General features: G+C 40.5%; 2 protein-coding genes across 3 annotated transcripts in view; both read right to left on the bottom strand.

Annotated features, from left to right (window-relative positions):
* Positions 1–12,541: 12,541 nt before the first annotated feature.
* On the bottom strand, positions 12,542–54,828 carry gabrg3 (gamma-aminobutyric acid type A receptor gamma3 subunit). Its single transcript, XM_022751407.1, has 9 exons — positions 54,754–54,828; positions 54,018–54,204; positions 40,323–40,390; positions 27,289–27,509; positions 23,507–23,589; positions 20,285–20,422; positions 18,512–18,664; positions 14,426–14,625; positions 12,542–12,820 (listed from the first exon to the last, which is right to left on the bottom strand). Exons 1-9 carry the CDS (start codon positions 54,826–54,828, stop codon positions 12,542–12,544), a joined length of 1,404 nt encoding a protein of 467 aa, XP_022607128.1.
* A 9,305-nt stretch (positions 54,829–64,133) lies between these two features.
* Positions 64,134–71,380, bottom strand: part of gabra5 (gamma-aminobutyric acid type A receptor alpha5 subunit) — a 26,560-nt gene continuing 19,313 nt past the window's right edge. For both annotated transcript variants that reach the window (XM_022751384.1, XM_022751385.1), the window contains exons 8-10: positions 69,377–69,529; positions 68,892–69,103; positions 64,134–66,790 (exon numbers count right to left, since the gene is read on the bottom strand). In XM_022751384.1, coding sequence (XP_022607105.1) covers positions 66,500–66,790; positions 68,892–69,103; positions 69,377–69,529 — 656 coding nt within the window. In that variant the 3' untranslated portion in view covers positions 64,134–66,499. The remainder of the gene's footprint in view (positions 66,791–68,891; positions 69,104–69,376; positions 69,530–71,380) is intronic.

The raw sequence follows: 71,380 nt of genomic DNA, 5'->3' as shown, positions 1-71,380 counted from the left end.
TGCCTTACTATATTATGAAATTCTTTGACATTTTTATGCTTTACTATACTATGACGTTTTTATGACTTTTTATGCCTTACTATACTATGTCGTTTTTTTGAATTTTTGTCTTACTATACTATGACTTTTTATGCCCTACTATACTATGTCGTTTTTATGACCTTTCATGCCTTACTATACTATGACGTTTTTATGACTTTTTATGCCTCACTATACTATGTCGTTTTTTTGACTTTTTATACTTTATTATAGTATTACTTTTTATGCCTTACTATACTATGACTTTTTATGCCTTACTATACTATGTCGTTTTTATGACTTTTCATGCCTTACTATACTACGACGTTTTTATGCCTTGTTTTACTATGACGTTTTTTGACAATTTAATGCCTTACAACACTGTGATGTTTCATGCCTTACAATACTATGACATTTTATGCCTTACTATACTATGACATTTTTTGACATTTTTATGACATACTATATAGTGACGTTTTTTGACAATTTTATGTCTAATTATATTATGATGGTTTTTGAAAATTTTATGCTTTACTATAATATGACATTTTATGCCTTGCTATACTATGACGTTTTTTAAAAAATGTATGCCTTACTATTCTATGACATTTCATGCCTTACCATACTATGACCTTTTGTTTGATATTTTTATGTCTAACTATACTATGGCGTTTTTTGATAATTTAAGCCTCAATATACTGCAATGTTTTTTGATGTTATTACGTCTTACTATACTATGACTTTTTTTGACATTTTCATGCCCTACTATACTATGATATTTTTTGAAAATTTTATGTTTTACTATACTATGACATTTTATGCCTTGCTATACCATGATGTTTTACGTTTTTATGCCTCACTATACTATGACATTTTTTTTTTAATTTTATGCCTTACTATATTATAATTTTTGAAAATTTTATGCCTTACTATACTATGTCATTTTTTTTGACATTTTTATATCTTACTATACTATGACATTTTCTACTTTACAATACTATGACGTTTTTTTTCCTGATTATACTATGACAATTTTATGCCTTACTATATTATGACGTATTTATGGCTTACTATACTATGATGTGTTTTGACGTTTTTAAGCCTTACTATACTGTGATGTTTTTTGACAATATTTTGTCTTATTATACTATGACATTTTTTATCTTTTCTATGCCTTACTATACTACGATGTTTTACTCCTTACTATGTTACTAGAACTGTTCCCTCATAGTGAGGCGGTTCTCAGTTTGAACCCTGGGCTTGGAGCTTTTTCTCTGTGGAGTTTGCAAGTTCTCCCTCTGCCTGTGTGGGTTTGTTCCGTTTTCATTTGTTAATAAACTGCTAAAAGTATGTACTACAACAAAAATAACTAATTAAGGTTAATTAAATTATGTTACAAGTCTAACAGTGGGGACAATCATCGTTGTTTGAATTGTCAGCTAGGTTTTCTGTTCTTCCCATTTGTTTTTTTTTCTTCCCTTTGTTCTTCGGTTTCCGTTCTTGCCTTTGGTCTTCGTTGGTGCTGGTTGATGGATTTTTCTTATCTTTGGACAGAGCCAGGCTAACTTTTTCCCCCTGTTTCCACTACTAAAGCTAACATCTTCTGGCTGTGGCGTCACATTTAGTGTACAGACTTTTCCCAAAGCTGAAATATTCCTTTTGAAACTATATTCATATTTTATCGGACCCTCTGAGCACAGTCTGGAGTCAACATGCTTCCAACCCTTTGTTGTTAGTTCTAGCAGAAAATAATAGCTCAGTGATTAAGTTGAATAATCTATTATTTGCACAGGACATTCAAAAAGCACTAAGCTGTGGATGCCAGCAGTCAGTATGTGAAAAGATTTATTATTACATACTTATATACCAAGAAATATATCCTGTGGTCTGTGAGAACTGCTTGACCTGTTTCTTGGAAACATCCATATGAAAGCAGAGTCCTGCTCTCAGTCTAATTTGGAGTGAGACTGTCTGTGAGAAACAGTGTGAGGCGAGGAAGGATTATTCCAGCAGCTATCTGTCTACATCCTACAGCCTTTCCCTCCTCCTCTACACCTGCTCCCAGCTGGCTGAACCCAAGGATACAATGTGCAGTCACTCTAGTTAACCACACAGCTTCCTCCTCCCTAAAAGCAACAGCTGGTGATTTTGCTGGAAGGTTGTTTGAACTGTGATAGTCACTGCGGAGGACATTGAGGACAAGCACAGCCGTCATTACTGCGTCGGCAGACTTACACCGAGAACAGTTAAACTGAAAGTGACAGCAAAGATGTTTGGGTTGATCACAGTCACAGACGAAGGTAGTGAATGTGGAGGTTATTCAGTCTCAAAGCACCAGTCTGAGCGACACAGGATTCGAGAAAATATAACATTAATGTGGAGCTTCTGTCTGACCTGATGGGAAAGTGCAGTGTGGAGTAGCCAATTTAATACAGCAGGAATTACTTGCTTGCTTGTGCTTTTATTCATCTAACTGTGTGATTCCTTGCATTGTACTCAGAAAAAAATAAATAATTTCACAAAAATAAATGATACTGTTTGGTAGGTGGAATTTTATCCAGGAGACGGAATAACAAGCTCGGTCTTTAGTGGTCCCTGGTTGGCCCTGTTTTTTTGGTAAGCTGCTTGAAATGCAGAGGAAACTTGAGGATTTAATGGAGGTTCAGGAAAGTAAAACTGATTTCATGGAGATGAGGCTTCATAACTTTTACTTTACGTTTGCTTGTCGGAGCAGCTGATAACAGCACAGCTCAGAAAATACATCTAGCCATCTGTTACAGCTGGAATAAAAGAAATGTTTGAAGATTATAACCGTCATTTTAAAGACATTCGATGGCTACAGGTACAACATACAACCAGGGTTCGCTGGACTAATATCTTGACTAATATAACTTTAAAAGTAAAATCCATACATTACAGTGTTATTCTTTGGTCTACGAGTGAGATGTTCAACTCTGCAAAGAAGTCAGACTTGTCACCTCTCTGACCTCTGCAGCAAGATTTTCTCCCCCTTCCTCCCCCAGGTTCTCTCCTGTTTTTAAAACTCAACAGACCTCAACGGCAGTGAATCTTCTATTATAGCAGCCCGAGTCACTCGTGTGAGTCCATGTGTGAAACTCTTCAGAGCTTATTGCTCTATGGCATGAATAGGAACATCAGGGGCCGCTGGCATTAATGTCTATTTATTGAACACTTGAAGTTTTTTGTTAAATCTGGACAATCTTTGCTCAGTTGTTTCCCCTGTGCTTCATTTGTTAAATTGATACTGAAGCTAATTTCACCATCTGCAAAAAAAAGAAGATCTAACTCCATTTACTTTGTAATTATAGAAAATGCTGTATAATGGCACTTTAGAGACTTTCAAAATGAGAATAATAGTTCACGTTTGAGTTTTCTTTGCTTTCTTGCCGGGGGTTACAGGAGAAATCAGATACCACTCTCATGTCTGGCCATTAAGTAAGAAGCTACCGCCAGCAGCCAATCAGATTAGCTTAGCATTAAGACTGGGAGCAGGGGGAAACAGCTAGCTTGGCTGTGTCCAAAGAAGAAGAAGAAGAAACTAAAAGAAAACTTGAAATACTGCCTTGTGGTTGTATGCCTCCACCAACCAGTGAATATGCAGACCTTTGACCTTTGACCACCAGATTCTAATCAGTTCAATCCTTGAGTCGAAGTGGATGTAATGATGATGTAATCCCCCTGGCCGTACCTTGACATACATATTGCCTAAATATTGTTAATTAACATGTCCTACTGTAGGTTCCCAGCAAAACGGACAACAGACTCCAGGAAGTCACTGCTCCACCAAACACAGTAATTACTCAGAAGTCACCACTTGTTGTTTTTACACACCAGTTTTCTTTTTAAACAAGTTAACAGTTTGTGTAGATGGATTTCCCACCTTTGGACAGAGCCAGGCCAACTGTTCCTTCGTGTTTCCAGTCTCCGTGCTAAGCTAAGCTAATTGTCTGCTGGCAGTAGCCTTTTATTTTAATGCACAGACATGAGAGTGGTAACAATCTTCTCATCTCTCAACTCTTGGCAAGACAGTAATAAGTGTCTTTCACAAAAGCAAAAGACATATATAAGCATTAAGCAAAAGGGGAGAAGAAGGTAAAACCCATGAAAATCTATTGTATATGCAATAATTTCAGGAAGATAAAGACAGCAGACAAAAAGAGGTAATCTGAAATATGACATGCTTCTACTTCTCAGGCACGTTCCAGAGTTCTGCAGACAACGTTCAGACTATAGTGGTAAAGATGTGGAGATATATACTTGGCTAACATCTCTTAGATTATGGAAATAGTTCACTTTCAGAAGAGGCCAAATAAAAACAACAATAACACCACTCTTCAATTCATAGCTCATAAAAAAAAATAATAGAGCACATAATGCAAGTTCTGTTTTGTTTTGTGCTGGAAAATGTTTGTGATGTTTTATATCTCTTATCTCTCCAGGCGTTACGTGAGTGTGTTGATGCCATTCAGCTTCAGGAGTGTGTGTGTGTGAATCAGTTCACCACTGGTAATCTGGTAACCATAAAAAAAAATAGCTCTAAAAAGGAAAAATGTTGTCAAGGCCAACTGAGAAACCCAAGTCAGATTCCTCCCCTCGCTGCCAGCCATCAGATGTTTAGTTCCCTTTATTCCATTATGTGAGGAAAAAAAAAAGAAGAAGGTTGCCGTGGCAAACAACGATGTTTAGGACAGAACAAACAGTCAGACTTCAAACAGACATCTACATTTATCTGTTGCACAAAGAAGTTTAGCTCTTGACCTTCTTGAACTGCACTGTGACACAATGAATTCTGGGTAAATTAAGACTTTTTTCAATAAAAAAAATAAAAAAATAAAAAAAATGGCCGACGACATCCAACCCCTCAGCTCTGTTTACCTCAGCAGAAACTGTTTGTCCTTTAGAAGAATTCAACAGTTACAGGAGTGAAACAACAAAAAGAAAAATCTGGCTGTGATCTCTAAAAACTCTTTCCCTTCTCATTGTTCTCTCCGTAACAATGTTAGCTAACCACAAATTATGAACTATTCTTTTTTCTTTCTGTTTTTTGTTGTTTGGTGCTACTGGTTAGGGCAGGTGTCATTGATTGTTACCATGGTAACACTGGTCTCAGGCCTGAGTTGGCCTGAGGGTAAGGTGTCTGATGTTTTTTGGCTTGGTCTTACTAACATGAGACTGATCTGTGAGCAGAAATAAGGCCGGACCAACACTGCAGACCGGGATGAAATGTCTTTACGAAGCCTGGTCATATACAGAGAGAGTATATGTGCAGTTTGTTCTCAAGGTGTCTGGACGTGATCGCTGCACCTCGGTTTGTCTCGTCAGTTTATTCTGCTCATGTCAGTGTTTCCCTCAGTGCCGTGTCCTGGACTGTCTCACAGACATTTTTGCAGAGTCTGCACCGTGACCCCTGAGATATTTTTATACAGTATTAACAATATATCAAATGGCTGTTTAATATGATAGGAGTCGCTCGTAGTGATGAGAGAATTATCGCTTGGCTCTGACGTTCCCTTCAGCTTCAGAGTTAATTTTAGCTCTAGATACCCACTCAACTCTCTCTCTGTCTTCCCAGCACCAAATGGAGACACACAAAATTAGCAACTGGTAAACACTGTGGAGTATTTAGCAAACACCTGGATATTTCTAACAGGACACCAAAACAGAGCTCAAGGAAGAATGACATTGGACTTAATGCTAATATCATCATGCTAACATGCTGATGTTATCACGTCAAGTTCAGCTGAGGGCTGATGGAAATGTCATTGCAGAGTATTTAGTCATAAACAAAGGTACTGGACACTGACTTGATGATAACATGAGATGTTATGTAAGAGGACAACAATGAAACAAAACATGAACAAAAGCTCAAGTTTAATTTCACCCAAATTTAAAAAACCCCCAAATCCTCTCATTTACCTCATGACTGCTTCTGCTGCAAGATTCATTTGGCTTTTTATTTGTGCTGGTGCTCACAGCATTGAACAGACACATTGAGAAATGTAAAAGCAGCATTTATCTCCAGAAGCAGCAGCAAGAACTTACTGTCACACATACCACATTCTTCCCTCCTCGGTGCACTTTACAGGTATTTTCATTAGAACTATATTTCTACTCATTAATTGCGATTTCAACAAACTGACCTTTTTTTTTTTTTTAAACTTTCAGGGACTTTTTTTGTGGAGTTTTATATTCTTGAATCGAACACTGAGCATATGAGGCTTATGAGTCTCATACTTTGCCTCTGTGGTGAAAGATTGAACAAACACAATTCCATCATTTGTTTGTGGTGTGAGTAAACAGCTTTTCAATGGACACACAATCATGTTACTGGTCTACTCCTGTAGGTTGAAAAACCTTTATTGAATTTCAGACATGTACAATTGAATTTGAAGACAGACTCTAGTTCAATTTGCTTTGATTTTAGGTTGAAAAGAAAACTGTTCTGTTCCTTTTCTCCCATAGGGTGACGGAAATGACATGAAACAAATAAAGGGTTTGAATATTTTTGCTCAGGTGCAACTATGGAGACTGGCGGTGATTTCATTTTTCTTTTGCAGGTTGTAGTGAGAAGTTATAATAATATGTCCCATTATGCATTTCATCTTGTCCAGCAATTATTTTTGACAAAACACCAGAGGTGCACAAAGAGCAGCTGAGGTAAGACATTGTCTATTAGGAGGCACATTTTCTAATAAAACCCAATATAGCCTGAATTTAAACGCTTTTAAACAAATAACATTTGAAACGCGAGAGTGATCGATTGATTGCACTGATGTACATTTATTTTTAAAAAACAAACCTTTATTTGATATTTTCTGGTCCTTGGTAGTAATGCACATTTCAGATATAAAAAGAACCATAGGTATGAAAATAGCATGATAATCTGAAATGGACTGTAGATACTGAAGGAGCAATGTCATCAAAACAACCCCACTCACAGGACACCACGCTGTTGAGGCGTACAATCTCAACACTTGCACTTGACTGTACCACTGAGTAATGAAATATCTACCGTGTGTCACACTGAAGCGGAAAATATGAAAAAAGAAATAAACAACACAAAAGCAGGAAAAGTGTACAGTTGCGTATTTTGTATACAGTAAGTTAGATAGCAGATAATACATGTCAACAGAAATATGATTCACCACTGCTGAAACACAACGCAGAGCGCAAACGTTCGGCTACAGAAGGAAAGCCGGTGGTAGAAACACACTTTGTGTACAGCTGCAGAGACGCGTCGGCCTCCAGCACACAGGAGCTGTCAGTGGGATTTCTGCCACAAATAGTACAACAGTGGATGAAATGACACATACCATCTTTAAGCACTTCTAGGCTAATTATTTCTGTTACGCTCATAGTTTCCATTTAAATGACACTTCACAGTACTGCACTGAATACATGGAAGCTGTACTCTTTTTTTTTTTCTTTTTTTTTTTTTTAAAACACAACAATTTCCTCAAACATGATTTCAACTATCAGAGAATAAACAAACATAAATGTCTTTGGCTTATTCACACAATAATATTTACTGGATGTGGCTTAGAATCAGTGCAATCTGACTGAAGTGAGTTTATTGTACGTCAAGTCACAAAAAATGCACTAATACTCTGAAAACTCTCAGTTTAAGTGACAAAACTCTTTCAAATTCATAAAATACACTGCTGTCTTTGCAAGGGGTTTACATAGCACATTAGTGGCAGACCGATAAGTTTCATTTCTAAACTCCCCACCCATCTGCCCCATCAGCATAAAATCCTGCTGATCCTTGGCGCAGATGACACGGTGCCCAGCGCTGGTTCACTGGTTCAGTCTGGAGCCACGAACATGCCCACATGAGCCCGGGATCAGATCGCAGCCTGAATCTCTCCCTGTGTTTACCCTCTTTGATCTCCCGGTGTAATAATGAAAAATGTGAACTGTCCAGCTGGAAAAAAACATGCTGCTCAAAATCAATACGGAAAGTAAATACAGGAAGGAGGGTGGAAATTTGTCTTTTTAAAACCTCAGACTTCTTGTCGGGAGCAGAGGGGACGACCAGTGTAAAATCTGCCGTATCAGTTTAACACATCAGAGGCACATTCGCTTCGTTTTGTCCGAATCTGACAACATGCAAAATCAAATCACTCATGAGGATCCATGAATGTTCTATGTAAATCCCTTACGTGCAGAGCAACACTTGCACTCAAATCTTTTTTTTCCCCAATTTAAAAGGAGCTCTTTGTAAGTTTTGCTATTGCTATATTGCCAATGTTAGCACTAACAGCTGTTTACTTACCAGCCTCGGAATATACAAACATTTACATACATTTACAAAACAAGAGGTTACAACACTCCCTCTGGGCAGTTTCACTTCTTCAGGAAAGCCAATTTTAAGTCGTATAAATATGATCTTTCTGGAAAATTTGATAATAATGATCTTTGCAAACTGCCATGGAGCCATGTTCACGATAACTCTTGACCTTTTACGCCTCAGTTTTATTTAGTTAAGTGTTGCAGGAACTGTCTTGTGTCTGTTGCAGTTGTGTGTTTTAGACTCTGTTTAGTCGACAGTCAGTATGATTTCAATAGTCAGGGCCCATTTGGCAGAATACAAACTTACAAATGAATGCGATGTGACTCAGCTGGTGAGGAAACCAGCATGAGATCTCTGTCGTACAGTATACCGCCACAAAAAGTGCGTGTTCTTGGAACTTAAATCACTTTTTACACCAACATGGAAATGCAAGAGTTATTGTAAAGTATAGCACCACTCAGAATACCTTATTGCATTTCCCTTCATCTGTTAGGAGAAGGGAGTCGGAACACTAACATCTGGGCTCAACAGAGTAATGAATCAACAAGCCCTGCAAAAATGTGCTATAAAACAACAGGTTTGCATTCACACTGTGGCCAACAACATGCCACATGTGGCAGATTAACTTCTGTGTTTATTATAAAGTATGGTAACTGGTATAAATGCCAAACAACAGAATCAAAAAGACAGTCAGAAGAGCTGCTGTCAGTGTTTGCTGAGGAGACGTGATGAGCATGTGCACTTACATATGTGGCTGCATCCATTTTCATTCAGCATCTTGTTTGTCTTGTTTGCAGGCACAGTAGGTGGCACTTTACACCAGTGCTGGCGGAGTTTACTGTTTTTCTCCTAGTGGAAATAATGAGCGTCGAGTTTCACTTCTAGTGCAGACTGCCACAGTGTGAACGCAGCATCAACCCTGGCAGTCCCTAAATACACCACATTTCAAAAGCCAACATTATCTACATATATAATACATTTCTTTTTCTTCTAAAGGTTTCTACCACCACACTATACTGTGTGTGCAGTATATTAATATAGCTGTTTTAGGGTTGTTCAAACTTGCCTGAAAACATGAGTGACTGGGCACATATGTGAAATATTTGGCACATATATTGCAAATATAATAAAAAGAAAACAGCTCAAAAAAGGGATATAAAAAGTCCCACTTAAGTTACTGCCCAAGGCATAGAAGTAGCCTTCGCTGCAGTGAGGTCTTCACCATGCTGAGGTTATTATCAGAGGTAAATATGTATTTCTGTTGTTCATCTCAGCTCTGGGAGGGCTACACTAAGGCAATTCAACGGTTGCTAATGCCAAGTCTAAACACAGGGAAATCAAATTATGATACAAACAGTCCATATTAAAACTATGATTCTATTTCCCAACGTGTTACAGCTTCTTCAGGGTAATGTTTAATTGTCTATTGCATGCAAACAAGAGTCAACGGCTAAACAGAGATGAGTGAACCTAACGAGTGGGATTATTATATTTGTGCCTAAAGTAATGTACAAATAACGCCCGTTGTGTTTAATTCGTGGCATCCCATTCTCCAACTGTGTTAGGAAAAGAACTGTAGGGTTGTTGTTAGTTTAACAGCTGAAAGAAGAGACAATTCTTTTTATTATTCACTTTATATACTGTGTGCTAAGAGCTCTGGCAAGAAGTGGCTGCTGTGCAACACCAATACACGTTGTGAGTAAGTTTATCATCTAGAAAAATAACACTTAATTAATATGCATCTTTTGTGAAAGGCCCCAATCTGTAACAATGCACATGGTAAACAAAAACTCATTTGTTATGTCTACTCTCTGCAATTATATTTAACCCCTAAAAATGTAAGCATTCCCGTAAAGAGAACAAGACTTGGGGTAAACATATGTATAGGTGTGTGCAGGTAAAATCAAATCGTATCACAGTCCAGGGCAGAGTGTCTTTCCTCGTCCAACCAAGTACCTTGTCCTTTCCTCATGCGGACAACATGGGGGATGCGTTCATACACAACTAAACAAATAGTTAAATGTTAATTTAACATGCCAGAGATTTAAATCCCCCTTTCAGTACCATGGATAGCGCCAATTGGTCAGCTGTTCCAAAACAATTATTTAAAAAAAATAATCTCACAATGCAATAGCACAACGTTCTGAGACTGTCCCGTAGTCTATCCTGACTGGCCATCGGGAGCTCCAGGTGAAATCCCGGTTGGCCGCCACATTGGTGAACTGGTCAGAAAATACCATCAGAAACATCAGCGACTGGAAATGAGACAATACGTTAGCCATGTCCCAATTCAGGGGCCGCATCCTTTGGAGGCTGCATTTCAAGACCGATTGCATCACAGCGCCGTAACTAGACTGTCCCATTCCACGGCCCAACCTATCCCAAGATTCATTGCGTGTTGGTAATGAATTATATAGCAGCAAACAACAGCGGGGATAGAGCCCGAAGATTACACTTTTAACTGTAAGTATTGGGTTTCAGCTCAGTTCAACAGTACACGGTACAACTGTTAAAACCAAGGGCCTTAAAATCTCAAGTTGTTGTGAAAAAAAAGTTACGTGTTGTCAAGGGGCCACAACTTAGAACACCACGTCCTCTGAAGGACGGTGCCCCTGAATTTGGACACAGCTGCTTACTGCAGCACGTCAGCCCAGAAATAAAAGTCCTGTTATGAAATAAAGGGTTTCCGTCCACTGAAACGCTAGAGGGCTTTTAATTTGAAACAGTTACAGGAAGTTTTGAGTCTTGGTTATGCAGGGCAAACAGGTGCAGACCAATAGCAATAAAGGCCAGTTACCTACTGCAGTTGGGGTAACTAAAGGTCACTGTCACTATGCGAGGAAATACAGTTGTTGAAAACTGTTGTGGATCCTCTGTAAATGGCCCCTGACCACGTCACAGAAACTGTTAGCGCCAAATCATTTTTGAAAGAGCAACAGCCAATGGTAAAGGTCCAACACTCGGCGGTGTAACTTCATCACTCACTCAGTCACTCAGTCCTTTATATGTGACTCCTATCAAAACAATACTCATTGATCTCATTTTGCATTTCATTTCATTGGAAAATACGTGAGGATGAGAAGATTGATTCTCATATCTGAATGCTAAATATGAAGCTACAACCAGCGGGTGGTTAGCTTAGCATAAAGTCTTAAAACAGGGGCAAATAGTTAGCTTGGCTCTGTCCAAGTAAAAAAATAAAGCCAACTAAGACATTAGAGCTTGTTTGTTTACAACCCTTACAATATCCCAACTACTAGTACATAAATTTTCCGTCTTTATGCTAAGCTAAGCTAACCGGCTGCTGGCTTCAGCTTCTTTTTAGCATTCAGACACGAAAGTCACATCAATCTTATCAATCTGTGCTCAATTATCAATTATTAAAGGGACTTTCCCATCATTTTATTTCCCCGTGTACACACCAAAGATCCCCTAATGAAAGATCCGTCCCTGTTCAAATAAAAACTTATCTAAATTACAAAGAACCATTAGAATAATTGATTTCATGCCCTAAAACGTAGAGAAATATGCTAATAAAGCACAAATTATTACTTCTGCTGTAAGGCTATTCAGATCTTTCTTCCCTAGGAACCAATTTATTTACTGAAACTTATAAGGGGCACTAATCGTGTTGCAAGCCAGAGGAATGAGTCACACCTAATGGCCGAAAGTCAGTATGAAGCGATAGGAACCTAATGATTCTTCATGTGGTTGTTAACAACAAACGCCTGTTGTATAAATGTAACTCAAAGCTCTGAATGAGAGCAGCCATAATCAGTCAAAGCCAGGCTCTTGTATTTTTTTTATTTTTTTTTTTATAAATCATTTTTCCCTGATTATTGTAGCAGATACTATCTACCCCTCCAGAGGAAGGCACTATGAATGGTTTGAATGTCCTTGGATTTTCATCAACTGGATTTGACTGATGGCTGGATAATAACGTGCCTGTACATTCCCTACATCGCAAGTCATCCTCCTGATTGAGAAGTTTCGGGGTAACAGTACAAAGCACATTTCCGTCTTTTGTCTATGTATTGTCACTAGCACGCAGTCCATCCTGTCCTCCCTGCCGCCCTGCTCGGCACAGGCCTGCAGACACACTGCGTTTTCATCTCCAGGTCACTGAGTTTATTTGGCGTTACCTTTTTAAACTTGAATTCTTCTTCTGTTAAATTGTGCTGTCCTCCTTTGGAAACCTCCTGCAGCGTGCTAAAGGTAGAGATAGCCCACCCAGTAGACCACGTTGAACAGTAAGAAGGAGGTGGGAAAAAAGACGCGTGAATATGCGTCCAGTTCAAGTAGATCTATGTGGACGCGTCCTTTTCTCCAGGCGCCTTCTTTACACTCCTCAAAGCAGCAGAAGAAGCTCTGACAGTCTTTTCCATCCAGACATTCGTAGACACAAGCGTCCTCAAAGTCCTGCCAGTACATGGAGTTGTTTAAAGCGATGACGGTGTGTGGAGGTCGCACATCCAGGACAGAGTAGTTCTGAGAAGAGGAAGAGACATACAGAAGCACAGGAAGCAAAACTGATTTAATGAACTGAGTTTACATCGTGTTCATCACATTAGTAGGTTTTCTTTCCCTGGTGGAGACCGGATGGTTTATAGGGATTCTTTAAGGGGGAACTTGAAGGCTGTTGACACATGAAAATCGTACCTGTGCATCCATCTATTTCATACGTATCAAGGGTTTTACCTGTCGATATTTTATTTAACCCAAAACTTAAAAAATGAAAGGTGCACACCAGCAATTTGGTGCCAAACCTCCATAAAGGTGACTCACAAACGAGAGATTATAAAAAGAATGATCAAAATTCATGTTTCACTTCTGTCCTGCAGATATTCATTATCTTCCTTGTATTTTCCTTGTAACATGCATCATTCAACTTGTCCTTAACGTGCATGACGGACAAGCTGAAGCATGAATGTCGGGTGTGATCTCTTCTCTGGGCCGGTTCTGGCATATTTGCAATTCAGAGGATCTACACGGCTACACTGACACAGTCATGTGTTTCATCTACTGGTGTAGTCCTGCACAGTATAACACCAACACACTCCAAATACTGCAGCATCAACCTCACAGACCGCTCGTGGTGGCGCTGGTCACTATTTATTATTATTATCCACATTGAAACCGTGACATTACATCATTTGTAATGAAAATTTCACTGCAACACAAGACTAATAATATATTCAGTGCAAAAAAAAAAAAAAAAAAAAATCAACACAAATGGAATAAATTGAGGCAAAGAAACATTTTTTAAACAGGCAACACTACACACCTGATATTCTGTCTGTAATCATGTTCATGCATAAATAAACTGCACCTGTCTCTGTCAAGATTATTTATTTTATTTACATTTTTGCAGCATTAATAAATCAGATACATGAAAATTAGGCCAGAACATCCTGAGTACTGCACACATGTAAATAAAGTATTTTAGATATTAACCACCGTTTGAAGATATATGTTGTAATCTGAGAAATTCCTCACAATCGTTTGCAAAATTTCTTCTTTGCACGGCAGGGCAAAGTAAAGCTTCTCGATCTGCCATTAACACATAAATCCTGCATTGATTGTTAATTTAATGCAAACACGAACACAAACACTTTTTTATTTATGATGGTGGTATGACTTATCTTTACTGTATTTCATTTTTAACACAATGACAATAAGCTAAATGAGCTAATTTCCATGCTAACATCGGTCACTGCTCAGTCTGCAGTGCATTGTAGAGACTGGAACGATGGTTTCATGCACAGAACATGAGGTGACAGTCCCTCAGATGTTGACGAGCTACAGACGAACTGTTTGTCTCGCTGACACTGATGCAGTGTCCCTTAAAATAGTAACAGTCTTATCAGAGCAGCGTAAAAAGGGCAGCATCACATCATCTCAACCCTGAAAGGTTTTTTCACTTCCATCTTGTGATAACACACAGATCTACTCTTTGTGTGTGACAGTAATCCTGACATCGACTCAATCTACATTTGATCATTTTCTTACAAGTTCACTAGGGTTGATTTTAAGGAAAAACTGCTGCGGGAATATTTAATAGATCTGTATAAAACTGATTGAAGGCAAACTTACTGATCTTTTAGGTTCCATGCAGCTGGGTCTTCTGGTGCTGTACGAGTAGTAATTTAAAGTTGCGTATTCCATCAGAGCGGCAAAGACGAACAGGAAGCAGACGGTGACGAAAAGGTCCATGGCGGTGACGTAAGACACTCGGGGTAGTGACGTCCTGGCCACGGTGCTGAGAGTCGTCATCGTCAGCACTGTGGTTATACCTGAAGGTCAGAGGAAAGGACAAACTCATGTGAGGAACTGCTGACACACAGTAATGGAAAAGGTTTGTGCTGGATCTATTTTCAGTTTGATCGTGACACTGAACTGTATTTAAAGGTCATATTTGTATGTTTTCCTCTGCCTGAAGAAGCTCATAGTTCATTAATACCAACACCACACTCCTCTGAATGATTCTGCTCACTGTGTTTGATGTAACATCGTCACCTTTGAGATTTAAATGTCCGGAGAGCGTGCACAAAGAACGCACAAAATAAAGTCTTGTGACTCGTTTGAGTGCAAAATCAAACTTGACTTGAGTGCTCAAAATGCAACAGTTCACCAGAGGACGAGTCAGATGAGGATTACACAAACCTAATGGATCCGGGTCGGTCGAGGCATTGACAGGTCTGCGTTGTGTTTGACTCAAGATCATTCATCATCACTTTAAAACTCTGGAACTCATCAAACAACAGGAGATACAACCATACATACAGCTGTCTTACTGAGGATTAAAGATAATAAAATAAATCCACACTTGAAATACAAAGACGTGTTTGGGATTGTTTGGCCTTGGTGGACGTGTGTTCCTCTACTCAATGTCATTCTAGTTCGAAATGTGCAAAAATACAGAATGTGTACAATCCCATCAGAGAGAGATGATGCCACGAACAACTACAACTATGTGTACACGGAAAACCAGAAATGTTCATTCCACATTCTTTCCATCAGAATTATAAAAGCCGTGCGTACGCATGGTTCCTCTTTATAAATCTCACTCTTTGAGAAAAATGTGCATAAGTTTCATTTCCACTCCCACAATTAGCCATAAATGGATGAAGACACTCCCTCAATCAGTTGGTATAAATAAAACACTGTCTGTGCCACAAGTGATCAGACACAGTGAAGAAAGACGAGGAAGAAGAAGAATTTCACTGATTGTGAAACTGAGGTGAAAACGCGCATCAGTTTACTTTAGTACAATCACTCTGATGTAAAGTCGTGTTTCACCCTGAGCGTCATTTATTGGGACTAGAGTCTTAATGAGGCTCCACAGGCTCTAACACTGTGATTAGTCAATATCTAAACAGTATGAAACAGTTCACAGAAGGATTCACAATAAATAATGAGAATATTAAACGAAGCTGAAGGAAACGTTGAGCACAAACGCAAATTATTTCTGTTTATAGATTGTAAAATTTTAATTGCTTTGTAAACAGCTAAACTTATGATAAGAATGAATGAAGCTCTGTGAGGTTGTCTTGGTTTATTTTGTATTTTCACTTCACTGTAACTTGGCTCGCTTTGGAAAACATTGTGTTTATAAAAAACAATTTAAGTACAGGAAATGGCGTACGCGTGGTTTTTGTGTGTACGTCCAGAACATTTAAAAACAACCTGAATGGGAAAAATTCTAAAAACTTCTTTTTGCAGTGACCAGTATGAATATTTTAATCGTAACAGATTTGAAAACAAACAAAAAACGAGAATTTAAGATACATTATAATGTACAGTTTCTTCTTGCTTTGCCTAATAGAACATTTTTATTTTTATTTTTATTCCGGTTTTTTCACCTGAAACGACAAACTGTGAACATGACAGTGATATATTATAAATGCTTCATCTAACGCCACCATCAGGTCAAAATTTTAATTCGTCCACAACTTCGTATTTTAGTGCTAATTACCAAATGTTAGCAAATGTTAGCGAATGGTGCTAATCTATTGTAAACTTCCCTCCTAAATAACAGCACGTTAGAAATGTCATTGTTAGCATTTAGCTAAAAACTGCTGCTGTGTCAAACTGCAGCCACATGGAGACCCTCTTCTTTGTGTCCAAATTCAGGGGCCGCCTCCTTCGGAAGACACAGACTATGAATCATGGGATAGGTTGGACCGCAGAGGAGCCACCCGTTGGATCCTTTGTTGCCCAGGGAAACGAAGCAGAGCTGCCTTGTTGCGCTGCTGTGACGCAAATAATCTATAAATGCATCCATCGAAGGATCCAGCCTCCGAATTGAAACACAGTTGAGTCTTAATAATATTGTTACGGTGGAAGTGTTAGCACACAATTGCCTGGTTATTATTATTTCCTATTCGTACTCAGTTTCTGGTCACCTGACAAATGTAAGTCCAATATCCCCTCTCCTCCTTTCTTTGTCTCCACTGACTCCTGAGGGAAATATCTGCATCTTTAGTTGCTGAACGCTCCAGCAGCTAGCTGGAGCGTTCAGCAGCTAACTTCGTCAGTTTGGCCGTTTGGTGCCTGGCAGGTCGGGTGCAGCGGCTTATCAGAGCTATTTCACTGAAAACAGTTCCCGATGAGAGCCGTGAGAGTGAACAGTGAAAGTGTCAGTCCATGAAACCAAAACTGTGAGCACAGTCCTCTGATCCTGGAAATTTGGGGATTTGGTAGAACTGCAGGGTGCAGTTGATATAAAAGTACTGATCAGTGCAGCTTTAAGATTTTCCCTCATTTATGGTGAAAGTAACCGTAGCTTTAACTTAACGTTGGCACCTAGCTGTAAAGTTAGAAGCCAATAATTGGATTTTGACTAACAATAAGACGTTGATTGATTGACAGACATGAGAAAAAAAAAAAAAAAAGAGCAGGCACCACAGTATAATTTCATTCTCCCCTCTCTCCCTCCTCCATCAGCATTATACAGATAAGAAAAAAAACAAAACATCTGCCACTGTTTCACCGAGGTTCCCATGGTAACAAGCCGGTCTCATCTATTTCAGGCGGACATCTCACACTTTTCCTTTAGCCTCTGCTTGCCACAGTGATTACCCTTACCTGCCTTCTGCTGATGCCGTGGCACAGATTCTGTAGTTTTTGCTCTCGACAACAGAGCGAGCAGGTTTGCAGAGAGGGAAACTCTCAAACGCATTTATCTTCACTGACGGCTCAATCTGGATGAAATTGTTGTTGAGGCTCGGTATAAAATGTGTGAAACATACCGTGGATGGTTCAAGGCCCAACGTATGTGATGGCTTTCCAACAAAACAAAAAAAACGTGTGTGTGATATCTTGCCACAGGGATAAGTTAGTACGATATCTATTTGTTATTTTGGCTCAAAGCTGAAGTCAAAGGTTTGCTGCCCTCGGCTGACTCACCCCGATCCATTTCCACATGTGAAGTGCTTCATCTTCACTCCCACACTTGCCCCTGCACCTTTACAATCAGCCCGCATCTAAGATCCATTCATTATCTCCATTCTCTCTCCAGATCTGCATGCAATTGATCCAGATGCTTTTAATAAAACGTAACTGATTAATATCACTCGTTATTCATTTACTACGTCTGTCCCTTTCATCGGTGGTGAACGCACAGTATCGAGTCGACAACACAAGCAGCAGGGCACAGTGCGACACAGCGGCTCACCATCGAGAGAGGGTGCAACACATTAGTCGTTTCCATTAAGGGCTGCGTACAAATCGTGCATCCATACAAATTATTACAGAGCCAAAAATATAAATTCTTAAATTCTTCTTAAGTCTAAAACCTCACTCAGACATGTGAATGACGGATAAAATGTAAACAGACAGACAAAAAAAAGAAAGAAAAAAAAAGACTGAAATCAATTACCTTCACCAAAATGCTCCACAGGACTGCAACAACAAAAATAGAGAGTGTGTTCAAAGGAGGGAAAAAGCACAACAAAACAGAAGAAGCAGATGGAGCGACTCAAGTTAAGTGGCAAACAAATATCCACGTAGGGCAGGTAACATCATGCAAAGATTCAAATGCACATTCAAAGCCAAAACACGATTAAAATGTGAAAATGGAAACTCAAAAGTTGGACTTTCAGACACACACACACACACACACACACACACACACGCTCCTGTTGCGGTTTGGATACAGCTGATGGAAGTCCACAGTACCTAAAGCCGTTCTGGCTGGTGTGGCGTCTTTTTTGATCCAGAAGGAAACCCAGGAGAGGACCACGGTGAGGATGCAGGGGATGTAAGTCTGGATGGTGAAGTAGCCCATTCTCCTGCTCAGGTCAAAGTACACCGTCATCACCACATAGTCCCCTGTGTAAAAGACAACAGAGCTCCATGTGAAACTTTACACACACACACACACACACACACACACATGTCTGAGTTATTAATTAATTAAGTACTTATCTAATTCATATTCATTATGCAGGATTAAGTGTGTACTGATGGTATTAATCCACTGTATATACTGAAATAAACTTCCTCACCTTCATGACAAATGAGCAAGATCCATGAGCTGATGAAGCCCATGAGTTGAGGCTGAAAGCTCCTCAATCGAGCGAGTGAACCTTGAGGTTTTTGGTCAAACTACTACCTCCAAAAGGTGAAGAGGGACACTGTGTGAGCTTGTGTCATTAGATATGATTACAGTTGTGTTAGGTGTTGCATGTATTCGGATGAGACGTCATAATTGCTGTTACACGCCGACGACCATACGACAAGACGTGCCACATGGGCCCAGCGGGTTAAAGCTCAGTCCTGCATGTGGTTTCGACTGGTTTCCAGTGTAAAGGTTCAGATTCATGAGAAGTCCTGTATGCAAATGATATATAACATTTCTAAAAATACAAAGAGCCGAGTCAGCTCTATGCAGATCACACACAGCTTCCTCTCTTGTAACCTGTTTCTCTTTCTGCAGCTGGTTTCAGTTATTGTTATTATTACTCTTAGGAAAACCAAACTGCATTACAGACATGGATGGTATAAGTTGTAGAAATCGATCCACAGAGAAGCTTTCTCACGCTCTGACAAGTTATGTTTTTGATGCGCACAATAAGTGAAAATCCACACGTGGTCACTTTGTTTGCTCCAAAGACGTTCCACTCAACACGTTGACGTTATAATCTCTACGATGTTCATAAAGTCAGAGCCAGTTTCTGATACAATATTTACATTCTGTAATTGCCTCTATACATTATATTGTAGTTTTCATTGTTCACGGCGCCGTCTGCCACTCCGCACTGGCTTCAAATAACACAAGGGATTCACAGGAAACTTAGCGATACTGTTTTCACATCAGTGACATCAGCCTGTTCGCTCTCCTTCACACAATATCAGGGCTGCATTAAGTTGCTGCTAATGCTAACCATAGACTGTAAATAAAGACAGATGTAGCCTCTGTGTCACGTCACCGACGGGTTTCTGAGGAGCGGTTTTTGAAGCTCAGAGTGGGCTGCTCTGCCGTCGCCATCTTGGCAGTGTCTGACTCCGGCTGAGTCCCACCTAATTCAAAACCGGGCAAAGAGGTGGGGGGCGTGTGTGGGGGGGGAGCCGAGACTTGCGCTCACCCATCTGTCACTCAGAGCAGCAATTATGCAAAACTTTAAGCCTTATGAAACAGTCCACAAAGAATTCACTGTGCAAAACAAATGAAATCAGATTGTGGCTGGTAGCACGGTAGCAGTGCGTAGGCAGGGAAGTTCCTTCTCTTCGAACCAGTTTGGCTGCACATCTGTGTCAGACCTTTTTAGAAACTTGTTGCACAATAAAGGAGTGAATGAATGAATGAATGAATTAATTAATGAATAATAATGAACTGAAACCAATGCTGCTTCTTATCTTAGCTGTGCTGATGCCGAATATCAACACGTTTCCAGCTTATTAGCAACGTGTTTGCAAACGGTTAATTGGAGAAGACACAGTGCTTCTTACCTGCTGTGGTCTTTATTATGTCTGTCGTGTTTCTCAGGCCCATAAAATCAAACTGGTAGAGACGCCAGGACTTCTGGTCAGCCGCCTCCACAGAGTTCTTCCTCCACTTGTAAATCATCTCATCTCGTGGGTATCCATCTGCAATTACACAGAGCATGTGTATGTGTGTGTGTGTGTGTGTGTGTGACCCCTGGCGCTGCATGGCACATCCTAATGATGGATACCCAGTACAGACAGACCTAGGGCCACCCAGAGCAACATTTGTCTCGTGCTGGAGGCTGGCTAATGAAAAGACAGTCTGGAATGAAGACAGAGGCAGAAGGAAAGTAGATTAAATGAAAGCTTTGGTTCAATAATGTACTGAATCCATCTTGATGTTGGGCCTGACCTTCACATGATGTGCACGGAGCCTGGGAGTGCTTTTACAATCGATCATGTGAGGTTAATGATGGGTTAATGATGCCATTTCTGCTTTGGTGTCGCACTTGCCTGAATCTTTCCCGTCTTAAACAGACACATAATCATTTCGAGTAGAAAAGCTAACAAAGTTATGATCTTGGCTGATAGCAATTTGATGTAATAGGCTTTCAATTAAGAAAAACATTAACTGTGAGGAGGATGTTACCCAAACTACTAATTGTTTTCAAACATGCTTGATGAATGCTTTCCATTAACATTTGCCACACTTCCCTCATTTGCTATTAATGGCATCATTAAAGATTCAGCAGTTGCTACTCGAATTCAAAATGCTCAGAAAATAATAGTTTACTGTCGACAGCAGCTCTTACACCGAGCAAACGTTTATGAATGGCAACAATGCATGGGCAATATTCTGTAAGACATTTGCATAAAACATTAGTAATGGGCTCACGGCACGATTCATGATGCATTCATGAGCTAACCACATTCAGAAAATGTAATAAAACGTTAGCCTAACAGAAAGAGACAATACTTTTCAGAATAAAAGCGGTGTTTTTCACTTACCTGCTAGACAGCAGGTAGAAACTTAGCAATATGGTTTATAGCTATACTTTTAATATCTCTGGTCATATTTGGCAATTTTTTGTAATGCTGAAAAACAATAAACAGGGCTGATTGATTTTTGCATCAGGTATTTAATTGACTGAGCTAGCTAGCAACTAACATCTGGTTAACATCATCTGTAAATGATTATTGTTATCATGTATTATTATCACGAAAATATTGATATCCCAAAATAAAAATAGACATATAAACAATGATTTTTTATCACTATTGAAAATTGCTAGTCATAAAGTTAGTCAAATTACGTTCATACTGGCCATCAAGAAATCCCTTCCCAATGCGTTCCAATGTAAGTGACAGGGACAAAGTTCACAGGCCGCCTTCAGTGTAGAAAATGTCTTCCTAAGTTTTATCTGAAGTTATAAGTTCTTTAACAGTTTAACATTGCACTTGCTTATTTTACTGGGGGGGATGAACACCATTCTTCCAAGAGATATCCCCTGATTTGGTGTTATGGCGGTGGTGGTGGAGAGCGCTGTCTAACACGTCGGTACAAAATCTCCCACAGGTGTTCAACATGGGTTGAAGATCAGGTCACTGTGAAGGCACTGACCCCTCGTGCCTTATAGGTGGAGGCATTGTCATCTTGTTTCTCCATTAATTTCTCACCTGTCTGTAGATTCTCACCTGATCTGAAGAACTCCGACTCCTGAAACCTCAGTGCCATGAAATACATTAGGAAGCGGTCTCTTAATGGCCAGTACGGACAGGAGGAACGACTACAGCTCATAAAACCTGCTTCAGTGTTCACACTGGCACTTGACATGTTTGTTTCAAGACGGACTCTGTGACTCAGTTACTTTTGATTGACTGTTCATTCACTGTGAAGTTGTGAAAAACTGCAAGTTCTGATCAGTATCCGATGCACAGACACAGACACATGAAATCTGTCATCTGTATTGTTTTCCCCTCTCAGTCTGTTGTACTATAGCTCCCGTAACTGCACTTTAATCATCTGCATGTTTTTGTCAGTTATCTATTTAAAAAAAGAAAAATAGGCCAGTGGCTCAGTTTGGCAATTTCAGCAGAAATATCAAGTGTAAAAAGGGATTTTCACGACCGTGCAATGGAAAGATTCATTTGCAGCAGCAGGAAATTGGATAGCTCTCAGTAATGACCTGAAAATGAAAAGGTCTGATTGTCCAAAAACGTGTAATACTGAGTAAACAGCCTTATGTCACTGAGAGTTACAAAGTTCCACTTCAAAATGTACAGTGATGGAGATGTGTGTGTCTCTAACAAGAACTGAGCCGAATACATTATTCAAAAAACAAGACTCTAACAAGTAGAGTTAGAGAGTTTGAGTCAGAGAGCATGTATTTCAGATTAATATTTGTGTTCATTATGAATATTTTATCCAGTCACAGGTGCTGCAAAGACAACGTGGCAGGAACAGCTGCTACTGAGTCAAACTTTCCTTTAGCAAAGTCTCTAACGTGTTAAAGTTCAGTGGAATAGTTTTTAAACTGCTGTAAACCTTAAAGGCGGAGTAAACGATTCTGGATCGAGACTCTTGGAAACAAATACACCCCTCCCTTTAAATGCTCCTTCAGAAGCTCCGCCTCCAAAATTCATGGATGCGCATTGCCAAGACAAAGACACAATGGCGGAAACCAGAGCGTCTTTATAATATAAAATGTAAAATGAAATGAAATAAACACAAAAACGGCATCCAAAACACAACAGAGTAAAAACTAGCAAGAGTTAGTTGTTTAGATTGTTTTTACAAAACTACGGTAACAAGAGGAGAGGACTGGTTTGTAGCTAAGCTAACAGAGAAGGTAACGTTACCTGGCAAACACACACACAACACAACCTAATATAGAAACACGCTGCGAGTAGCACACACAACAACGGACGAACAACAGGTTCAGGTGCATCCGAGTGCGTCCCCCATCACTCTGTCGTGCCCCCTGGAGACACTTCCGTTGTGTTGTGTTTGCAGTGTGTTTGTGTATGTTGTTGTGTTGTGAGTATTTGCAGCATGTGTGTCGTCAAACTGATGAAGATATTTCCTGAATTTGCTTGTGTGTTTCGTCTATTTGCATGCGTACGGGCCGCCGTACTACATACGGCTATACTGTATATAGATTATGAGAAAATGGGCCCCTGCACACAGACATGTAAAAGCCCCTCCCCCTCATACAGAGAACAGGGCGGTGTGGAAGGCGTACTCACAGCTGGAGAAGATGAGCGGACAGGAGTGCTCGTCCATCGGAAAGTTGTGCAGCTGCAGCTGGCATTCTGCGTTTATCGTCAGCCTGCAAAGAAAAGAGTGAATCTTTACTGATGCGCTGCTGCATGTAAGTCATTTAATGTGTAACTAAAAGGTTTGTTTTCATTTTATCCGAACTGTCAAAGTGTCATACCTTTAAGATTAATTTGCATTGGCCTCACACAGTCCAAATAATGGGACATTAACGTGAGCATGTCCTACAGGGGGTTGGGGAGAATTCCCTTCAAGGCCTTTTGTTGTCAATAAATGTCACAGACGCTTTAACCTCAGATAGAAAACATCACAGTCAAATATCTGACCGTTGATCCGCTTCTATCTGTGATGTGCAGTGTATATTACAGCTGAAACGACTGCTGCATTAACCACTTAGTCAATCAACAGAAAATGAAAGGAAGCTGTCGAAGGTGTTGACCACGAGTAGAGCTTTGAAGCTGTGCCTTGATGAGTGAGTTTCCGTATTTTGTTCGGATTTTGTAGATGTTCGTAGATGTTGTCCCCACACCGCTGATCGACAGGTGGGGCAAATAAGGTAAATACCTTCCTGCAACATCGTTCCTACACACTGCATTAAACGACAGTCATTATGTTGTAGCCAGTTGTAAATATGACATGTAGGTTCTGTGAGCTAAAAGCTAGCGGGACCACAAACAACCTGCAGATGCAGTTATGAAGCTAAAATGTTGCTGATCTTCAATTAAAAACCAGTTTATGAAGCAAATATCTCAGCGGGAAAAGAAGCTACAGGAAGCGTTGAGGTACAAATCATCCGACCGAGGAAAACAATCGAGACAGGAAAAACAAAGCGGGTTGAAAGCAGCGTTCTGGTTGTTTGAGTAAAGACTGCATTTTCATTAAAAATGAATGTGCAAAAAAAATGTAGCTCCCTCATTTGTTTGAATGGAGCCAATCAGAACGTGGTTCTACTTCTGCTGCAACTGGCAACGTCCAATCAGAAACCTGCAGATATCTGAGTTTTGAAGAAGCCTTTAAATTCACAAATCTGTTACTCAAACTGGACATTTTGTACTTTTTGTTTTGCGCTAATTAGCACACATTAGCAATGATACATTAACATGCTAAACTAAGATGGTGAACGCAGTAAACATTGACATCAGCATTGTTGTTGTGAGTATGTTAGCCTGCTAACGTTAGCATTTAGCTCAAAGTAACGCTGCACCTTCACAGATGTGCTAGCATTGTCTGCTCAGCTACAAGTGACAGATAAAATCCACATCAACAGTTCCAAGGAAATTAGAATAATAATTTAATGTAATGTTCAGGAGTCGACACAGAAAAACAAAAAGAAGAAAAGAGAGGGAAGAAAAATCTCTGCAGTTGTGGTACGGTGTTTGAACCTCATTAAAGCCTGGAATTCGGACAATACTATGAATGTGGGTGAGGCACAGATATCACAAAATGTCATCTCTGATTACTCCGGCCAAGCCGATGCAAAATTAATGCCAAATGACATTTCATTCTCTTTCTCTCATGTCATCTACGGATATTACTCCTCAAAGTTTGCGTGCTCCTGAAGAATCAATATCAGTGGAAGTGTGTGAGGGAGGATCTGCCTGGGTTTTGTTTGTGACTTCACTTGTTCCACATTTGTGTCCTTGCAGAAACATTACAGTCCCTCAGCTCCAGCACCAAGTAATACAGATCCCACATGCACAACACATTCTTCACGGTAAAGTCATAACTAACGGTATCAGTTAAACATCAGGACGTGTCTTAACATTCAAACATAAAGGACTGCCAAAAAGAATGAGGACAGTCGAAAGATGCTCATTACTGAAGGAGCACTTTATACTAATGTGGAGTGCTCCAATTACAAAGAGTGCTTCGGGGCACGTGGGTGGCTGCCTCAGTTAATTGGTCTTGAAGCTTAAGCAGGCAGTTTGCACTTACAATTGATAATAACAGGGGCTAATTGCTTTGTGGTGCTCTTTTTAGGGAGTGTTTGCATCATAAATTGTCTTACATACATTCCTTAGTGAATAAGAATAACACTGCTCGAGTCTCAGACAATATAAACGGATTGGTTGATTGATAAATCTCATTGTTCCCGGGGGGGGGGGGATTTGGGGGAAGTAATTATAGAAACCATGTTGAGAAGCTTTCAGATAACAGGCTGCATCATATCCCATAAATTACACTGTATATTGAAATCAGACTATATGGTTACACTACTTACACGTTTATGGAGCCAAAAAAAATCCTATTTAAGAATGTAATTATTTCAAGTCTCGTTATTCTCCCCAACCCATAATAGCCCATGGCTGTTTCCGTACTGTATATTAACACTACAGATTAGATACTTCTGCAATTAGTTCACAAGAAATGTATTTTATCTTGCACAAATAGAAAATGACAAGACTAGAAATGTGTATATTGAAATATAAATCACTGTTTTTAACTTGATCTTTTGTTTTCTACGACGTGTCTGGATTTACTCCGTCACTGTGATATAAAACACGAGATATAAAAATAGAATATAGGAAACGTAAAGACTATACAAAAGGGTTAGACACTCTGTGTGACTGCCGCAGCTCACACACACATTATGCTATCTGGATTGTGTTTGAAGTATACCTCATTATTCTGGCTGATATTTCTACAGTACGTCTAAACAACTAATTTGGATGCGACTCAAAAACCTATCCACATCATTGTTCTCTAATTTATGGGGCTGAACAAACAGACCTGAGGCCAGGTGTATAAATGCTGCGTATATGTATGTGGTGCATATCTAATTTCCCACAGGTAAACTGCTCTTTATAAAAACTGATTCTGCAGTGAGAGTGTGAGAAACTCAGAGATACTTCAGACCACGTTCGCACAAATGTTTCCAGTAGTAATCCCTCGGTCACACGACAAGGTGCTGATGGAGTAAGTACAGGCGAGAGACAGCTAATAATAAATTGTTATCAGCCAGTTTCACCAATTGTATGATTTTATATAATTATTTTTAACGTGTGAAATGTCTATCACATGCACATTAATTACTTTTGTATGATCAATCACTTTGCAAAGACCTGGGCACTTTGAACTACAGCTGCAACTGATGACTATTTTCACTTTTGATTAACTTCCTCATTATTTTCCAGATTACTCAAATTAACTGTTTTGTCAATAAAAATGCAAGAAAATTGTGAAAAACTCTCGTTATAATTTCCCAAAGCCCAAAAGTTTTCTCTAAGTTGCTTGTTGTATTTGACCCACAGCTGAAACCGCATCGATTCTTCTGCTGGTCTTTTCACTAGCTGCGTTTCCATTAACCTACTTAATGTTAACTACACAAACGTCATGGAAACAAAAACATTAATACACTCATGAGGTGGTTCCTCTTTTTCCATATTTAAGTCACATGACATGACATTAGTAGCCACACGGCATCCAAAAACATGGCAGACTGTTATCTCACAAAAATCAGTTATTGCGATTGATGCAACCGTCCCAATGCTGGAAATCCGCCGCCATGTTTAATTGGACTGTTATCATCAGATGAAAAAGACTCAGTTTAATGGCATAACATCACTTAATGAAACACGGACCATCACAGTTGTGTTTTGTGGACTTCTCTAAAAAAAAAATTGCTTCTATTTTGCACAAAACTGCATCAGAAATGCGGCTGCTGAAAGACTGGTGGAGCAGGCACAAGAACTGGTTTTAAAACGTATAAATAAGGCGGTAAATGCACATCTGTTTTGATTTCTGTGTTTACCTCAGGGTGTAAAGTATCTTCCCATCATTCCATATCCGGAGCAGCTGGTTGGGCATCGTAATCCAGTGGGAATCGGCCTTCTTGGAGTTTCTGAAGATGGTGTCTGGTAGCCAAATAAGTCCGACCATATTGCTGTTCAAAGTCAGTATTTTCATTGTGCTGTTGTATCTGAGACGGCTGTCTGTCCACGTCTGGGCGAAGATGATGTCGATTTGGTATTCCTGACAAGAGAAAAACCAGAAGACATGTGAGTGGATATATAGTGCAGGATCGTTTGGTGCAATTTCATTTCTAATGGTGTCACTAATGCTGTTCTGAAAAAAGAGAGAACTACTACTCAAGAGCATTTGATTTTCTTTTGAAATGACAGCGAATATACCATCTCTCATTCATCACTCTCACCATCGAGAGCATTTATCATTTTACTTGTTGTCTGGCCCGTGTGTCGAGCACAGACCTCACCTGGCACCTCTCAGTGATGGGCTCCACTCACCACTGTGCTGCCAGCCAACTCTCCACGGCTGCAGAGCATGTGCCTTAAGCTCCTGTCGGCACCTCAGCACCAACTCCATTTTGTTGACAGAAATGATAAACGAACCAAAAATAATCTACTAGGTTTTAAAAAATATGACCAGGTTAATGTGCATGCAGAGTTGCATTGCAGCCATGGAGAATATGCAGAGAGTCAGATTACTGACTGGACAGTAACATGTCTGAGCAGCGCACACGTGATATTAGACAGTAAATTTTAGACATTCATCAATTAAATTTCCATTTTGAGATTATGTTACAATTTCATAATGTAAAATCAATGATCTCGTCCTGTCTTGTTTTTTTTTTCTGCCTGCTGTATCTGACATTTACTGAATCGTCTGTAAACATGACAAGACTTGCAGATCACAGCCAGGCTGGTGGCTCTGTGTGCCAGACAATCCAAGAGAGCATGAAAAAAAAGGTGATTTATACAGAAAAGATTCCAGGCCTGGAAACCAAAGTCCAAATACAGGAACACAAGGTGAAGCAAGGACACTCAAACTGAAGTAAAACAGAAAATCTAAACACAGGGAAACGAACAGGACGAACTGACAAAGACAAGTAGGAGCACAGAGACTAAAGAGACAGAAGGGAGGCAAAGGTGACTGAACACAGGTGAAACACATTAGGGCGGGGCAGACAATCACAAAGGAGGGAAACGACACAAAGACAGGAAGTAAAATAACCACAAGACACAGGGGAAGGGAAGTAATACAAAATAAAACAGGAAATGAAACAAAGGTCCAACCACAAGAATCCAAAATGTGTTCAAACATAAATTGTCCATCACGCCAAACCATGACACTGAGGTTGTAGTTGTGCTGTTTACCATGTTCACCATTTTAGTTTAACGTGTTAGCGTGCTAATATTTGCTACTTTCCATGATGGTGCTCATTGAAAAGTCAGAGGATCATCGGTCATTAGGGTTAACGATCAATTCAGTAGTTTTCAACCGACGACAAAGAGGTGGAGGGACTGACAGATCCACGGATCAACAGTGTGTTTTTTATTAACATAAAAGTACTGACATGGGACCAGCCGTCACGCCGCTCACACGTCCTGCTGCTGCGGTTTCTATTGTCACATAGAAATCTGAAGGCAAACTCAGTTCAGTTATCCATCCATGGTTCTCACACTTCAACCGAGACATAATTCTCGAGCTTTAGTGGTGCTGCTAGGCTAATTCTGTCACCTCTGCATGGAGCCACGCTAGCTGTCTTTCACTTCCAATGTTTATGCTAGGCTAAGCTAACTGGCTGTTGGCTCCTCCTATAGATACTTTCCAAACAGATGGTCATTTCCATTCTCTTATCTAACTCTTGGCAGGAAAGCAAATCAGGATATTTCCTAAACTACTCTGTTAAATACACATGAGAAATACTGTATAGTTTACCCACGTCAAATCCTCGCCTGACAGATTATCTGCAAAACCAAAGCTGGTTTCAAGATCCCACTTCGCCTGTTGTTAGAAAGGCATTATTATCTCATTCATTCAGGTCAGAATGAGACGATCCAGTAGACTGCTGTTGTAGAGTTGACCTGCCGGTGTCTATTTCTCAAGGTCTGAAACCAAACACATATTCCTCTTTGTCATATTCAGGCTGTTTTGCTTGTTTTGTTGACTGGGACTCACCACATACAGGTGGTTTACCCTCGGATTGTGTTAGTTACTGGTACTCGTGGTGATTTTAGCACCTTGAGGTGTGAAAAACAGTGAGAAGTCGATCGATGTTGGTCACACCATTTCCCATGAGTAAATGTACATCCTCCACATACGTCCGGGGGGTTTGTTGTAAGGCTCCTTGATGCAGACGCATGCAGCCCTTCCTGCTGTGACATAGGAAGACAGTGCGTCATACAGTGTGTTGCCCTGTAGCCTGACAGTTACAGTAGCTGCTTATATGAACTCATACCTAAAATGATGATCCTGTTGAGAAGAGTAGACTTTATAATAGATTATTAGTGAAAACAGGCTAATTGGGCATTTTCACACAGCAGTGAGTTACTCTGTAAAACATCTGCAGCTCTTTAATTTGTTTTAGACGTGTACCAGGGTTGTGATTAAAAGAACCACTGACTGCTGCTTCACATTAATTGCACACTAGATGCAATTTAATGAGGGAAATAACTGCTCCATTAATTGTGTATAAGAACATATGTAGCTACTTATAGCTAGTTATATACGCCACTATGTAAACAACGCCTATTTTGCGTCAACAAATTAAAAAAATTACGCAAATAAGAATGACTAGCCCCCAGTTTCTAATCTAACTTTCCTGACAGTGGTGCTGCTGTGCAAGCTCAGTGGGCCGCAGATGCAGCTGGGTTTCTTAGGGTCCTCTTTAGCAACAATACACATGAAGATGTAGAGTATAATGAAATTAATAATAGTCTGCCCTCCTCCCCCAACCCACATCTTTTCGTACCGCTGGCTGCCACCGCCTGAAATGCATTTGACCTTTTTACCCAGTCTCTGCACCAGTTTGAATAACTCACCAATTAGAATGAAGTCTATAATCAAGAGAACCACTGGGTGCTCATGACCTTTAATTGTGTGGAGCTCAGTGGATTTGAAAAAAAAACTGAACATAATGTAGGATTTAATGACCAGTGGAGGAGAAGTGCTGCAAATCAAATAAATAGAGCTGCAGCAATCACATTTAGAAATAGTGAGTTGCAGATGCAGGGTGAGAGGTAAAATCACAAATAACAAACACACCTAAATTTCTAGCTTTGTGATCTCTTGTTAATTTCATAACATAATGATTTTAACTATTCTGAAAGAATATCGACCTAACTCCCCCTCCCCCGCTGCTTCCAGCTGCTCTGAGCCACTCCAGCAGACTTCGCTGTGAAGAAAATGGGTCTTTCACCTGAAATGCCTCAGAGGAGCTTCTATATTAAGGCTGCTGATCCAGAGGTACGGTATGCACTCACAGTCAAATCAAAGATACTGCTGTTCGGTAGAAATGGACCCCACGTGATATAACTGGAGTGTAGAACATTTTTTCCTCTGAGACTTGCACATCTGACAGGTGCTGCATGGAAATACCACCTGTATTGTTAAAGTGAGGCTCGTTTTAGTGGTAGAAGACTGAGACATACAACTATACAAGCACGTCTCCAAAATGTTGTGTGTTTTCGGTCTGGAGTTGTTTCTTCGTGGTTTGGGCCTGGCCCCTTAGCTCCATTTAAAGTTCCTCTCCAGACGTGTTTTAAACTCTGTAAAAACCCTCTGCAGTGATTCATATTTTGTTTAACATGGTTTTTCTTTTTCTTTCAAAAAAAGAAAGAAAACGGGGGCTGGAAGCTCAGCTACTCTTACTTCCTCACTGAGAAATCTGGATCAGGACTTGTGCCCCGCCCACCACCTGCTGGCTCCAGGTGGACAGGTGAAAGAGCAGAGAGTATGAAGATGGTGAGAGGAGGAAACATCAGAGAGACTCAGCCACATGTTTGAGCCTCAGTCAGACCCAGACTCAGAGGAGGAGTCTGAGACCAGAACCAGAGACTAGCAGAACCGTTAGCGCAGTTAGCATCTTATTAGAATGGTTAGTGTAGTTAGCAGAGCAGTGACTGCTTTGTTGTGACATCACAAAGTTCCAGAAGTCCTGACGGCTGGTTTTAAGGCTCAGTTTCTGAATACAGGCTGTGTGCATTTCTCTGTGGACTGAGGCTTTGATACTTTCACAGTATTAATATAGAAGCGCCTTTAAACATATGAAGCGAGCACCATGTCATACTGACTCCGTTCCAGATCTGAATTAGTAGTTATCAGATTGTGAATGAGGCTTTCTTACTTCGCAACCAGAACCTGGAAGTTCTTGTTTCACTTGGGCTGAAACTTGCAGTTCCATTTCACAGCAGGTTTTTCTCATTTTACTGTCAACACAAAACTTCTTCCGCCACCCTCTGTGATCCAGTGTGTGTTTACTCTCTATAGATACAGACATGAGACGAAATGAAATATTTAATTCCGTCATTAATCATTCTGTCCGGCCTAAAAGACGCTCAGATAGGTCGAGCTGAACGGATTCACTTTTGGAAAATGGAAAAAAAAAAAAAAATTCCCCGTCAATTTTTAAATCATGTAGACAAATGGGAATACCACTCATTATTGAAAATCTGCACATGGCTTAATGTCGACTCTGGAATTACTCTGACACAGTTTACCCAATGTTTAAAAACGACCAGAATACAAATCAGGTGCTGAGACCGGGCTGACTAATGGCTCGGTGTGGAATAGACTGTCAGAAGCCCCCTCACCATGATGACACCGCTGCTCTGTGACGCCCGGGTTGGTGCAGCTAGTCATTTCTGTGAGGCATATTCCACTGACCTTTCTGCCCCTTCATGCAAATAAGACATTAATGATCATTTTGAGATGCAAAGAATTTTATGGATGAACCTCGGTCCACACTGTGTTGCCTGATCTGTGTAGGATGGATCAACACATTTGGAGTGCAAGGACTCAGGCAAAACAACATCCCATTACTAATGTTCCCTCTTCTAACGTCCCCCTGCCTGGAGTTCTGTGTCTATAAAAAGGTAGAGTAACTACATCCCAGTGCTTTATACTGGGTTGATGAACAAGACAGTGGTTACCTTTTAACTTCAAATCTAGATTTTTCTTGTGTCCATGCACAATCTTTTCACTGGATTCTCTGGACACATTTATGTCTGAGATGACGGTGAGTTCAAGGACTTAAATAACATCTCTATTTTTTTAGCTCTCCAGCTTTTTTTTTTTTTCCAGAGAACAGAGAAGAGCTGATTGTGTTTACACCAATAAAGAGTCTTCCTCTTCTCCCATTATTCTATTATCAAACGCTTGTTTTTCTCCCTGTTTACTGCTGCTCAAAGTAGAAATTATCCTTTTTTATTCGGACTGATGAGTCAGACATGAAAAAGTCATTGAACATCCTCGTCAAATAAACATTTTCCTGCTGAAAATGTGTATATATTAATGTTAATACTGGTCACTGCACTAACCAGGGTAAAGCATGCAGCTCCAGCTCTGCAGAGAGAAGTTGGCACCTAAACATTATGCAGCAAAAAAGACGTACAGTACATGTTCTATGCGTCCTGTGCTTTGAGACATGTTGTCATGTTCCCTTTTTCTGATTTGACGTCTCTCCTCGTGTCCTCATTAGTGGCAGCTAAAGGTCGCATGGAACGAGACAAACTTTATCATCCACCTGGTGTGACCTGCTGCTCAGATACACTGTGTTAGGACCCACTTTGATTCAATATGCTGCGATGCATAAAAACACCCAGGTTTATAATTAGCAGTGATCTTCTTTCACTTTCATTTTTATATATTTGTATGAAACAACTTTCACAGCTCTTATATGCATATGGTTCATTTAAATTCTAACCTTCCCCTTTAAAACAAATCAGCGTTCGTTTCCTCCGACAGACTCACAACATTAAGGTCAGGTGAACTGGCAAACTGTAAAACACCCACAGGGGTGTACCCTCCGTCTCACCCAGTGCATGCTGGGAAAGGCTCCAGCCCCCTGCGACCCCACAGAGAATAAGTGGGTATAGAAAATAAAGGGACGGAGGTTAGAATTGTTAGCAACACGCTCCACTGCCCTCGAGGTAGCTTAATGTTACACATGACACACTCGTTACTGCCGTGTATTATTCATGTTTTACCCTCCAATTAATTTAATCCACCCCCGACAGAACTTTCCAACATTGTTTGTTTTCTCCAACACTATTTTACCTTGTGAACATCAACCTGCCAAAGGGACTGCAGGTGGAAATTAGCCGCTTGGCTATAATCTGGCATATTTACATGTATATGTTCATTAATATGTACTGTCCCTTGTTTTTAAATAAATAAACTCCAAACTGTCGTTACTCTGAACATATGCTTCAGCCTATCACAGTGGCTGCACATCGCTCTGGCTTTTCTAGCTTCAGTAACGGCCGAGATGTTGGGGAGGGAGAGAAAAAATCCAAATCCAAATTTCTGAACGTGTTCCCCGCAGATGATGTTCTACAATCTATACAGCAGGGAACCAGCAGCACTCCTGTTGAAACATTTGCTGGTATTTCAGTTTGTCAAGGAGAAATTAAAGATTGATGGAAGTGCTGCAACTATCTGCAATGAAATACATGCAATCCTTCCTCAATGTCACTTTAACTGGCACTTTCATGATTCTGCTCCGTCAAATTTCAGTCCGGTAACGTGTTGATGTGACTGAGAGCATTGTTAATGCGCACACGCACATCCAGAAACTGGAAATTGAAACAGGAACTGTGACACAGATGAGTCCTGAGTGAGATGTTTTCAGCTGTGAGATAAACTTGTCTTAATGTAACGGAGACACGTGAAACATACACGACCTCAACCATGTATTTGGCATTTCCTATACCGCAATTTCTAGTTACCTGCAGCTGAGTGTGTCAGTATGGATATACCTGCAATGAGCTAAACTCTCCCAGCACATTCAGCGAGCACTAGAATATACAGCACGACAACGTGAACGTGATGCTTGTGGAGATATTGCAAGATTTATTTGCTTGTGAACTTAGCAATCAGTTTAAATTCTGAGTAACCTGACGCACCAGATGGTTTGTCACACGCCATCTGGGAAGGCTTGGTTGGGAACAGTTTGGAGAAGGACAGATACTTTTTCTTATCACAGGCTAACTCCAACCAATCAGACTCTGCAGGAGCCAGTTGGTAAATCACAGTTTTGCCGAAGCCAGTCGAGATGAAGAGTGAAAGCATCTTTTCCTTTGAGGGAAAGCCTTCAGTGCTCTTCTCTCGATGAGGAAATACTCTCCAGTTCTGATGCTACAGCTGTATGCGTCTTGCTGCCGTCACACCTAAGACACGCCCCCGTGGCCTCCAGCAGTTCCTCCCTCCTAGGACGGCGATTGGCCCGAACCACCGTGGTTCAGCCACAAGCCAACAGCTTGGAGATGGATTCTCGCTGGCAAGAGATCACATCCAAGCCTCACATCCAGCTGGTTGGATATGAGGTAGCTGGTCCAATAAAGAGCAGGATGTCTGTACTTTACATATATTTTATACGTCCGTAGCGACGATGCAGGTGACACAAAAGTTGAAAATAAAGATTTTATGTAAAAAATATGTGAACAGTACATCAGGACGTACGGTGTTGTGGCCCTACATCCAATTATTTGATAACTGCTGAATCAAACTCTGTTCTGTTCTGTGAATTGTTCTTTTCTTGCAGTCACTTCAGTATCTGCCTCTGAGGGCTTTGATGGTAGGTGGCAGAGCGGCGGGAGCACGGCGCGTCCGCTCGTCTCTCAGGTCTCGATAGGAATCACAACAGTTACAAAGCCGCTCCAAATGAAATCCAGTGGCGTGCGGACGAGGTGCTGACGCGGCCACGCAGGTATCCTCACACAGGTAAAACAGGAAAGATATTTTAGTTCATTACTGATTGAGCCACACTGGCAGCACATTAACACTCCACTGAGATCTGTTCTGTTTGTGGCGTTACCAAGAGCCTCGTTATATGATCCTCATGCTGATGACTTCATTACCCAAATCTTCCAGCCAGAAAAAAATGAAAAAAAAAAAAATGAGATGCACCACTCTGACTGATGAAGTGGAAACACACTTGTTCTGCCTGTAACTGAGGCATCCAGTAGCTAAGCTGAACCAGCTGACCAAACGTACTGAAGGAAGGTTTTTATGATAGGAATAAAAAAATAAAATAAAATGATCACGGCCGTTTGAAATCACAGCAGGTGAGAGCCAAACAATGACAGTGGGCTGCACATTGCAGGGACATTAAAAATTAATATTGTGCTGGGAGCTAAAGAAAAGCACAGTACCGAGGATGTTGCATTAGCCCCCGCCAGCAGTTCACTTATGCAGCGGGAAATGAACTGGCATGGATCCTGCGTTTCTCTGGGCATCCAGTGTCTGAGAGGACGGACCTCACTGGCACCGGCTCTGGTTCTGTTTCTGGCAGGAATTCCCGGATTATCCGAGGTTGCCTTGGACACCGTGTGACCCACAAGTATAAAAATAGCTTCTTTATAATTACAAAGATGCTGCCCCACAATGTTAACTGCTCATTAAAACATAGCTCTGCTTATTGTTTCTTCTGAATGGGCCGATCACGGTGGGCTTCACCGTCACTACGCCTTCTGGAGAGAGAGGCAAAGATGGACTGGAAGAATACACAAAGACAATATGAAACAAATACTGAACTTGTCGACGTTAGCCGAGTTAGCTAGATTTTTACAGTATCCAACCGAAAAACGTGCATCATACACTGTTGGCTGCACTGTACTAAGATATGAACTTCTCACATACATCCCATCCCACGTGCGCACTCCCACACTCACACTTGCTATCATGAGCGCACTGTAAGTACGCAGATGGTGCGTTCAAACCCGTCAAGAAAATTGAGTGTAAAATGTTGGAAACTTCTCGCCTCAGTCGTAGATGTGAGTAGTAATGAAGTAACTGCAGTAAGGAGAGTAAAATTCTTTCTAAGATTACTTTATTTGCTTCTCTGTTGATTCCTTGAGGATATGTGATCACTTGATCGAACTCACACGACCACGAGAGGGAGAAAACTCAGTTTACTTACTTTATTTATCGACAGCAAATGTTAACGAGCTCTGTGAGTGACGAGCTCAGACATCCGGCCGATGTTCCAGCAACTTATTACGAAGCCTTTTAGACAACTCCTGATGCAGATAGTCAAAGCTCATCCAACTGAAGACTGTGGTAAAGACCCAGAACATGCTGGACAGATTACACAGAAGGAAAGATCAATTGTTGGGACGGCTAGTTCACTTCCTGTTTTAGCCAATCAGGCCAAAGACCATTAGAAATATCAGTGATTCAGTACGAATGAAGCAGCAGCCACTCCCCTCAAACCATTCACGCATTGTACGTAGGCAGTCCCAACTTTATGTCCTGCTGGTACAATACTTCAGCTGTCTAATGAACATTAATAAATTCTTTTCTTTTGGATTTTTAAATTAAAATTTCTCCATGTGTGTGGAGAATGTCTTTTTTTTTTTCTTTCATTGTACTTTTTGATGTGAAAATGGCCTCATTTCCTCTAAAGAGAGGGAAATTAATTACCGTCTGTCTCTTGGAGAAGCCATGACACCCTGAATTATAGCTACACTGCATTGTAATTAGAAACAATACAAGTTTGACAACTGATATGACTGTATATGAATTCTTCTTTGACAATAGGGTTTAAAATTAGCTTGTCACACAGAAAAGAGAGGGTGCTATAGTAGCACTGAAAATGCAGGAAAAATGCAGTAACAACAGGCTCTCGTGTATGATGAATATTTCAGAAATGCCATGATAAAGTCTGAGACGTTGCTTCGCTACAGCGTCCCACCCGAGGTTAGTGACAGGACTGAAAACACACAGGGACGTTGCTGTTTTATCTCTAACACGAGGATTAGAGACGTGTTTGACTCGAGGTGGCGTCGTAAATGTAAGTGTGGGCAAACTAAGATTAAATAATCCAGAATAACAGGGAACACCTGTGTGTTCTGGCACGGCACCTTTGAGTTGATACAAACATACGTTAACCAGACGTCCCAGTTTGAAGTCCTGACAAATATCACAAGTAAATCACTAAAATGTCCTGGTTTTCAACACAGTTAAAATCATAATTATAATATTAAGCAGCGTTGACACCGTGCTCACGGGTCAGGACGATGAAAAGGTCGAGGTAATCAAATGATGATTGTCACTCAAGGGATACTTCCTGTTTTCAGTAGGTGGCGCTGCGACTCTGACTTCATATCAGCATGCAGACGTCCTCAGTGTGAGACTGATCGAAGAATGTGTATTTTGAGTTACAGCAACTTCCTGTTTCATGGCAAAACTATGAAATTTAGCCGAAGTCCCAGTTTTCACATTCAGGCGACATCGAAGTCTCGAGCGTATTCTGAGCCAATTATGAGGTGGGCGTGGTCAACCTGCTCATGGCGAATCATCAGGGTTTCTGGTGTAGAAGCGGAGCAGGGAAGTAGACAGAGAGGCGGGAAACAGAAGGTCCTTGATTCACTGCTTGTTGTGTTTGTCCTACAATATGTCTGATGGTCCTCTGGAGACATTACCGTGTGCAGACAATTATTATGAGGCCAGAAGTACGAAGTGCGCTGTCCAAGAAAACGTCTCTGCAGTTCTTTCAACAGGACTATAAATCTCTCTCTCTCTCTCTCTCTCTCTCTCTCTCTCTCTCGACCATCGATACGCTCTGAATCCTCAAAAACCCAGAACTCTCCCTCGTTTTGACGATTCTTCACATACACTCAACTGCAGGTATCATAAAATCTCCGGCCTCTCACCCGCCTCTCCAATCTCTGTGCTTTCCCTTCCATGTCTATATCCACCGCGGCCTCTCTTATCCCTCTCTGATCGCCCTCTCCCCTTCCTTTCCTCCCCTCAGCCACTTGGTTAAAGCCTGTCTTGCTACAGGCTCATAAAGTTTTGTGAGCTGTCATTTTTTTTTTTAAAAAGGAGGATGAAATCACGCCTCTGGGAGACAACCTTTTGCCCGCCGGCGCTAGTAAGTAAGTTAACTTTGTTTATAAAGCACCTGCTGAAACCTGAGGTACAAGGTGCTGCACGGTGCAAACACGGAGGAAGATCACATGTAAAGAGAGACAGAAAAAAAACGATATGAAATCAATAAAAAACAATAAGAGCTAAACAGAAGGCGATCACACGTCACGGGATCCTTTAAACAATTTCAGATTCAAACAGCTTGTAGCCACAGTGAGCAGGTGGAGTTCAGACAGCTGTTACTCACATGTGGCACGTGAGCGAGAAATAGAAAATAAATATGGGCAGAAAATAAATATGAGACTCAATTTGAGTCGAACCAACCAACTGAAGGAAACACACGAACACATGACGCTAAAATATTCTAATAACAGATCAGACAATGATAAACTGCCTCCTAGACTAACAATCTTCCCTTTTTCACACACTGAGCAAATTCTTCTTTGTAAAAACAAAAGAAGAAGAAAGAAATAAAGAGAAAATAGTGGCAGCGAAGTAAAGACTTTTTAAATCCCAGCCGTAGCCATGGTGATTATAAGTCCCATCGTAGGACCCACGGTGCTGTATTGTACATAATCTGCACCGAGTTTACTTCCACAGCAGGTAATTTAAACTAAATGTTATTTCACCTTGTTCCGTTAATGCAACTGGATTGAATGAATGCTCGGGAGCGGGAATCACAGCGAGCAGATATGTGTCACTGAAAAAGGAGAATCTATTCAGTCTGTTTAACACACTTGACATCAGGCGAGTCGCGGTTCGGGGTCGTATCCGTCAGGTGCGGCACAGCGGCACGATTCGGCTGTTCCATTTAAAAAGGGGCTGAGGAATGCGTCCTTCTTTCCCTGCAGGTGGATCCTTCATGGACCGACCTACAACACCAGCATAGAGCCTGAAGATTACACTTTTAAGTGTGTGTGTGTGTGTGTGTGTGTGTGTGTGTTGGGTTGCAGCTCAGTTCAACGGCTGTTAAAACCAAGGGCCTTAAAACTGCAAGTTTTTATTTACAAACAAAAGAGTTAAAAGTGTAAATCCTCCGTGGGTCAGACCGTCTCGTTCGGGTTCGGCCTTCAGCGGCCTCTGGATCGGGACGCAGCTCGTCAGTTATTGTCCTCATCATCAACAGTCTCCACCAGCAGGAACATGAATGAGAAAACACACAGACCGTCTACAAGTGCTGGATATCAGATGCTGCTGAGCTCAGCACAGACTTGCTGGGATTGTTGCTGTAATAATCTGAAAGCGTCGACTCAGTGTTTATATTAACATTACACTGTATGTTACATGAACATTCCCATCATGCATTTGGTTCTGATTAAATCCCAAAGTCATTTAGTGAGTGATGCTCTTCTGTGCTGCGTCTCAGGTCGGACACTTCAGTCAGTACACTCACATGTAGTACACTGTGTACACTGTGTGTGTGTGTGTGTGTGTGGTGTTCTCCCAAATCAAACGCTGCTGTTGTGTTCTCACCGGCTCTCGCCCATTGCAACATGTGGACACATCTGTCGCCGGCCTGTCGGCTGCTTTGCTCGCTTGACGTGAGAACGAACGTCCTGATGCTGTCCTGTGCGGACATGGAAAGTAAGCCGCCATCGGTGCAGACGACGTGTCCTCCTTCCTAAGTCGCCATTCTCACAAGTTTGAAAATAAGCTGCTACGAAGCCAAGATGGCGACGGTTGAAGGTGAGAAGTGCCCAGCGTTTCACACTCCACGAACCGTCCAGGTACTTAGAGTGCTCTGCACGTCGCTGCACTTGTGAACACACTGATGCACTCGATGCAGCAAGTGTGAGAGTGGAGGAGCGTGGACCTGTGGACGTCTGAGAGCCTCTCACCGCGCCGCAGCTCTGCTCCCAGGATGGTTGCTCACGCTGAACTCGCAAACTTACAGGAACACAAAATACTGTGTAAATACACTTGAACATATCAGGAGCGAACGGAGGGACTCACCATGTTTATGGATGACACTGGTCCGATGCTGTTCACAAATATGTCGACGTCTATGACGGTTGGTTTGACTGTGGGGGGGAAAAGAAAAAAAAAAAGAGCAAAAATAATTACCGATCAAGACGTTTCATACCTGCTGTTTGTTAAAATCAAAGAGACAAAGTGAAGCTGGATCAATGGCACTTTATTGTACAGAGCCCTTTGAGGAGCGAGGAGCTGCTGAGGGAAGCAGTCCTCGGGGAGTTGTAGTTGTTAATCTTGATCACACATTAGTCTTCATCACACAAACAGCGGTCGTGAAAGCGTTCTCTCCAATGCAGCAATTTCACTTTCACTAACGCGCCGGGCGCCGGGCGGCAGGAAACACCACAACACGACACGCTGTTACAACTTAATGTCAGATGAAAAGATGTTGCTGACGACTCCGTGTGGAGGAGCATCAGACGAGGCTCGGAGCAATCCGCTGGCTCTTAATCCCTCCTCTCCCTGCTGGTTTTCTTATCCAGCCAGCCAATCATGAACTGAGCTCCACCTGGGACGCTACATGAATGCAATTAACTGATAAACCGGCAGCGCCTCTATCCCTGATTGGACCAAGATGAAGCGCTGTGGTGGTAACACAGCGCTTCCTCCAGATCCAGTCTTTTCTGCATAATCTGAAGGCAGGAGATAATTCTCTACGTTAAAAACACTGAGGCCTTTAGTTTTAGTTTCTCAGCTGCAGCATCAGTTCAGCTAGTGAGGAGCTAACAGGCTAAAGAACGATGAGCTGTAGTGTGTTGTCTAGTCTAGTTACGATATTAATCCAATGGTATCAAGAAATTTAATGAGAACTTAATATGAATATTATTTCACCACTGATCCATCAGGTTTCACTCAGACAGGAACTGGGACTGGTGTCGTCTTGATGTTGAACATCTTTAACAACTTAAAAGGAATAAATAAGGAATTTAAAATTATATTCAAATTAATGGACAATCATCCCAGTGTTGGGACCTGAACCAGACAGAATCTGTTACAATCAGTTTATAGTGAATTTAACTGACATTTCTTCTTCTTCTAATTCATTTATGATTATTTCCTTTTATTTCCCTATATTATTTAAACTTTTGTAAATATTCTTTTGGTAACTCAACATGTTTCCTTGTCACTCAGTTTGAATTGAGGTGATGATTCTCTATGGGTTCATGAGTGACCCACTTTCACTTTGTTGTTGTAAAGATATTGATTAGTGCCGATCTAATAATCTATAAATATCAAGTCGTACCTGCCCTCATTAATAAATTATTACTATTATAAGTTAAACAGCTCGAACTCCTGAGGCAAACATCTGGCTGCTCAGCTGCTGAATGCTGCACTGTGTTGACCGGCTGGTCGCTGTGGGTCACATCTTAAACATCACGTGTAGTCATTCTTTAAAATGTAATTAATATAATAATAATATCAATTATTAGTGCAGCTTTAAGACTAAACAGGGATCTAATGTATTTTAGGGGGTTTAATGTCATGAAATCAGTTCAGTGTGTGAATCCTCATCCTCCTGTTTGTGGGAGATGTGTATATATATATATATATATATATAAAGGAGAGAGGTGTGCCACAGTCTGCATCACCACATCAACACATACAGGTTGTGAGAATAAATGTTGTTGAGTGTAATTCTTCCTCCCAGTTCAGACAGCTTCTCTCGTGCTGGGACACCTCTGGCTTCCCCCAAACTCTCTCTCTCTAAAGCTTGAATTTTGAATCCGGCTACGAGACAGGTGTGACATACTGCTGCCATGAGCGTTCACATTAGCATAGCAAAGAGCTCCTCCATCATTTTACATTACCTGTCTTTGGAGTGTTTTGCGTCTCAGCCAATTAAATCCACAGCGAGAATTTTTTTTTTCCCACCTGACAGTGTCTATTCTGGCGTTCAGTTCACGTGCTGACAGATGGCACACTGGAGAACACTTGTGCAGAGTCCCCGCTGAGGCAGCTTTTCAAAAGCCCCGTATTCATAACCACACAACACCTGGTGAGCAAAATGAATAGATCTACTGTCGAAGCCACTGGGAATAAAACAAGGAAAAACAGCTTCAGAGATCCGATGAAATCATTCCACGACGTTTTATGATAACTCATTTGTACATCTCTGTAAATCCTGCCCTAATCAGTGGCCGTTTCATACCACATCACCACCGGATGGAAGAGGGCTGCAAACACTTCAACCACACTGCTACGAGTGAGTTAACAACTCATGTGTGTGTAAGCTGTCAAGTAGCAACGATAGCTCCAGCAGCAAGATCTTCTTTGACCTGAAGAGCAGCCACCATGACAAGAAATTAATTGGAGACAATCAACCCTGCTGGTTGGCCCTCAACACACCGCCGCTCTGCTTCCCACGCCTCTCCTCTTCTGACCTCGGGGGGGTGGGGGGGGGGTTTCATATGCAGACAGCCTGCTGGTGCAAGCCGTGCCTTAATTAATGGAGATCAATAATGGCCACAAGAATCTCAAAAGGTTTTCATCAGGTCACTCCCCAAAATTTCTCTGCTTATAATAAGGTCGTACATTGTCAGAGTTTCATTATGTAAAGAAACAGACAAAGAGAAGATACAATATTTTTGTTCCCATCGGAAAGATAAACCGCTTCATTACACTGTTTCCAAAAGAGAATATCACCAGCACTGAGGAGGTTTCATCTAATTTAGATCACAAAGTACACCACACGCTTCACTATGCAGAGATACACTGCAGCGTAACCCTGTTTCCTATGAATTGGGCTGGTTTGCACCTAATTGTACCAGTATTTATATTCAGCAGGAAGTAACGTGATGTTCTCACAGCGGAGGTCGGTGCAGAGGATGGGCGCGGACGGATTTTGATGAAATTCATGCACAGATTACGTTTAAATTGACTCTCGTTACATGTGTGATCTTCACATTGTGTCTTTTTGGATTGATACCCACTCAGAAATGATGAATGACGTCCTGTCTGGCTATATAGTTATACATAGACGACTAGGAGGAGCATCTATAGATCCACATGTTGTAAATTATGTACAGGGAAAAGGTCAGCAGGATATCCAGGTTTAAATCTGCTGTGCGGTGATGAGGCTCCTGGTCAGTGACAGTCATAGAAGCACAGTGCAAGAGACTCAGGTGAAGTGGAGTATAACTCAGAGTGCTTATTCTCTTTTCAGCTTTATTTGCCTCATATATTTTTAAAGGCTGTGCCAATAACAATGGCACCTCATGAAAAATACTGCGAAGAGAGCAAAGTCTAGAGCAGCTTTTCTCCACGTAATTATCCGCCGGATATTAGTAATTATTATCTTGGTTGCATAAAAAAAAAAGAGCATCACATTAGAATAAAAATGCTATCTAACAAAACGTGCAATTATCAGGCATCTTCCATACATTATGTATGATTTACTCTATTTATGTCACTTCTAAGTGTTTTGTCAGTCTATGTTATTTATGTAAAATCTTGTCTCCTCGGGGGTTTTAATTATAATTTTAGCAGCTAACGTTAGCACCTAACCTGTAAGTGAGACTTTTTTCTTCTGCTGCAATGCATGATGGTCTAGCTTGATCGATGTAGAGTACTGCTTCTGTTCACTACATTTTGGTTTGCCTTGCAACAATTTTGTAGAGATAAAATTTACAGTTGATTCACTATATAGCAGGAGAGTGGATGCTCACAGAGCTGCAAACATTAGCATGATAACTTGCACTTCTACCTACAGTAGTAACAAAACATTTCTGCTGAAACCAGTGAGAATATCATTAGCTAACTGAATTATTTGTGGGTTTGACAGGTTAGGTTACAAAAGGTACCCGCTGTCAGGCAGCCGGAAGGAGGAAGAAATATGAAGACCGCTGCGAATCAAGATGCTGGACAGTCTGCAAAGACTTCTGATGACATTATTCATAACTTAACTTTTATGAGAAACCCTGTTGATGATGACACTTCCGAACTAAAGGAATATAAATAATGGAGGAACAGACAGACGGTCGACAGGTGGGGAGTCTCCGCCGCTTCACCTCCTGCTGGTTTACGATGCCGGTAAATCTGAATGAATTAAACTTTAGTGCACATAGCTACTGGAAAACGAATTCAGATAAATTATGGACAATTTATCTGAGCTAACGAGGTACAGCATGTCAACACTGACAAACGTTTAAGCATTTATATCTTCGCTTTGCTGCTTCTTACTAACGTGATCAGGTCACGGTAACATGGTTAACATCACAAATCCACAATAACAATGCTGACTGAGTGTGAAGTGTGAACTACAGAAATAACTGTCGTGAAAATGAAGCGTCTAAACTGTGCGTGGTTTCTAAAGCAGTGATGTGTGGGCTCACATTATAATGTTTGGTGCAGTGGAGAATGGTGTCTTTTCGGCATGGCTACAAAACTAAAGAAAACTCTTCATTATAAGTAGTTATGTGGGGGGCTTGCCAAGCTTGCAGGGGGGCGTCCAGGTGGCAGGTGGGCAGCACTAATAGAAGTATTGACATCAATAGGACCAAGAATTAATGACTGGACTCCCAACGAGGTGTTTCATACAAAGGAGAAAATTGTCAGAGTTGCTACCTTTGTTGTAAACTGTGATCCTTGTTACTCTGGAGACCATTTACATGCACAAAAACCTACATAAGAAACTATAAAAAAAAGGAAAAACTCAGAAAAGCATAATAGGTCCCCTTTAAGCAGCATCAAATGACTTTGCAAACTGCATGTACGCCATGTGCTAGGGCTTAGAGAAAAATCAAATGTCAAAGCATTGTCAAAGAATCAGTATTCACCAAACCAACTCGTCAACAGCACGCTCATGTTGTTCTGCCACGGTAACAAAGGGACAGACTGCGCACATTTCGCGTTCACAGTGTCACAGGAAGCTCTGCCTGTGTCGGTCTTTGAAAACAGACCCTAAGGTGTGTGGGCTCTGAAAGACTAAACAGGTATTTCAGTTGTTAATTATGTCCCTTTGAAGATTTGCACCTTTGGCAATGAAGCTGCATTACATTACTTTCTTCATTATACAATGCTAATTGTGTTGGAGGCTATAATTCTCCACCTGCCTACAGTGCCACTTAGCAGCAGTTAGGCTGTGACTAGTCATTCAGTAAATGGGGACAGCTCATTAAGTTTGGGGAAATAGATGAACTAGAAATTAATTAGCAGTTGTGTGCGGGTTATTTATCAGTGCAGCCATTGGTGAATCACTCTGAATGGTCATCCTCTAAGTACACTGTACTGTTCATGATGCTATCTCCTCAGATACCAATACAGCAAAAGTATGTGGTCTGAAAATGGGCGTTTTTTAAAATAACAACAGAAAAAACGACAGAATAACAGAGGATGAACTCTCCCCGGGGGACGGTACGATCCGGCGAACGAGCACTTGGAGACACGTATAAAATCATCCAGTGAGGGGGAGAGGGGAGCCATAACCTCTTGTGAGATTTATTTGTCATTAGGGTGGGCAGAGGATGATGAACAGGTCCAGGGAGACATTAGCTAATCTCTCTCCAGGTTTGCTCCGGAGTCTGGCCCCGTCTGCTGAATGGAGGTACATTAGCTGCCGGTTGAAGAGCGAGGGACAGACTGCAGACTCGTCTCTGGGTTTGACATTCTGACGGTGATATTCATGGAAAACAAGAACACGTGACCATGGCTGGATATTTACCTTTTTATGTTAAAATAGAATTAGAAATGGCCTTGTCAGACTGCATTAGCCTGTCGTTGTTTTTCCAAAGAGTTTGAGCAACAAAAAGAAAAGAAAGAAACAATGATCTGAAAGTATTCAACATTTACAACGGACACGTCGTTTGAATCCTGTACTGTAATTCCACGCTATGTCCCACCTCTCTTTGTCTTTTCCCACATCCGTCTATGTGAACAGCATTGCAGATGCAGTGTCCAGAGTAACTCTCCCTGTTCACAAAGGTCTGAAATATTTAATGAGTTGATTGAACTTCCACTGATGGGAAGAGTCAAACTGATTGATTCATTTGACCTCTGACGGCTTGTGTGTTATCCTGAGTGGGCTGTGGATCTTCTCATCACATCCTCATCTGAATGGCTCCTCAGTCTGAACAATAATCCATCTTTGATTTTCATTAAGTCCCCGTTACCGATCAATAAAAGGTACGAGGCAGTGAGTAGGTGTTGCCTATGTGGGATAGTGGTGATGGCTAGTCAGTGCTGGAATAAAGAGGATTAACGTTACTGTTTTAATATTAAACAGAGCTGGGCAAATAAATAATAAAAGAAAGAAATAAAGAAAAAAATAATAAAAATTTAATTCAGTATCACAACACTGAAACATTAATATATAAATTGTGATGATGCAACATTTCAAAATCACAAGTAAAATTATCAGATTAATTCATAGCACGGCCTTTTACTCCTCAGGTGACCTGAAATGTATAATAATGATATAATAATAATAACTTTTTGCAAAGTAAGTTTTAAAATTTGCTCCAGATTTATCAAGATTTATCAATATCAAACAAACCACTGAAAGTGTATATGATCATTTTGAAGCGTATGAAAACTCAGGGGAAAGTTGTCACTGTAGATAAACCTGCCTTCAAATCAGGAAGCTAATTCAATTTGCTGAGTCAGAATCTTTAGTTACCCAGTCGAACTCTTTGAGACAAAATCTAAATTTCAGAATTTTAATGTAGTAATTTAAATATTTACTAAATAAAAGTAACTATCTCATATTGTTAGTTGGACTTAGTAACTCAAAATGTCGACTTGATAACAAATGATCCGTCTTACTATCTCATAATTCTGACTTCCTGTCTCATATTTAATTATCTCAATTATGACTTAATAATTCAAAGCTTTGATTTATTACATCAATATTTCAACTATAATTATTATCTAATAATAAAAGTTATTATTAATTAACATTATTATATGATAATAAGTATAATATTTATAATTATTATAAAATATTCTATCTTAGTTATTCATTAATAATGACTAAGTAAGTCAATATTTTTATATCAAAATGTCTTTTCTTTTCTTGGCAGAAAACAGCTTCCATACTAATGTGTAAGAATAAAATGCAGTAACGTTAAAAAATCTAAACCTTCAAGAGCAAAGTGGTTTCATCACCGTCTCAAACGTGTTTCCTTGTTTCTCGTCCTGATTCCCGGTTTAACTGCTGCACATCTCCGTCTACTCATTAATCACATCAGCAGAAACTCCCAAGTCCATGTGGCACCGTGAGCTTTACGTCTACGCACCCTGCGCCGCAGCACGATGACTGATGGCGTAAAGACTAACTTCTCCTCTCACTGTCCAGGTTCGTCACTAGAGGAAATGCCACGGACACTGAAATATTCAAAAAGCAGAACAGATCGCCGCCCTCCGGCCAACCACCACAGACGATCATCTGTCACCCAGTGAGAAGCAGCATACCAGTTTAAATGAGTGTGTGGGAGAATAACTGCACTATGGCTGAAACTGAGACTGCAGTTCAGTCTGTTGGGGTTGGTACTCAGAGGGTTTATTTACTACTTTCCATCTGTATGTTTTTGCAAGTATAAACTGTACATGTGTCGTATTTTCTAAAAACAAAACAGGTACAATAGCTTGTTGTGTTGAGCGTCTTAGAACCGGTTGTGTACAGTCATGCCACATTTACTTATGGCCGTGCATTGTGTTTGGATGAATGTTCATCACTATTTGGACAGCGGCACAACTACTGATGTTTTCTGTCAAAAATAAATCAGGAATTTATTTATAAAAGAAAAGAAATCCAACATTCCAGTAACCTGCAAACTCTATGTAGAGAGACGGAGCTGCAGTAGCAGCGACGCAGCAGAAACGCAGGTCAGCGACAGTAGCCGCTACGTACACGCAAACGCAACGCAGGCCGTGTGTTCCCTCATTCCCCTCACCTGACTGTGACAGACAGCTGATTGTCTGCAACATGTTGCTTTGTTTGTTGTTTCTCTGACACACAGCTCTGATTAATTACAGTGAACTTAAACACACACTGTGTTAACCAGATCGATCAATCACTGTTATCTTCTGAGCTCTTTCTGACAGATCCTGACAGCGTCTTTTGTAGATAACGCAGTTACTCTGTGACGCTCCAAACAAAAGTCTAAACTAAAAGGTGTCGGTTGAAACAACATGTTCCTTTTGTACTTTCTTTTCTACTTTTGTAATTTTTTGTGTTTTCTTTTTTAGTCTTCCGCTTTGAAAGTCTATTATGTTACTCTGATGGTGTCAGCTTTAAACTGTTTGTGTCTTGACATTATTGCACAATAGAGAAAAACAACACAGCCGGCAATTATAAAGGGATTAAAGTCTATTAGAGAGCTACACTTTAGTCATGGAACAGTGAGATAACGTTCCTCTTTAAAGTTATAATGTGTACGATTCTCATTCAATCAAACACCATTTGTGATACAGGCACATACGAGATATATATTCAGCTCAGACTGTCTCCAAACATCACCGGCACAAACATCACTTTACATTCAAGCCGCGTGCTGGAAGTTCCCCCTTGTTGCTTCAACCCGGGCCATTACAAGCTTTAAAAAGTCACATTCATTAATGTTTAATAAGACAAGGTCAAATGACTTTAGCGCACCATCTGCCATCAATGGGCCAGCATCACAACAAATGACTTTCTAATTTACTTATCTGTAGTTTGCGGTCAGGGGAATTAAAAAATAAATAAATACATTTTAAAAAGGCTAATTGCCCACATCCTATTAATAGTTGCTTCTTTAAAATGATCCATACAAGTAAATATTCTTTAGAGGGAAACAGACCTGTGATACACTATAGAATAATAATTTTCTGTGTGAATGGTTGCGTGTGTGAGTTGTAAGCCAATCGGAGGGAGGACATTTTGGGAAGGTGAGGCTTTCCATTCTGTCCCGCTGGTGAGTGACTCTGAGGCTGGAAAGACACAGCGAAGAAAACTTTCAGCTTCTTGTCACTTTCTGTAGTTAATGTGAGAAACGTTGCTGGTGGTACATCGTATCTGCGGTCTCACTAATTAATGTTAATTCAGTCAGTAACTTGATGTCAGACCTAAATTAACCTTGGCTTTTGTCGGCTTGTGTCCTCTCTGTTAACGCCTGTCAACACTTGTCAAAGATAGATTGTAAGGGAAGAAGCTCCACTCTGTAACACCACTGTGAGTGTTTCTGTGGTTCACACAAACAGAGTGAGACTTCCTGTTTCTAGTGGATCAGGTCATGTCACTATTTAAGTATTTGTTCAGGATCAACATCATGATGACCAACATAATTACATAACTATTAAATAAAATAAAAAAAAGACAGCAGAAATTTTAACGTAAAGCACCTATATTCAGTATTTTTATATTTGCCATGAATCAAGAGATAAACAAGCTCAGAGAGGATCAACTCTTCCCCTCAGTTCTACTGAACTTATAGCATCTTTTAGCTAACAGGCTAACAGCTGCGGTTTACATTCACTACATCAACTTAACTGATGATGCCACTGTATGTTAATGTTAATGAATAAATTACAGCAAGTGTAAAGAGCTTCGTAACTCATAGGATGTGATGTGAAAGCTCCTGGTCAGTTACTAAATGGTCTTTTCCAACTGCTGTTTTTAAGGAACTCTGATGATCAGTGAGAAGCTGTTAATACAAAGCTACCTTGGTCAGCAAACACATGGCTAACATGATGAACAATAAAGTGCAGAAGAAGAAAAAGCTAATTTGCATGACGTGAATGATTTATTTAAAAGTAAATTTAGAGTTCATCAGTGTGCAGGGTAAAGCTGCGTCGTCCCCAAACTGAGTCCTTTTCTTTTTGTCGTGTGAGGAGGAGGCTACCAACAGATTCATCAACATAAATGCTTGGGTGGTGCACGGACCATATGTCACCTGACGCTGTTAGGAAATCTTTAACGTATCACACTGAGTTATCTTTGTTTGTGTTAGAGGAGACAGGAGAGGATTTAGAGCGTAGAGAGGTAAAGAACCTGAAAGTGGCAAAAAACACCAGATGTGATAAGAATAAGTATAAACATGTATACATATAGTATATATATATATATATATATATGCATGAAAATGAACAGAGGGAGTGCGGTCAATATTAAATTTCATTTGCTTTTTTTATTACGTGCACTGTCAATTCCAGTCAGGTGCAGTCGTGTTGAAGTGTAATCACTGCTGAGCTGAGCTGTCTGCAACTTGAGACCCAAAAACTCGAGTGGTAAGTCAGTGGGTGTGATCAGTGGGCGTGGCCAGTGGGCGTGGTCGGTGGGCGTGGCTTTCACTGACATTTTGGAAGTAACAAAAACAGCTGTAACCGATAAACGTCAACACTATTTCATCACCTCTTTTTTTTTTTTTTAAATATATTGTTTTGTTACTTCCACCTTTGAGGCGTCTTTCCTGAAATGACAAATGGCGAATGTTGTGTTGTGAAAGATGAATAATGAATATAAGTCGGGGAACATTATGAAGCATGGCTGTGATTTCATCCAATCACGACTGTTTTAATTAAATCGATGTTAAATTAATCAAATTACTTGATAATTTATCATATTTTTCATTTCACATCCGTTTCATTGCTTCATTTTTCAGTTCAAATGCATTTTCATCTCCTCCAATTTGATCAATTAATTTCTGTTACTTCCACCCCTCATAAAGTTGCACTGTATTAACTTAAAGTTTAAATCATAAAATCCTGAGTTAACAGAGTTACTTAGCCAGATGCCAGCGGCTCTGCCGCTTCATCAGTAGCAGACGTTGCAGGATTGCTAATGTACCACAGACATGATGATCGTGACAACAGCTGTCAAACACACAGAATCGTGGTCACGAGTTGAAGCTGAGGGAACGATCGTGTCCAAGGCGCTGCAGACTGTAAAACACGACAGCTTCTTCCAGTGACCTGCTGATATCTGCGCCGCTGTACTTCACTCACTCAGGTGGAGGAACAACCTGAACTGCAGCTCCACTCTGAGCTGTGGTCAGTGTGGTCTGTTCCCAGCAGCTTGATGGTCAGAAAATAACACAAAACCTGGTGCTTTCTATAAAAGCTAGAAGCTGCATTTATCCCGCAAGAAACAAAGTCCTGGAAATACTGCATATAAACACCCACTCCCAGTCCCATTATATCTCATATACCGTATACCAGGATATGAATGTAGACGTCAGACGCCACTTTCGCAAACCCTCGGCGAAGCACAACAGACTCGAAGAGCAGAATCAGGAGCAGAGATGTGTGAGAGGAGCTGAGTGGAAACACTGGCTCATCAGACCCAACTAACAGCACACGGTCGGATCATCTCACGTATGAAAATACAAACAGGAGCCGTTGCTTTATATTACAGAACTCCTCACATCCCTCTCCTCCACTCAGGGTTTCAATCTCGAAATGTAATTTATATTCATGGGGATATGCTGATGAGTTATGTACATCCTGACTTTTGTTACTGTAGGTCGACGGGTAAGCGACAAAACATCTGAGGAACGGAGTCGTTTTCTCTTTTGCTTGAGGCTGGAAACCAAAGACAGAAGATTACAGTAATTCACAGCCTCAGAGAAATGTGAGTGTAAGTGAGTCAGGATTGACCTTGGCTCTTCATTTTCCTCACAAATCTTGTTTTTGATACAGAATCTCCTCTTTTGATTAATTTCTATTCTTTTCTTTATTGTTACTTCATTAACTCATTAGATATTTCTGTCAGATCTACATTACATCTACTGTGGACCACAACTTAAAGGAGCTAAATGTAAGTTTTCTTCTGCCGCCGAACGAGGTTTCTTGCCGGGAGCAGGTGATGGTGATCGTCGCTTGACAAGAGCAACTCTGACCAACGCTGCGTCTTCAGGGCAGATTGGAGGCAACAGTGACAGCGAGCCGCTACTGGAAAGTGATGAGCAGGGCCGCGGCTAGCTGGTTAGCATGCTAACTTCAGCAGAAGAAAAGACGTGATAGAGACAAGTCCTTAACTTCGGGGTGTTGGTGAGTAAAGGAATGAAGTTTGATGTTGAACTTGTTTCTTCCAGACTGGTGAGTAAACAGCTGTTAATGCTAATGTTAGCTATGTAGCGATAGCAAAACTTATAAATAGCTCCTTTTGACTGTCAGTTGCTTTAACACTTGTTATTTTACACAGCAGGTTTTACAGCTGATACATGAGAGAGTGAAAAATGAATTTCACTAAACTGATAGTTGATCTACGTGACAGAGGATCTGCAGTTATAATTAAATGAATCTTCTTCATAGCTAGCTAACATTACTGTAGTTGTTACCTCCACCATGGCGCTTTTGTTTTCACCTGTGTCACCTGGTTTATTTGTTTGTTTTATTGTCAGCAGTTTTACATGAAAAGTACTGAACCAATTTGCACCAAACTTGGCGAAGGTGTGGGACATGGAGCCGGAAAGAACCCGTTACATTTTGGCGCAGATCCAGTTAAATTGGGCTTTTTTTTTTTTTTGTAATCACTTTCTCAGGAAATAATGTAAAGATCATGATATAAAAACTATTTATGGTGTTGAGGTCGATGAATTTTGCACAATTTGGTGCAGATCCACATGTACATATACTGTGTCTGTTGAGCAGATCTAAGTAGTTAACAGGAAAATATATGTTGTCTTGCCTTCCATGTCCCTATTTATATCTTATTATGTTTTATGACAAATAAATCACTTCAGACTTCTTCCTTTTCCTTTTGTTTTCTATGGTAATAGCTGCATGTGTGGGACTGTTTGGCCTTGCTGGAGGTATGTGACAGACTGAGTGACATTATAGTTCTTCTAAGTATTACCATGTTTTAGAAAGAGAGTCTCTCACTATAATATTAGCCAGTGTTTGATTTAAACTGATAGGTGTACCTTTAATAAACCTATCCTTTGGTTAGTTGAAGTTGGGTTTACGTGTCTGTATTTCTGCATATTGATCGAGTGATGTGCTGCATGGGTCAGACGAACACAGTATTTCTTCCCCAGCTTACTAAGGAGCACGTCAGATCCCACGAGGAGCTGACCAGAGCGTCAGATTTATCACACACCATAATGTAATTGTAAAAAATGCAATATAGCAGAGCAGTGGAACCAGCCAGGAGCCCGTCTTCTTCTGTTTTTTTTAAAAAATATGTTAGAAATGATCAAATAAACATCAGGAATCTAAAACAAGTTCAGTATGGAATCCAAAAGATGCAAAATTATGGAGATGGGATAAATTTACTGTGAACAAAAACTACTGATATGGACCAATGATGCTGCTTCCAGTGACATGAAGTCCAAGGGTTAACCTTGTTACACGCTGTCACCACCAACATTACAAAAAGCACAGTGATGTCACCTCTGTAGTATTATATCCAAACTTATAGTGATAAATGACTGTTGTTCTCAGATTTCATGAAGACTTCCTGCAACTCATTAATTACATCACTGCACCACTTAAATCTTATTATTAAAGCATCTCTGCAGTGTTACCACAGTTAATGATATTAGTACTAGTTTAATTACAGGTGAGTGAGGACTGACAGACACCAGTGCATCTGCAGCTTTTTACACAGGTCGTCTCAAGCCATATGACTGACTGAGCTCAATATAATCAGCGAGTTATCAATGCAAATTCAATATTTGACCAATATCTCTCTAAATGTTATGGATTTACAGTCTGCAACTGGTTTTGGCGGATCAACAGTCACACAAAGGGGACGATTACCTCCGATATCCGGCCGCAGTTTCTTGTCATATTCTTTCAGTAAATTGTTGAGTATTTCCGTGGCGTCGGTTTCGTGGGATTTAGGAGCCAGCATCTGGTTCACAGTGACATCCTCATAGTCCCCCTCGTACTCCAGTGTTAGAGAGCTGTGGAGGGGGAAAACAGCAGAGTCACTGGATTCTGCAGACTGGTGCATGTGCATGTGAACACATTGATGTGACACTGCGAGGTAAACTTAGAAGAGCCAAACATAAAGTTTCCTTGTGCTTACCAGCTGACACACATGACTGCACTGTGCTGAAGTTACAACATCCCACAAACACAGCAGAGGTTGTTTTTTTGTTGTTGCCCCCCCCACCACCACCACCACCACTGTGCACAGATGTGTGGAACAGAAGTGCGCCACTTACCAGGTATGGATGACTGACAGCAGAAAGACACAGGACAGTAATTTGGGCGACATGTTTTCTCGCAGGGTGACAACAAGTGGAGCTGTGTGAGAGGACGGCGCGTGTCGGTGTCTGGACGCGATGGTCACAGCTGCTCAGAGGAGAGCGCGAGGGGAGAGGAGGAGAGGCGCCTCATAGTTTGTAATCCAGAACAAATTTCACTCATTGTTAAAAAAAAAAAAAAAAAAAAAAAAAAAGAAAGGAAAAAAAAAAAGAAATCAGGCGTTTCCAAAAAAAAAACTGTCCCTCCTCGATGTGGTTTTCCAGGCGAAGGAGCAGCGTCTCACTTGGAGGGGGTTGCAGTTGTATCCTGGGTTGCGGACACTGCTGGTGGTACGCAGGTGCGCACTCTCTGAACGCATCCACTGAAAGCCTGTAATTCATCAAAAACTCCTCTATTGGTAAGTGTGCGTCACTCCACTTTCTTACGGACTACTTTGCAGCTCTCATACGAGCAGCAGAGAAACCTTTCTCTCCCCCTGATGTGCGCGGGATTATCTGCCAAATGTGTGCAGAAATGAAGATAAAACATGCGTCTGTAACTGGGTTTGAAAGAAAGAAAGAAAGAAAGAAAGAAAGAAAGAAAGAAAGAAAGAAAGAAAGAAAGAAAGATTGGAATACTTTGGAACAATATTTCAATATAAAGCTTTATAATGCGAATATGAATTACATTCCAGTTACTAACTTTTGCAAATCTTTCATAGTTTAAAAAGAAGTAAATAAGCTTCCATTTCTTCTACTTTTTTTAAAATGTTATTATTCATATTTTCACGGATGTTAGTTTTGCACCTGCAGTTTGAGGACAGGTGATGCGGCTGCTTCATTATATTTATTTGAAAGCTTGAATATGAATGTGCTGCAAGAGCCTCCTTTACAGCTGCCAAATGCTACTAATTGGCATGCAGCCTAATACATTATAAAGCCATCTTTGTAGCAGCCTTTGTAGTTGTAATTGAGGGGCCCTCGCTTTGTGTATAATCAATGACAGAGATTTAACACTTAAAGGCGCACTGCAGTGATTTAGTGTTACACTTTCATAAAGTTTGGCGGACTCACAAGAGACAGATATTAAAAAAAACAAGTCAAAATCAAAGCAGTAGAAGCCGAGATACGCTGCCTTTTTGTCATTAAAATGGAAACAAACTGGGGCCTACATTTCCCATAATGCAACCGGACAGCATCTGTCTTTAGACCTTCCCTACCTTCTTCCAAACCCTCATGTAAACCGTGTCTGAAATCACTCACTATACTCCCTTTATAGTCCAATATATAGTGAGTTCTCCATCTTGCAGTGCTGCCCGAAGGTATAGTGGGAATTATTATACCCTATATAGTGAACTCATAGTATCCCACAATGCATCATGAAAAGTAGTGCACAACCAATGGTCACTAACCAAGAAATGTCTCATGCTGAAAGACAGAAAAACGGTGCGGAGAAAACGACCTGAGTAGTTTCCAAAAGCCCCCGGTGAGATAGGGGTCAGATGACATCATCAGGGTCATCTGACAGATGTGTCCCGTTAAATAAAACTTGTCTCATCCTCAGCGACAAACAGACGCAACAAGTCCAGCGCAAATGACAAGAAACCGCACAGCTGACCACATGCTGCTGATGAGGGAACCTCCCGTCAGTGATACGGAGTGATCCCTCTCAGCAGCTGCTGTTCAGGAACAATCAGAGGTTGCCCCCCCCACCCCCACCCCCGATGGCTCTTGGCTATCATTTGAAATGAATGGACAACTGTGAGTGGAGCATTTGTGCACCAAGAATGAAAACAGCAATTTCTCCCTCTGTCGACCCCTTGTGTTCACTCACTGTCACATGCAGGAGATTGTTGAAGGGTGGAAATTAACTGCTGAGATAAATAATCCTCTGAAGACTTAGATAACACCACATATAGTTTCATCTTGTTCTGATGGCACCAGACACTGTGTCTTTACAGCATCAGAGTGAGACTAATAGCAGTTTCTCCCGACAGAAGCACCGACCTGGAGAGTGAGCACCGGCAGCACCCTTTAAGTCTGTGCACAGCTCCAGGCAACGGCTCCAGTGTGGTGTTTAACAGACACTGTGGTGTAACGGACATCGATCCTGTCTGCAGCTCCGCCGCCGCTGTAGCTGACTGCTATCATTCTCTGCTGGTTAGAAAGAGAAATGCAGCCACTAGGAAGCGAAGGCTGGTGGGACGACAGTGTAATCATGAGCTGAACCACAGAGGGAGGGAACCAGAGGAGGGGCTCATACAAACATGGCTGTATCATGCGTCAGATACATGAACTAAACGGGTCCATGCTGTGATAATGTACTGGCCATTGTAAAAAAAATAAAACATCAGAGGACTAAAATAAGCTGATTAACATTTTTAAATGGACTGAAATCATTATGATGCATTCATTTAGTTTTATATCTAAATATATAATTTCCTTCCTTCATCTGTTCCATTACTTTAACTGGTAGTAATTACAGTCTCATATACAGTGTTTAGTTTTACTGGTGACAGTTGCAGTGAGCACAAGAAGCCAGATTTAACCTGTAAAAATCACTGATTTTGCTGTTAATTTTAATTCACAGTAAGTGGGATTTCATATTTGATAATTGCCACTTTATTTTAAAATTCAACAATGAGTAAAATTGACAAACATATACAGTACAGTGTTGTGATGCTCCAATAAATGATGTTTTATCTGTGTGCTATGTGAGATTTTAAGGCTAAGATATACATTTAAAAAATACCGTATACAAGAATGACGGCGCCGTCTTTACAAGCTGTAGAACACTTGCCTTCATGCACCATTTAAAATTCATGGACTATAACAACAAATACTTTTAACTTCTACATATTTTCTTTTGACCTTTCAGTTCTTCTTCATGAGCTATGCATCAGTGCGCTGAGATTACAGCCCGGCACTCTGCAAGTGTCATTAATGATTTAACATTACGCTTTTTAAAGTTATAGCCTATGAGCGCATGCGACAACACTGTGCTCGTAATCGTCCAACCACCAAATTAAAATGCACATTTCTGCAGCAATCCCACACAGTGTATTTTATCAGTCCAGCATCCAACAAATCTGTGTTGCTTCACATGAGATATAAACAGGAAGTGAAGATGACTGCGCTCGGCTTTTGCTGAAGAAGATGAGGCCGAATGATTTGCTTTAACTTTCTTTTTCATCGTCTTGTTTTTGTGTTATGTCTCTATTTGTTCTTGACCCCCTCCTCCCCCTTTTATGATGTTTGCCTTCATTTAGTATTTTTATATTTCTTTCCTGTTTCATTACATTGCTGTCAAGTTTTTTGTTTTGATCCTCTGTCTGGCACTTTGCATCTGTGGTTTAAAAAGATGCCGATATTACGTTTGAAAGGCTTTTATTAGCGGCAACCGCAGCCTGGGAATCAAGGTCACCTAACGTTTTCTTTTTCAAATTGAAATTCTCTTCAATATGTTGCAGACTTTCTGAGCAAATGACACGAGGAGGGATACGTGATTTGATGCTCAATGAAAATAAGACGCTGTCTTCCTAAAATCAATACAACGATATCATCAACAAAAGATTTGGATCCTTGTATTTTGGAGCAGTGCAGTGACCGAGACGGTATTTTGTATGAGGAGAAAGGTTCAATAGAAAAACATGATACAACTTTACAGTGGTACAGTCCCTTGTGCCACTGCGGAGGAGAGGCAGGCTCGCACTCGAATCTGTCACTGAAAGTGCTTGTTCAGCAATCCAGAAATCAAATTACATCAGTGAGCTACATGCATGGGCTATAGACACTCTGTCCGCTGATAAAGCAGCTGCAGTGTATGTGTGAACATAAGGTACAGTGAGTGTCCTCACATCCCCTCTGACTAAGCAGTTTTGAATACATTTCATAGATAGTACCCGTAATGAATAGAGCCTTATATTAGACTTTCATATCCCACAAGTTTTCTTTTTTTACTCTCAAAACTTTCCCCGTTCATTGTGCTCACCCTGAGCCACAGACTTCACACACCTTTCTGCTACCTGCTGCATCCGCTTCCACAGCCGTCTGTCTTCTCTGCAAACATGAAAACCCCTAACTGGAGGAACTACTCGCTCTTTTGCTGAAGGTTACGTAAGAGGTTTGATACTATTCTCATGTCTGTTCAGTAACTCAGCTATAGGTGCATGCAGGACCTGAAAATGTTAGCTGCAAGCTAGCTAGCACAGATACACACCACGTTTATGGGAGTGTGCTCGTCTTCACATCACTTCATGCCTCCCTAGATGAATTTGAATCAAATTACAATTGCGACTTTTGCATCTTTGCCCCAAAAAATAGTCGTCATAATATCATTTATTAATCTGTGAGTTTTACAGCTGCTGCTCGTTGGAGTTTGTTACGTGTGGACAGAGCCAGGCTAGCGGTTTCTAGTCTTTGTGTTAAGCTAAGCTAACTCGTAGTAGCTTCATATACGAGAGTGGCATCAATCATCTTTTTATCTAACCACCGGTAAGAAAGCTTATGAGCATATTTTCCTTCCTTCAGATCCATCCAGGGCATGACACTGAAAACATGTTGATGTTTTTTCATCATTCAAATTCCTTACAACATGAAACAGTCGTCTCATGTCCAGGCCTAATCCTCCCAGCTGTAAAAAACTGATGATGAATTTGAGTTAAGTTAAGCTTCCACTGTTAGCTGTTAAAAAAAACACCACATCACTGTAAAATAATAATAATAATAATATAATGTTGTGTCTTCTGCAGGTGAAAAGACTACTTGAAAACTACTTTTTAAATTTCTGATCGTGGTGACCACCGAGTGTAAAAAACAAAACAAAACAAAAATAAACAAAGACCGGACACATTTCCAAGAACTTAATCAGAGCTTCATTAATCAGAATTATTTGAGTGTTGTTGTAATCATGCAAAAGTTATACACATGGCTCTCAAAACAGCTCTCTATATAAACTGTATAAAACATGGTATATGCCTCTAGTTGTCTGTTTAACCCTTTACAGCATCCGGCTGTCTCAAAAAATAACTGAAATTTGACATTTCTTTGTTGGCTGGATCAGTGCGTCGTGTAAAATGTGTGTATAAAGGTCAACAAGCAGCAGGAGGACAGTCCTCCATGTTCTGACTGAGGCGTGGTGCAGGACCAGAGAGGACGCTGCTCTCCACCAGCATATACTGTAGCCCATCTTTGCTTCTCAACCTATATACTATGATTGATGTCATTCAGTGCCATCAGTGACAGCTTAATTTGGTGTAGAGTATAGGCATGCTGAATGGAAAAAGCAACTTAAATGGAGCTAAATCCTTGACAAACAGATGTGAGCCAGATGTTACCGCCACAGAGGCTCCCAAGATGGATTTAACAGTGCACCAACTGTACGTGCTGCATGAGCTGGATGTGCATGTGTATAATCAAAGGAGAAACAGCACGTGGAGAGCGTTGTTCCATCAAGCAAGATTAAGCCAGTGTTTTATCACATTGGCTGCATAAATGTATCTAAATATGAATTAATGCACTATACATCTGATCTGCATTCTGGCTCTGTGTGTGTATTTATCTGGTGTGATGAAACATGATAATCCCCGATCGGTGTCAAATGTGACCTGCTGTTTATAACCTGACACTCCATGTCATGAAGCTCCTGAACCGACATGATGAAGGCTTTTCATGTTTCAGCATCACTCTCTGTTTGATCATCAACAGCTGACAGATGGAGTCACTGAGGCTTTATTTGGAATCAGGTATGCATAACAATTATGAGAGAAAAAAAAAAAGAAAAAAGTAGGTTTCAATAGAGACCCAGAGCCTTATATTGGTCAGTGGCACAGGCCTATTACATAAAAAGACAACATTTAAATTAGATAGAATACATACATTAATAAAAATAAATGCAGTCAGAAATCACTGTGTTTCCAAAGAGAGAAGGACGGAGCTAAAATGAATCAGAGCATAGGTGGAGCAAGGGGGGGGCAGCGTGGGGCTGCAGCCCCGGATGTTTTCCCAAAAGCCCTGAATCTTAGAAGTTTATAATAATTTTATATAATTTTATTTTATAATATAACTTGTGGTGTCATTTCCTCTCAGTCTCTCTGGCTGGACCGGCAAATCAGTGGAGCTCTATTAGTACTGTTCTGGGGAAATAGCCATTTATAGGTCGCCCGTCAATTTGCGGAGCATTCGGGCTTGACGTGGTTTCATATTTGGTGCGCAGGGCGAGCCATGAGGGAAAATTAAGAGCAGAGAGGAGGAAAATATGTGATGGAAGAACCAGGAGGAGAGGAGTGGAGGAGGAGTGGAAGAGAAAAGGAGGAAAAGAATGAAGGAGAGAAAAGGAAAAGAGACGTGAAAACTTTCACAAATACAAAAAAATACGTTTGTAAACTCACAAAAATGATCTTTCAAATATAAATTGGATCCGCAATAAAATTATTATTTTATCATTTACTCCGCACGTGACCCCAAAACAGTTTCCAACAACATCCAACACTTTACGGCAGCCCTGCTGTAATTCCCTGGGGACACGCTTCAAAAAGCAAAACACAGAGCAAACAGAGGAGAGTCTTTTGTGTCACAACAAAAATTAAGTTTAATTTATTCGGCGTCTCAAATTTGTGCTGAGCAACGCTCTTCCCAAACAATCAATGTTTCAGTTCCATTCAAGTCATTGTTTTAACCTATGGTTTTACCACACTAGTGAGACATCTTCCCAATCAAACAGGATCTCCGATAAACTCTAAAAGTCGACGCTGTGGGACTGACCTCCGGTACCGGGTAGTTGATTTCCTCTGCAAACACGCTGTAAGAAGACGAGGGTTCCGACGTGATGAAGAGGTGGAGATCCGAGTATTTTTACTTACTGGCCGCGGACTGTACACTGAGTCAGGGGTGGTTCACTGACGCCATCTTTTTTTTTTTTTGTCGTCCATATTTAAAAAATCCGAAATGGCGCCAACTCCTGTGTAACAGCGTAACTCGTCCTCCGCTCGGTTTCTTCCGCTCCCCTTCCGGTTCAACCGTCAGTTGCAGGTGTTTGTTTGTTCCTCACCGTGGTTGTATTATTTCAATCTAATATGTCTTATAGTAGACCTACATCCATGTTCCCCATAGTTTACTTTTCTAATGCTGTTATTCATATGACTGGGCCGAGAAATCCGGTGTTGTGAGTAGTTTTGCCGCGTTTTTTAATGGACACACAGGAAAGGAAAGAGTGAAGCAGCAAACATGGAGTCCTGCTGCGAGTGACACAAAATCCACAAAGGAAGGTTCAAAATTCATAAGCTGCAGCTAAAAGCCACGAACAGCAGCGGGAAGTGAAGGTCAAAGTCCAACAGCAGCTGTGCACGAAGTTCAGGATATTAATAAATAATAATCACAACATTCATTAACATACAGTCCATTCATTTGAAAGGACTTTTAACTAAATAAAAGGCTTAAATGTCACATATGTTATTTCCAAAGACAGTTAAGTCTGTATTATGTCTTAAAGCTAGAAATCACAGAATCCTTAAATCCTCCACGGACAACACAAGGGCACTGACCTTGTTCTGTCAGCAGTTGTGTCCTTCATTAAAATATCGATTCAATTTCATAAGTGACGAATGAAAATGTTGAATGCACTTTTTAATTGAACCCCCCACATTAAGAGCTAATGAGTGCAAATGATGAACTAATAGACTGGACATATAGACTTGCCATATTCTAAAAAAGCCAAAGTCTTGTTGTCATCAGTCAGGCTACTGAAGTTATATAGATGAAATTACAATTAAAAATGCATTACTTCTCTAACCCCATAAATCTACAGTAGCTGTGTGGTGCACAGGTCTCATCCAGATTTTAAAATGGACATAAGGTTTAAGATATAAAACATTCATTTTAGTGTAAGAAATAAGACAGATTTTAAAGCCTCACAGCATCAGAGCCCCATTCATTGTTATAGAGCAAACTGGGATGACATTGAACATTTTAAGGTTCTCCCTTTGGTTTCTAACTTTAGAGGAGAGTGCAGCACATTCACAAATATTCACCAGTTTGTTCTGGGGCACAGGAATAAGAAATGTCAATTCTTGAAAAAAGGGATTCTCCTTTAAATGCACAATCCATGATTATGATACAGTGCTCCATCCTCAGAGCATCTGGTGCAGTAAAATAACAGGCAACATTAACATAACATTATAAATATTAAAGTCATTAGAAGCCTATTGGGGATCTTACTCAAATGATCATGTAAATTTGAAAATGAAAATGTAATTTTTAACTTTTACTTTATGAATATGAGCAAAGCAGGAGAAACAGTCAACAGGTTCCATTTCAAAGTATTTAATCTTTTGCTTGCAGTCAGTCAGGTGTGAGTGGTTATATTTCTACAAATAAAAGAAAGTGCAGATACAGGTCAAATTCTATCATATTATCTTGAATGAACAACAACAATGAGCAATTCTAAATCAAAAATTAGTAAATCAATACATTCTCACTTTAAATATATAATCATGTGAGAACAAACCGAGGAGATTAGATGTACTACTTAACAACAAAATAAACATGACTTGAGGAATAATGAAATGAACTCACTCAACGCACTGAGGAACAAAGGTGAAATGACAGAGGGAAGCAGCTCAGCTGAAGGGTAAACAGAGAATAAGCTCAGGACACAGAACAAAGAACACTCAAGGCACCTGTGTGAGCTGCCCAGTTAGCACACCTGTTCTCCTGCTGCTCTTCGGTCCAGCAAAGTAAAGACAATTAAAAAAGAAAATGAAATAATCCAATTTGCTCTTTTGGGGTCAAAATGAAAATGAAAATGAAAATGTAATCTTTCATCCTCTCATCAAGGCAGGTCATCTGTTAGGATGTCACTTCCTTGTCAGGTGTTTTATATTTACAGATTACACATTTACTCACTGATTTCACACAAATATCACTGAGACAAATCTACCTCCGTGGACAGGAGATGAAAATGTGTTGACAGGGATTGAAGAAAAGAGGAAAGGAGAGCGGAGGTGGAGCTGATCTAAGAGAATAAGATACGCATTTAATATTTTCACATCTTCAGTTTATGGTCAGAAATATTAAAACTTTTTGTTTTATATTTTCTTTGAGTGGAGGACATTTCCAGGGACAAATGAGAGGAGCTGAGAGAGTGAAAGAAGAAGAAAAGAGGAGGGAATGTGAACAGTGATCGAGAGTAGATCAAATAAAATACAGTCTGATAATATTACAGTACATGTCCATGATGTTTATCCTATGATGCTATTCCTTAAATAAATGTCATTCAAATCATTAGAGTAAATGTTCTTCTGTAATATTCAGTTCAGAGTCATGAAGACATTTACTTGGCCTTGTTGTGGATCCATGTCTGCTCAGTTAGAGCAGCACGTATTATTATGGTCTGGATTTAAATGTAGATTTGTCGTCTAAACATTAAATCTGTGAGTGTAATGAAAATAGGTGTCAAGGTTAGTGATGCTGTTTGTGCCGAATTCATTCCCCACCTGTGTCATGTAAATTCAAAATAGTCACATCAGTCAATTTTTGCCTCTTTTTGTGACAGTAGTGAAAATTAGTCACTGACAAAATCTGTTGTGTTGTGGTTTCAGAATGATGGAGACAGAGAACAATTAGATTCAAAATATGGCTCCGCCCCTGAATCAGAGTATATGAAATATTTAAAAAAAAAGAAAAAAAAAAAGGGATAACATCTGGATAAAGACATCAACAAAATGAAGGCCAAATGATTCAAACATATTACCATAACCATTATTCATATGAGCATTATTTATTGCTTCAGATATTTGCATTTAAAGAACAGGCTGGACCTAAAATTCACTTAAATGTAATAATAATGCAATACAACTGGTGTGCTCCATAAACATATTAAATAGTGGCAGGCCACACAGAAGGCATAAAGTCACATGAGTAGATCACGCTCATATTTAAACTGTTCATAGAGACAAGAGGCTTAAAGTGTAATTCTGGGAGAACGATGAAGACTGCAGAACCGACTCTGCTGACCTGTTGTACATGCAGCCTTTTGCAGTGAGAATCATGCAAAAAGCTTGACTTTTTATGGTCTTATGGTGACCATAAAAGTGTTTTACATTGGGCTCCATTAAAGGAATACCTACCAGTCTCATGTCTGTAGATGTATGAAGCTACGGTCCAACAACAGTTAGCTTATCTTAGCATCTCAGCAGGAGGAAACGGCTAACCCGGCTCTGTAAACACACCTAACAACACAACTAAAAGTCAATAATTAACAGCCCATCCTAACCTAAATTTATACAAAAACTGTTGTTGTGATTATAAGATGCAGCTTTTTCTTTGTTTAATTCAAGTTCAAATTAATGCGTAACTCCTTTACAACTTTCAAACTAATGCAACAGCCTGTTGGAGTCATCAGAAGCCACTGTACAGTGCATACAGTATAATACAAATGAGATACAAGATGTTAAATTAGCGAGCTGGTAGGCGGATTTCCCCTAAGCAAGGCTAGCTGTTCCCTCTTTTCTTTATGCTAAGCTAAGCTAACTGTTGTCTTGCAACAGCTTCAAATTTTATCGTACCGACATAAATCATAGAAGCTAATTTCCGTAAAAGTTGCAGTATAATTGATTACTTCTCGTCTTTATGCTAAGCTAAGCTAACCAGTAGCTTCATATGTACTAAACGGACATGTGAGTGGTATCAATCTTCTCCTCTAACTACTGGCATAATAAGCATATTTCTCAAAATGTCGAACTTATTCTTTTAAGGTAGCACTTCACTATTTAACAACAAATTCATATTAATACCTGATCTGACACTTTTGCCTGAAAACCCTAAAAATAGCAACGGTAACATGATTTAAAATGACGATGCTGAAAATGCTCAACAACCTTGTCATTGTGACTTTCTGTCTCTGTTAAGCTTGATAACCTGATGAGCTCAAGTCAGTCTCTTAACGACAGAAGTTAATTATGACAAAAATAGTGATCCTGCTCATAGCATCCAAATATTTATCAAGTTATCATCAAAGCTTATGGAAACACCGAACTTATCTGAAAAAAGAAAATGTTTAAAAAAGCTTTATATATTCAAAAATGCTAAAGCTCAAGCTTTTCTGCTCTTTTTTCAATATCCAGTCAATGAAGCACTAGACTAGAGTAACACTGTGTTGCTGTATATGCATAACATAGAAGCTAACCTTACTGGCTTAGTGATGCTTTTCTAAAAGCAGGGCATATATACATGTTTATTCAACTATGGTCATACATACAGACAAACAGACATACATACAGGATTCCTTAACACGGTGACCTGGGAACAGAAGCTGCCACTGTCACTTTAGCTGGAGATCTGTCCCTGTTTAATCTCAACACAAACAGAAAAAACAGTATTAATGGGGAACTGGCCATTCTGAATCCAGAAAAATAACAAAACAGAGATCAACAAGAGTCGTCATTTGAATGAACGTTTTCACACTGGCTTCTGAAAAAGTAGTTGCATGAGATTTCAGTGCATTCATAATGAGTTATCACACTCTGAAGGCAACACATTTAGCATGGCTATTCATCTGCTTTTAACAAGGAAGCGAAGTTCCATGTGCCAGGGCCCAGCCTCGCATACCTGGACTTCCAGCCCATTTTGTACAAAGTAAGAGTTACAAAGATAAAAGCCGTTTTTTTTTTTTTGAGTATTAACACAGTAAAAATGTTGTTTTTTGCATAGCATTTGGCCTTGCTTTACCATCATCTACTGTAGACTCGAGGAGAAAATGTGAATGCCAAATGCTAACATTTCAAAAATCCAAAAGTTGGCAGAAATGAATCAGTGACTAAGTTCTGAAATGAGATAAACTAAACTAATTTCAAGGAGAAGTTGTTAATCCTACATGTACAAACTCAAGGCAAACATGGCAACATTTTCCTGAAGCGACAGACATGCAATGTAACCCAGTGACCTAAAAAAACACATCTATGATACAAGGACTAAGTGCTTGGCATTGTTTTTGATTGCGTTCCAGTTATCAAATCCTGAAGTGGTTGTCAGGAGGATGAACCCTCATCACAGAGCTCACACAGCTCCTTTGATCACGGGTTCCCTATTGAGATACGTGGCCCAGTACACCAGGTTGAAGGTCCCAAACAGAACTGGGAACACTATCCTGGACATCTTATCAATCTTGCTCACGCTGTTGTAAGTCTTTTTGGGGTCTGGGGCCTTGGTTTCAGACGGTTTGAGCTGAACAGCTGTGCTATTTGAAATGGTGGAGATAGACGTGTCCTTTGTAAGGTTGGTCGTGTAATTCACACCGGCTGAACAGGTGTTGTTTGGCTTTTTAGACAGAGCCAGAGGATCTTTTTTCTGCAGAGAAGAAGAAAAAAAAAAAACGCATTGATTTAGCGTGCGTACACACAACCCTAGCCAAAAAAAAAACGGCGCTGCACATTCATTGAACAGTTTGTTATTAACACACACACACATACACAAAAACACAAAGAGAACAGTAAGAGATGGCCAGTGAAGGTTGAAAACGGGGATCAATGACCTTGGGCGATAATGAACTGGCATTGTGCCTCAACGCTGGCAGCCTGAGCCGTGAATCTATTGATCCACTGTTTTTTAACTTCTACATCTCGGCTAATTTACCTCTTACTTTATTGTCATGTGTTAAGTGGACTTTTTTCACTCTACTACTACTTCCCTCACTTCCCACACCACCACTCTTCGACTAGAAGGAAGCAGCACAGAGGAGAGAGTGACAGAGTGGAGGAGGAAGGACGGGCAAGCGGCGTGGATTTGTTACCAGGCTGCTGCCGTGACGTTAACTGGTCCGTGTAACAACAACAACTGTGTAAAATAGAAATGTTAGTTTCTGTTTCACAGAGGTCAGTGGTGATTGTTGGAGCGTTATGATGTGTGTCATTATAAAAGCAAATGTGTCCGTCTGAGTGAGGATGTGATTCTGCAGCTCGGCAAATCAGATCTTGAAGAGATTGTGCCAAAGGTTTCTTCAGTTTTTTCCCCATTAAAGGTCCAATATTTTACGCTTTTCTGGTTGATCCATAAGAAGATTTATTTCCTCTCTCAGGCTTCTCTCTGGAGCTCTGAGCCTCTCCTCTGATTGGCTGACTGTTTTCTGAGTGATCCAATAAAGATGAAGAGATTTTCAGGTTAAAACACTCAGAGAAACCAAAATCCTGCAAGGTTGGATGGTGGGTGCGGGTGGGCGGGGCTTGGGCGCATAGCTGAGGGCAATAACTGTTGTGTTGTGACATCACAAAGTTCCAGAAGTCCTGACGGCTTTTTTTAAGGCCTCAGTTTTCTGAATACAGGCTGTGTGCATTTCTCTGTGGACTGAGGCTTTTGATACTTTCACAGTATTAATAAAGAAGCTAGACCTGATCTATAATCACACTACACATGGACACAGACCTTTACACTATATGGCACCTTTAAAGCTGCACTGATCAATCTTGTTAAATAAACAATGGCTCAAATGACTATAACTCTACAGCTCCTCTCTGTTGTAGTTTTACAGCCTGCAACTTTAACGTTTTGGATCTGTCTCTCCACTCTCATAAACCGGACTTCCAGCAGCAGCAGGCAGCTGTTTTCAATGTCAAACCTCTGATAAACACAATATGAGGAACTTGCTAAGCACCAAACAACAGAGGGACAATGTCTGCGACCAGCTAATGAACATAGTGAAGCATTTAGCAACTTTGCTGTTTTGTTTAACTCCGACGGTTCTCGTCAGCATTGTTCCAGCCACAGCCGGCAGCTCCGGTAAACCCACTGTACACAGCATCAAACGGTGCACAGACAGAGGCAGTGACCAGCTGGTTAACACAGCGGAGCATTCAGGAGTTGGTGAAGAGCAAAACAGAGCTAAACTGAGAGTGAGTGTTGCTCTTACATTCATCAGCCAGACACGTGAACTCAAATGCTGCCGGATGAGTAAATAACTTTGCCAACGTGTGACTCATATCAGCTTTGCAAGGTCATAATACAGTATGTTTTACTTCTGCTCTGTTTCAGACACAATATAAATAGTAGAGGACCCAAACTCTGTGTGACACTTTAATACCACAGTTTAGCCCTCATTACGACTACAGAGGACAGTGTGCCTGTAGGCATCTGTGACATCTGCACAGCCCTACTACCAACTTATAACTGACAGCATGAGCTACAGGCTAATGTGGAACGCCTCCTCCAAACTGTGAAAAAACAGCTACACAAACACAATCATTTGCCATCGTCGTAGGGACTCTCCACTGATTACATCCATTCTTTAGCCTCCAACCTGAAACCAAGTCTTTGTGTCACAATAAACTGTTGTGGAGACCAGCTTGTTGGGACCTGTTTCAGAGTTGGTTCCCCACAACGTGAGTCCTCACAATGTGATATACACAAGGAAAAAAACACACACACACACACACACACACACACCTACACTACATACCTTGGGCTGTTGGGCCTCCATCGCCTTTTTTCCATCCCAGGCCCAGCTCCTCTTTGTGAAATAATTGACCGTAGCAAATTCAATGAGGGCAGAGAAGACAAAGGCATAGCAGACGGCGATGAACCAGTCCATGGCCGTGGCATACGCCACTTTAGGCAGCGAGTTTCGAGCACTGATGCTGAGAGTGGTCATGGTGAGCACTGTGGTCACACCTGGGGGTGGAGAAAACTGGGTCAGTCAGTTTTACTAACCAGACGTTGCAACAGATTAAATCATAGTAAAAACAGGACACGTTTCAGAGCATTATAGACGGATCAGGTTGTGCATGTATTAGTGGCTTCTTTAGAAATACTCATGCACAAAATCAACTAATGTTTAAGGTATATATATATATATATATATATATATACATGGTGTAAAATCATGAGCCAATTCCAAAGTTATTTCACTGGTCAACGCGTCCGTGTGCGTCTTTCCAAACTCACCGAACACAGTCCGCGCTGGCACAGATTCCCGGTTGAGCCAAAAGGAAACCTGGGACAGAATCACGGTCATGAAGCAGGGCATGTAGGTCTGGATGACAAAGTAGCCGATCTTCCTCTTCAGGTAAAAGTGAGCCATCATCACGGTGTACTGACCTGTAGAACACAGCAGCACAGAGGAGGAGGAGGAGGAGGAGAACTGTCTCAGTGTGTAAGCTTTTTAGTTTTCTCAAATTGTAATTGTAAAAAAAAAAAAAAAAAAAGTATGTGTCTTATCAAAACACATTTTCATTTGGAAACAACATTGTCAGAACAAATACAACAAAATCACCATCTGATACGTTTGATTTTTCTCAAGTTTCATGAATCTTCCCGCAAAACAGCAACATGATCAGTGTGTTCCTGCTCTGTGACAGCGTTCCTCCCACACACGGGTCTTATGTGACCATTACCTCTTTAATCCCAACATCAGTTAACTTCTTCTATTAGTAACTGTAATGTAATGATGACACCTTTGCAGTTTTTATATGAACCTACACACCGTCACCGCTCCTGTTGACCCTGGACTAACTGTTGCTTGAACTACATGCTCTCACTTGCACAACCTGCACTAATTGAGTTTTTCGGCCACTTGGGGGCAGCGCAACACGCTGTGAACACAACACCATCATCACCTTTATAAGTTGTTCTGGATAATGTGTTAGCAAATTGCTGCTTATTTACACATCCAGCAGACACGGAGGAACATTAACCTTCATTTGGAGTCGTGTTTCTGTCCAAGTGATGAATCCAAACCTAATATTCAGTCTTGATTTAGCTCTGCATCAACTCCAGAGGGAAATACTCTGTAGCAGCTAAATGCTTCACCGTGTTCACCAGCCAGTTGCTAACTGAGCCTGAGTCCGTTGGTCGGTGCTGGACAGACAGTCAGTGTGTTTGTCAGAGCAGTTTAAGCTGAAATCATCGGCAGCTGGAAACAACGCTGAACGTGGAACCAGAAAAATCCCCCCAAAAAAAGCCTTGAAATGCTTCACAGAAAACAATAAAGTTCTTGTTCTGCTACACGAGTTTACCTGCTTCGACTTGACTTGAAGGTTACAGATATAATGATAAGTCACTGAACACTCCCTGAAAGACAAAGCCGCCTGATTCTATAAGAAAAACAACCCAAAGTTTTCAGTTTACAATGTGACTCACTCACACACACAGTTTTCTTCCTGATGCCTCTCTATTCTCTGCCAACAGGACAAATTATTTACCTCATAAGATCACTGTAAATTCACCTGTGCAGTATTCAGCCATTACTCATTTCACAACAGCAAGTAACGCCACATTTTAGCCTCCAACTTTATCGTTGTTTTGAGCTGCGCAGACCTGATCTATTTGAAACGTCTCCTGAGATTCCTTCTGTTGTGAACATAAATATATCAAAATAAAAATGTACTCGACTCGTTGTGTTCTTAGCATTTTAGCAGAGGGACTCTTCACAACCTTCCCTTTTTTAAATGAAGTGGCTCGTGCTTGTTGTCATTAAAAATCTCTTGTTTTGGGTTGTGTTCATCTCAGTCAGTCAGTCAGTCAGTCAGTCAGTCAGTCAGTCAGTCAGTCAGTCCTTTCAGACTGTGACTGTGATTAAAGGCTCTACAAATAAACTTTACCCGACAACCTCCGGGCCAGACTTCGGCTCCAAATGTGAAATCGTGAGCTGAATTATTGAAAAACAGGCTGGTGGGGAAATCATCATATCCTGCTAACCAACTGAAGATTGCATTTGAAGGATTTTTTTTTTTTTTTTTTCTGTCAAAAATCCTGTCGAGCCACGGAGTCTGATAAACTATAGAAAATCCACAGATGACTGCTGCTTTCTCCTGGCAAAATCGGATTTTTCTGTCTCGCTAATCCCTTGTCACAATCTGCATCCTGTATATCTCTCTCGCTCTCCCTCTGTCTCTGCCTCTCTCTCTTTCTATGTGTGTGAGAGTGTGTGTGTGTGTGTGTGTATGTGTG

The sequence above is a fragment of the Seriola dumerili genome, unplaced genomic scaffold, assembly GCF_002260705.1.
Source record: "Seriola dumerili isolate Sdu_G_001 unplaced genomic scaffold, Sdu_1.0 BDQW01000155.1, whole genome shotgun sequence".
NCBI classification, from domain to species: domain Eukaryota; kingdom Metazoa; phylum Chordata; class Actinopteri; order Carangiformes; family Carangidae; genus Seriola; species Seriola dumerili.
Note: the sequence above shows the minus strand (reverse complement) of the source record. Positions and strands in the feature narration are given on the sequence as shown.

Coding starts and splice junctions, on each gene's coding strand:
- gabrg3 (XM_022751407.1), bottom strand. CDS start 54,828: ATGCGTTCAGAGAGTGCGCACCTGCGTACCACCAGCAGTGTCCGCAAC. Junction 23,590..27,288: donor AAGATACTTTACACCCTGAG/GTAAACACAGAA, acceptor TTTTCTTTGCAG/GCTGACGATAAACGCAGAAT. Junction 14,626..18,511: donor ACCAGCCAGAACGGCTTTAG/GTACTGTGGACT, acceptor TCTGACCTTCAG/GTATAACCACAGTGCTGACG.